General features: G+C 36.4%; 1 long non-coding RNA gene across 1 annotated transcript; it reads right to left on the reverse strand.

Moving 5' to 3' along the window:
• Positions 1-19509: 19509 nt before the first annotated feature.
• On the reverse strand, positions 19510-44313 carry LOC120323152. Its single transcript, XR_005563341.1, has 3 exons — positions 44206-44313; positions 35672-35870; positions 19510-20153 (listed from the first exon to the last, which is right to left on the reverse strand). It is a non-coding gene; the product is annotated as an uncharacterized LOC120323152 (long non-coding RNA).
• Positions 44314-72089: the final 27776 nt, after the last annotated feature.

The following is a 72089-nucleotide window of genomic DNA, read 5'->3' on the forward strand; positions in this document are numbered from 1 at the left end:
TGCCTTAATTATAATAATACTGAAATGCCACCAACAAAATATCAAATTAAATAAAAGTTGCTTAAAAGATGAGATTTTGATTGTGGTAATGTGTACCCTATGGAAAGCTGTAAAAATAACAGAAAAAAAAAACAAACAACAAACAAACAATGTATAGTAAAACTCCAGAGCATCAAGGATTTATTTCAGCAAGGCTGCTTCCAGGCAAACTCAAACTTTTCACCATGAGTGGCTTCTATATATACTTAATAAATATTTAATTCTTACTGTTCAGTCTGTTCAATCCATCCCTTGATAACGAAACAGTTGTTTTTGAAAGCTCATCTATTTATATCCACCTGCTTCACATGCACGAGCAGACTGCTTGATACAGAGAGAGGGGAGAGACATAAATAGAGATGTGCATTAATCTCATTTTAACTTTACATTCGGTATTACTAGAGTAACTCTAAATCTAAAGATATGTTACTACAAAACCAGTGCATTTGAAATGTAAATCAGACATGATTTGTCTGATTGATTGATCAGACATCAGAAATCAGACGTAGTTACGTTGCTGACGTGTTTGTTCATCATGCTGAATTTCCTCACAAATAGAGCATTAGGAATACAATATGCAAGCTGTTAGAGAACAGTCAATAACAACATTTAGTATAGTTCACTAAAAAATGCCTTTGGCATAAGTTTTTGGGACTACTTTAAGATTTTCTATGTCCTTTAAAGGAGCTCAGGTGGTTAAGGATGCTATCATTTTTCTTAAGCTGTTTCTTTGTGTATGACTTCAGACATAAAATATTACTATGTACAAGGTATTATGTAATCCTTTGTCCTTCTTATATTACATGATCAAAGACAGTATGAAACCAGTAATAAGAGTAACATAAGCTCTGCTTTATTTCACTTAAGTAGAGAAAATGTCTTTAAAAATGTGTCTGGTTTCAGTGTCTGAGGAAGGTTGAGGTCAGTGTTTCTAACTATCTTGGTTTACAAGAACAAAGAATTCTCCTCACTTGTTCTGCAATTATCATCTGGACCCTGACATTCAATATGAAGCAAAGAGTTTCCATTCAGAAATACACTTCTAGAACTGTGTTTGACATATTTTCAAGTTTTTAAAAAGAAGATATAAATCTATTCATCTGTCTAAAGTCTTAAGCTCTATGGTGATAGACATTTTCCAGACATTTGCAATCCTTTGGCCTGTGTTAAGTAGAAAATCAGATCATAGTGGTTTCTCTTAACCTTGACATTTATTAACATAGTTTAAAAATTAGAAGTAATCATGACAAAGATTATGGTCAGACCTTTTCCATGGAGTGGAGTTGGAATACAGCACTGTGGAAAAAAAAGAAACGTAAATTCAAGTTCACTGAAGCTCTGCAGCGCAGCATAACTGATCCCAGGTGTAAGCCACTGAGTGAATGCAAGTGGGCAAAAGATGAGATTTGCACACCATTGTTACCTTTAGAAGGAAAACTAGGAAATGCTTTATTGTTATCTAAGCGGAAAAATAAACGTAATTAACCATATTGAAATAAGCACAATGAAGTATATCAGGGCCTAGAATATGAAAGAAGGTGAGGATCTAAGCAGGCTCAGGTGTATGAAGGATCATCCCAGCTACCTTCTCAAAGAGTGGACTACTTCCCCAAGAAAAGCAGCAAGAGCACCTGCTGCAGACAGATTTAGGCAGCACAGCACCTCTCATGACCAGAAACATGGCTTTTATGAAGACTTCCACTCCAGGAAGAACAGGGATATCTGAGCCCTAACTTGGCAGAGCATCAGGAGGAAGAGGAGTTCAAACTTCTACACCAACTGTCCCTTCCCCTAACCAGCATTCAGAGGTGTTTGGGGCTTGTGTGACACTTGCCAGAAGTATCTGACTCTCTCCGGGTGCCATGTGTGGGGTGTCCTTTACCCAACTTTATCTGTGTGTTGTGGAGAGGTCTATTCTGGTTGTCTAGCTCCCTCTATAGTCAACTTAGACAGAGATGCTGCCAAAGGGTGGGTGGCTTATCCTTCCTCATGTTGGGACATCTGGGGCTAGTGGATGAATCTCACTGGGCCTGGTTATTCCTGACTGAAAGGGAATCCTGCATCTTCAAATAAATCCCTAACTTTTAGATGACTTAAAGTATGTGAAACATCTTTCAGCCAAAACTTGCATATTCTAACAGGAGCTATTCATCCAATCATTGCAATATCTGAGTTGAACATTCCTAGCTACATACTCTGAACCTCACTTTGTTTCTTCTTAACCCTACAGCACCAGTTAAATGTATCATAGTAACACCTTACCAACGTGTGCCTAAGTTGTCATGTTTTGACTTGGATGACAAAACTTTAAAATGGATTCTTTTACTAGATTTGTATTCAGCAAGTATCAACTTCTTAGTGAGTGAATCCACATACTTTCATACTCTCAGATTTGCTCCAGCATCCTTTGAAAACATGGTCAAGTGACCCACTTTTCCTGAGGACGTGTGTCATGTACTCAAACCTCCACACTTACACACATTCTCAAGAAATGTGGCTGTAAATTCAATTCCAGTAAGCAGACTTGCCTTTCACTTTCAGCACATTCCCTTTATTAGGCTACATACATTCCAGACTTGATTTAAATGACAACAAACAAATTAACAAACTTCATTTCTTAAGATTTGTTTTCCATCCTGCGTTGCACATGGAATGCCACATAGGAAAAAAGTGTGTGAGTTTTGCCTTCTTATGAACCCATCTGAAGGCAGAACCACAAATGTTTATTTATAAACCCAGAGGAAAATTTATTCTGGAACCTGAGTTCAAATGTGTTGCTCTGAAGTTAAGTGCAAAATTTATTGTATTAGGGACTTCAGGTTAGCTAAACAGGGTGTGTTTTTTCTTGTTTATTTGTGTGTATGAGTGAGAAGGGGGTTACTATATATAGGATTTCTTGGTTATTTTTGATACAAAACAGAGTATGGAAAAGCCAAAAGTATTATTTTCTTTCATGCCAATGGGATCAAGGCCACAAAACCAAGAAAACAGTGAGGTCCAGATCCAAGGATTTATTTAGAAAAATATAGCTGGCTTTGATGTCTAAATAGTTTAAATACCCAAACTTCTGAAAGATCTTAGGGTGTTGCTGTAAGAGGGGTTTCTGGGGGGTCACTGCTGGCCGCTCTGTGAAGGTTTTCAGGGCTGGAATCACCCCCCAATGCCCATCCCTCGTGGCAGGGACAGGCGGCGGAGGTACTTAAGCCAGGAGACAGAGACCGTGCAGGGAATTCAGCAGCAAAGAAGGACTTTATTTAAATTTCCCGCAGCTTATAAGGGCTGCTGGGCCAAAGAGGGGATTGGCCATTTGGCTAGCCAATACAAAGAGACAATATAATAACTATGGCAACACAGAAACCAATGGTAGACAAGTGAGTTAACAATTTCCAAACCCCGGCATTAGGACACTAAAATTATAGTTTTATTTCATTATTACATAGTTTTAATGATCTCCGACTCTCTTGACATCGTCATCACTCATGACTGATATTGTTTGCATATACTCTTAATGTAAGAAACAATTTTGTTTTATCCACATCTATAAGGGAGATGAGATTATCACCCTCCATCTTAAGAAAATTAAAAACTTATACAGAAAAACATGGATACTACTGCTACTACGATGAATTTATAACTTGGACTAGAGGCTGGGATAATTCTGGAGTGTTCAAATGATTTCCTACTGCATTTGTTGGATTTCAATCTCCTTTTCAAAAGGAGATTGAATACACTTCCTATTGATACACTTCCTATTTAGACGTTTCTTATAAAAGGTTTGTTGAAGACGTTGACTACAATCTGAGTGGTTGAATCGATAAATGGTTCACAGCAATGGCTCCTTCCTGGAAAGCAACTCCTGATTCCAGCAACTCCTGATTCTGGGTTTCCAGAAATATTTGGATCTCTCTCAAATCTGCAATAAATAATTTGTATTTGTTACAGGAATCATCCTTTCCTTGTGTATTGTGTCATTCTGTTGTGCAATGTGTCATTATCTGGTGAAACTTGTCCCAAATGTGAAATCTTGACAGAAATAAAAAGTGTCACGGTAATTCAAAAGTTAGGTCCTTCTACAGTTGCCTAAGGACACTATCAATTTCTTCCTATGTTTTGACTATAGATTACCATCTAATACTATCAGTAGTGTAAAACCACAGTTCACATATGATTGACTCAACTGGACTGCTGGTTTTCAAGTAAATAATACAAAAGGAACTATTGAGTTAGCAGACACCTGCAAAAAAGATATTTAGAAAGCAAAATCACTTCTGGGGCATTATGGGAATTTGAACGCATGAAAGACAGTAACACTGAATCTTAATTTTTAACTACCAGTATCTGAAGAGATAATGACTAGCTTGCATGGCTGCATGACTTCCTGAGAAGGAGAAATTTTAGATTTTCATGTAATTAAACTATGGAACACTTATAGCATTAGCCAGTATCAGCTGAGGCCTGTTGAAACATCTTTTAATTTAAACACAAGATTTAATGTTAAAAACTGAGTGTGTTCCTTTCACAGCACTTTAATTATATCAGGATGCAATGCCATTTAGTGACACATTGCAGTGCAGAAGAGCCAGGTGATCAAGATCCTTATGGGTCCACTACATTATTGTCTGACGCTGGTCACCTGTGTTTGTATCATGGAGAAACTCTTACAGCCTGGGGACCAGATCCCTTTCAGGTACAAACTAAACTAGAAGACACTCTCTAGAGGGATTTCCAATGATTCCTAGCTCCTAATGGGCACATAGCTAGCAGAATCAGACCAGAGGTAATCTGAACTGCACCCCCAAAATGCAGCTAATCTGTATTAGGGGACCTTAGCAATGTCTACAAGTGTCTGAAGGGAGGGTGTCAAGACGATGGAGCCGGATTCTTCTTGGTGATGCCAAGCAACAGGACAGGAGGCAATGGGCAGAAACTGATGCACAGGAAGTTCCACCCTAATAAGAGAGAGAACTTTACTAAGTAGGTGACCACACACTGGAACAGATTGTCCAGAGAAATTGTAGAGTTTCCCCAAGTGGTGATATTCCAGAACTGCCTGGACACAATCCTCTGCAATGTGCTCTAGGATGACCCTGCTTGAGCAGGGAGGTTGGGCCAAATATCCACCGTGGTCACAGAATCACCCATTCTGTGATTCTGTGTTTGTTCTGGTCTCAGTAAGAAGTGTTTTAGCCTCTAGATCTGCACTGGGTGTACTGCCCTATGTGCTGGTATACACACATCACCACTCTCTGTCTGTGGACTGAACGTGAAAGTGGTTTTCTAGTTAGATATAAAATAACTAAAGGGACTAGTTTCCTAATTTAAGCTTCACGGTGAAGTACCTTAAAATAATTACAGTCATGTGGTTCCTATGTCATATTTTGAGGGAATCTGCAGAGCCTTTAAGGGATTTACCCATATCAGAAAGGCCCTTGACTGCCTGGCAGTCAGTTTCTGTTGCCTGATGGTAAAGGAGAGGGAGTGTATTTTGAGCCCGATGCCTATTGTGGCAAATATTCCATATCTCTCATGTTACTGACTTAGCTAAAATTTACTTGAATTGCCCAGGGAAGTCTGCTGCTGCAGTATTAATATGGACCAATTTCAAATCTGTATCCTCACCAGAGAAAACTGCAAAGCAGAGAACAACCCTTACCCTTGTCACCCTTTAAATAGGGCCAATTACACAGATGCAACATGATCTTTTGTTAGACTGTTCATAAATACAATTTCAATACAAACCAAACCAAACCATTGACCTGTGTTGCATGATAATTTGTTTAAATCACTCCTTCTGGACGAATATTTTAGAAAATCTGATATATTATTAAAATTAAATATTAGATTTATTTTCATGTAGTTTTATTCTCTTTGAAATGCAGAATCCTTTAAATAATGTATTATGTGCTTAGGCCCTCTTTATGCATTAAGACTTGTGAAAATGACACCTTTGGAGCATACACAGGTGCAAATGTATTTCCCTACCACCTTTAAAATAAATATAACTCAGACTTCTTCTGAAGAAACCCTTTAATTATGCATCACTTTTTATCTCATTATTTGTTTAAACAGTCACGTTTTTTCTCAGAACTGACATTGAACCAGTGGTTTGTGTTTCTGTGTCCTGAAGGCATTGGTAATTCCAAAACACTTGGGAGATTTATGAACTCTAGTGGACAAGTTTTCTGAGTATCCTTCGAAGACCACACCAATTTATTAGCATGCCATTGTGACTTTTTAAAAATTAAAGACAAAATAATGAGTTTTCTCATCCATCTACTAAGACAGAAATCACATTTTCATCATCTCTTGTAATACTTTTTATGTCACATTCCTTTTATTGATCTTGGACTAGAATTACATAGGAGGTTTCTTAGCAGGATTTATGAAATATTCAAATAGGATATCATAATCTGTTATAAAAATCTGTTCCCTAGCTTGCTTTGATTTACTGTTTTTATGTACACATGCTGCTTTTCAGGGCCCTATCCTCAACTTTTAAAAAGCAGCCAAACAACCAAAGCAATGCAATAGAGAGAAAATAATAAGGTTTTTTATGTACTGATGACCTAATCTCGGTTTTTACCATCCTGAGAATTTTGTCTCATGTGCATACCTACCTAAGAACTGACATCTTCTCCATTGGATCATTTACGTGAGGTACTGACACTTTGTCACCTGTGAAATACTCATGGAAAACCAAAACAATTATTTTGATAGCACTTTAAGAATATTTCACTATGATTTCATTCTGTGATCATACCATGCCATGGACACCATTGGCCACAAGCAGACCTAAATGAAATTTCAATTATTTGGGTCAAATGCATTTGATTTTCTTTCTGAACGAAGAACCAGGTAAGATACATATAATATTAAGACTAAATTCAAGTTTCTTTGAAATTAATTATTTCAGATTAGGAAATAAACAAGTTGAATCCTGACTCTGAAGACAATAAGAGTTTTTCCACTTAGTAACCATTTAATTCTCAAATTCAAACTGTTAAAAGTCCTTAGTTTTCTAGAACACTGGTGTACAAATTTCTCTGGAGCTTTGTGATCTCTCCTTATCTTTGATTGCCCTTTTTGTCAGTGTCAGGTGTACACTTACACTAAGCATCTGTTTTCATCATTAGCTATGTGTGTACTTTGCAATTTGACCCTGAAGTAAAATCCAATTGCTTAACTGTGATTTCTTAATAACAAGTCCATTTAAAGAATTCAGTGCAAAGTTGAGCAGAACAGGAAAAGATTTTCAAATGTATCAAATAACTGTAGAGACGATGCAAGAAATTAGTACATGGTACATTGCTTTTTATAGTAAAATGTGTAGCAGAATGCAAATTCTTTAAAGGGATGATCATAAGAACATTTTGAAAGAACAGTTAGTTATCCAGTTCTCATTGAAAACTAGTGGGGCTCAGGTACATCCATCTACTTTACCCTGTCAAGAACTTCTTCAACATGGCATATTTGGAATTTTCCATGTGTTTGTCAGTTTTATGTTTCAGTTGGTGTCGCATTTTTTCCCTTCTTTCCAGAAGAATTTTATTTCTGAGCCTCTCCTTTCATTTAAAAAAGCTAAGTTACTTTTTTTCCCCCATTGTAACCTTTTCCTGAGGGCAAGAGAAATAAAGGAAAGAAAATTAAGCAAATCAAATAAATAAATTACAGAATACTATAACAATTCATCTTAAATAATACTGGCGATTTTGGGAGTTCTTTCTGATTTTCTGAATTCTCATGCTCAACCATACTGTGCCATTTTTTTTTCATTATGCAAAACCGTTTTAATTTTCATGAAGTTCCAGGAGGACTAAAGCAAGATTATCTGAGTGAATGCAGCACAAGAAGTAGAAAACTCACATATAGATTAGCTCATACTGTTATCCCAGCTAATGTATCCAGTCAACCTTAAAGACCTTTTGGACATTTGGAAGGCTGCCATTGTGGTTGTGTCTCCTGACACAGAGCCATAAGTAGTTTATTCCGTATATCTGTCACACAATATCTTTTGACTGTCTTGTGACACCTGTAATAGAGATCAGTGTATTCATGTTATTGCTTTTGACAGTCTTTATTTTTTAAAATTACTTCAGTGGTCTTCCAGCTCATCCCTAGCATACATTTCCCTGTTTTCTCTCAGAATGTCATGTCAAAATACCTATCAGAACTATCACTACTCAGAGAGAAAGACACTGCAAATGTAAAAATCCACATCTGCTACTTATGCATCTTTGCTTTCCAACATCACACAAAACAATCTCCTGAGCAGACATTCTATCAGGGTGGAATAGGGTGCCTGAAGGGATGAGTAGTGGGTACCACCATTCAATACTTCTGCTCCCAAATATGACCAATGACTTTAAAAGACAGATGTCTGCTTGCTTTTAGAACATCTTAAATGCATTTGTGACAATTGCAAAGGGTGTCTTTGGACATCATATTTTCTCTGTGTGCAAGTAATTTTGAAGAGCTCAGTAAATATTTATCTGAGCATCTTTTATATCCTGTACAAATGGTCATTTGCTCAGTTATTCTCACTGTACTGATGATTTTTAATTGCAGAATAACTTGAGTAGGAAACAGAGGTCCAAAAAGGAATATGCTTGTGCTGTGGATTTTTCCACAGAGTACTCATCATGATTCTCTTAAGTGTTTATATTGCCTGTCATTTGGAATTCATAGTTATTGTAGTACTAATAAGTAAAAGGGGAAAATGTTTTTAAGCATTAGCTTTTTCAGTGTTTGACTCCAGGCATACTTAGACACCACACCTTTCACATCTTATTTAATTATCTTAACTAGACTGAACATGAAAAAGGAGGGATACATGTGAGAGCCAGGAGGAATTCAAGGTATTTAGGATCTGAACAAGAATTTCAAGAAAAATTGCTGAGCAGTATCAGTGCATATTGGTTTATATTTTCTGGAAACTCACTTAGGTGAGGTTAAGGTCCCCCAGGCTCCCCTTATAATTACCAGAGAGATATAGGTACTTTTAGGCCATGATCCATTTGGTGTACTTTATCTGCCTACTTAGAATGAACTAAGTAGCATCCTTGGCTTTAATGACTATTGCCTTCACAATGCTCAGATTTCCACTGATTATAAAGGCTCAGACTGAAGCAAATGTAAGTTTAAACAAATTGAGTGTCAGTCAAATGACTCGATTCAGGTTTCTTTTATCTTTTTACATCGAACAGAAGAAACAAGGACCTAGATTTGCAAACCAGGGCATTCTTCTCACTAATTTCAGCCAACTGAAAGTTGCTTTCAGAACACAACTGATACATGTAATATCTCTGGTACTCAGGAGAGGAATGTTCTTTTCCATTGACTATGATGAGGGTTAGGTGATTCACATTACACTTAGACAAATAACAACTATGTGGTTAAAATTAAGCAAGAGAAAAATCCTTCAGATACTAGCATTATGGTTCCAAAGATACCTTTATGAAGTTTTGAGCTATGTTGATCAGCCAAAAATGCTGCCTTTGCAAAGGTGATAAAGTACTTCAGGGACAAAATCAACATTTTCTTTTATGGTAATGTTGGCAATTTTAAGTACAAAATGCTCAAATGGAAGGTTAGGATGTTCGAACCTTTGATTTATTGGTGTCAGTCAGCCACTGAGGTCGGTGGAAACACGATGTGATACAGCACAAATTGAATTCAGTGATGAAGTAACTTGTATGCAACATCAGAACTGCAACAATATATTCTGGTATGGATCATCTGCCCTTCCTTCTTCCTTGGCCTCCTTCGGCACAGCTTTTTTCCAGTCATCACTGTATGACTCTCCATCCTATATCCTTGGCCAGCAGCAATGCTTCCTCATTAGATTCAAGTGTAGGTCCCTGGATGTGAAATAAGTTTTTCACACCTTTCTGCATCAACTGAGTAATGGTTCTGTGTAATTTCAGAAAAAGAGGTAAAGAGAAAAAGAGGCCTTTTCTGCAACAGGTATAGGATGACACTTCTGGTTCATACAATAACAATCTAGTACAAATAAGAAAGACAACAGCTCACTTAAGCAAAGGACATTTCAACACTATTTGATGGTATTTAACTTTTTGGCACAACTACTTGGTAATGATGATGGGAAAACATTCTGGTGCATTTAAAAGTTTGTCTTAAGTAATTGTGTCCTCTGTATAGTAATTTCCAGACTAAGACGTTTTCATAAGAAACCATTTCCATATGAATTTAATAAAAAACCTCTTCCTTTTGTAGATTGCTCTAGATTTACACGTCTTCTATTAGGAAATTCCTAACTGCAGATTCAGTTGAGGAAATGTTTGCAATAATTCTCAGTGTTTTCAAATTCTGTTTTGATCCCATGCAAGCTCATGAGTTAGAAATTGCTACAATCTAATTAGGAAATTCTTGTAGTTGTCCAAATGCTTGCTTATGTTATGCAAATGACAATGGAACAAATTATATTTCCTTGCTATTCAAATCAAGGAAACCTAGACCCTCTGCGAACATGTATTTACAGATCAAACAGTAACAAACTGGGAAGTAAATAGTTTGCTGGTATCAATTTTTGCCACTTTTTACAAGAAACTGAATGTTCAGAAAAGAGATTTACTTTGATTTAGATCTCTTAACTGATTTGGATAGAATTTCATAGCTATAAACGTGTATGTACTAAAATTATCATAGTAACTTTCAAATTCATGAAAAGACAAGAAAGGAACATTTATTAGTAAATATAAGCTAGAAATATATACTTTGTGGAATTGACTAAATAATAGCTATTGTATACGGGACATAAAACTTTAACAAACCAGAGTTAGGCAGCTCCTATTCTCTTCCAGATCTATAAAGTGGACTGGAATTATTACTGTTACTGATGTAGACTATTTTGAAGGAAATAAGTATATTTAATGTATTTTCCCATAAATCTATTAATTCTTCACAGACAAATATTAAATATTGAAAATTTAGATAAACATGCTTCTTTTCCAATCAAAACCTGAAGTTTTCCATCCCAAAATTTTGTTGCAGTACCTTAGTTTACCTAAGTGTGCCAAGAAAGTTGCAGCTTGTGTCTCTCATGCTGCCACTTCTCTTTGGGGACTAAGTTCATATGTGTTACCACATTTCCTGGTGCAGTGGGTCCTTGATCTGGGGCATAGTGAAAGTCTTCTCCAGTCACAGTGTCCATGCTGAAGATGAGAATAAACTAAGCCATTAAATCTTCAAGAAAGCTGTACTTTAGTATATTAGACATACCTGTTTTGGTTGTTTATTTGGGAAAACAATATAATTTACAGTAATTTTGCTTTGCTTTGTTTCTTCACAAAAATTTGTCTAGATCTCACACCTGACTATGTGAACCTCACTGAAGATCAGCAAATAACAATAGCATGTGTTAATGTTTTCAGTCTAAACTAATCAGATGGGGAAAATTATTAAAGTTACACAGCAATTTCCTTTTTTTACAAGAGACAGAAGCTTTCCAAAAGAATGATATTTCATTTTTTTTTAAAGGCCAGTACAGAAAATGAAACACCTTGTTTGGAGCAAACTTTAGAAAATTCTGACTGTCACTGGCAGCTTCCTGGAGGCATATGACATTATAACAGCCCTTAGACTTACCAGATGTAGTTTCCATACATGAAGGAGTATAGAAACCCTTGAAGCTTTAGGGGGACTTCAGGGAGTTTTGGATTCTGATGGGACTTGGTCTTTTCAGGGAATTTACAGGGATCAGACTTTTAAGTTTTTGATCTAGACACAGTTTTCAGTGGTTTGGGATTAGGGAAGAAGGTTGCAGTACTTTCAGTGAAAATTTGGGCTTTTTCAGTTTTGAGGTTAACTATTTGCATGACCTGGAGCATTAACAGATAGTGACAGCAGAGAAGGTCTAGGAAAAATGCAAGTTCCCTAAAAGTAAAGTCAATGTTGGTTCAATTTTTACAGTAAATAACAATTGAAGCATTACAATTGTTACGTGAAAAAAATACTGAGCTGATGATAATGAACAGTGGCAGCTTTTGGGACCTTAATGCATAATGTTCTGAGGCAATGATAGTCTTTTAATTGACTTCAGTAGAACTTTAATTCAGACTTCAAATGTTGTTTCAAATAGTCTGCTAGATCATAGTATCTTCCCTCATTCAGAACATCTCATTATTTGTCAAATGTCATTACTAAATGGGAAGGGAGACACCTTTTCAAAAAATGCTAATCTACTGTCCATGTCAATGGTATCTGTTTCTGACATTCTTAATTCTGCTATCTTCACACTTTGCATACAATTATAATATTCTTGTGGGTTATTTATGAAAAATATTACAACTAAATATTAAATATGCCAAAAGAAAAAAGAGAAAAATCTCTTTTTACTTGCTTTAGAAAATACATTCAGAAAGTAATTATTGTCCTATCCTTTGTCTAAAACTCCTTGCAAGCATAGTACCTACAATGAAATGTTATCTGGAGCTACATCCACAGTGGAACTTAAGCAAGAAGTGGTTTTTTAAGTGTCCTGCAACATGCACTTCTTTCTTCAAATCCTACTTGAATTTACATTGATATGAAATAATAAATAATCACTGACTGGCAAAATGAGAGGAGAGGGAAAGAGTGGTAGCCAGAAGAGGCAGAAAATATGTAACTATATAACATAAAGTTAAGTTATTAGCAAGCATAAATGTTCAGATTCTTGTACCAATGAATATTTAATCTGGTATATGGTGTGGAAAAAATCCAACAGGAGACACTTCAGGAGTAAAAGAGTATGAATTAATTCATACTCTGTAGATTAAATTGCTAGTCTAGGACATCTGAAACTTGGGTTCAAATTACTATTCTGAGGTGGGTGAAATGAGGTTTTGAAGTGCAGGACAATTTTAAAATACCTCCTTAGTGATTTTGATTCGTCTTATCAACAATTAAACACAGTGAAGTAGAGAAAATGAGGCAGGGAGGCATTTGGGTTTTTTTTTTTGTTTCTCTGTAGGAATGATCAGCTTGCTTAAGTTCCCAATGGAACAAAAAGTTCATAACTGATGACCTTAAACAAAGAAAGGTATCACCGTTGACCTTCATCTTCCCTTCAAAGCTCCCCTTCATCTGTGAAGAGAAAGAGCTGGGATTTAAAGTTGTTACACATATGACAGGTTTGAAAGCTCTCTGTGAGACTTGCAAGAGGCTTCCTTCACTGGAGGGAGACCTTTAATTCAATTTTGCTTCTGGATTCTAAGGGACAAACACAGTCTCTGACTTCAGTGGTTTTCAAAACAACAGTACTGAGCAGTCACTTCTCATAATGTTACTATATTGTAAGTACTCAGCGCTCTTGAAAAGCAAATTTCTATTTTAGTGGTTTTGTACTTTCAAAACATTGGATGTTATTTCTATGGGATATTTTAGTTACAATGGTAATACTAAGGCAGAGCCTAAAAAGCTATTCAATTTTATATTGCTTTAGCTAATCTGTAATCTATATGTTTCTGGGTTTAAAATTTTGTCCTGGGGAAAAAAGAATGCTTTTGGAAGAAATAAGCCCCTTCATGAATTATTGACTAACCTTACTGCATAAAAGCAAGACTCTCAAGGTTTTTACAGGGGTATAACTCAGAAATTAGGAACATTGCCAAAGGTTGGGATAAACTAAAGAATGCCACTATAAATCTCTAGGGTCAAGTACAGGGAGTGCTTTATTTTGAACATGATTCAGACAATCTCTCAGTGTGTTTCTTTGTTCTTCAGCTTTTTAAAGCCCAAGGTATCAGTAATTCAAAGTATGTGTCTAATGTGTACTTACACCATCTATATTCGGAAGGTGTAACATAGTACATTTTCTTAGCTGTTTGAACTGTTGATACTCTAAAGTAAACAATAAAAGTTCACATTCTTTCTCTTGCAGAGAACAACTGTTAGGTGTTAAATGACCCTCAGGCATTTTTGCTTTTAAAATGCAATTAATAGTCCATTTTTTTTGTCCCTTTATCAGAGTAAGTTCTTTACTCTTGAGAAACACAGGCAAAGATGTTGCCAGTATTCCTCCCCTCACATGAATATGCATCTTGATAATGCACAAAGTCAAATTGGAGTGTAGAAGAAAGACCAGTTGCAAAGTTATTAATGGCTTACTTTCAGAGGAGGGAGGTAGGAGCTGTAGATCTGGCAGTCTCTTTCTCATTCCCCACAGGGCAAATGACACACCTGTACTTCATGACAAGCTGCTAGTAGATTCACTCCCAGTGCCCCAAAAGGGGAATCAAGGATTGATTGTATTGTTCTTCATGTATATGCTACTGGGAACTCTGTCATAACACCAACAGATACAGGATGAGACTTAAGTCAAAATCCAACACACGAAACAGTCTAAATACTTACTGGTTCCTAAATAGTGCTTGTGAAAACATCCAGAGAATACAAAGAATCATTTCTATTTTATGTTCAAGACCTCCTATGAATTCAAGTTATTTAATGTTAGCTTTCATGTTAGGGTAATAACAATAATAATATTAATAATGGCAAGAGAGGAAAATGTTCACATTTTTGCAAGTAAAACTGATGCAGATTAAATCCTTGCTTACGTGTGTGCTAAGGTACAGACAGAATTTGATCTACTGAATATTTCATTAAGGTGTTGACAGCTAAGCATCTGAGATACAACTGCTGAGATTATATATAAAACATGCCAAAAGAGAGTAAATAACAGACTACTTGATCGTTTTCTCTATTTTCGGTCTCTTTGTCTCTCCCTTTCTCTTTTTAACTGCATACAGTGTAAAAACTGGCTCACACATGTTCTTGCAAAGAAAAGGCGAGAGCTGAGGATCTGATTGCTCTGTGAGATTGTGGCAGCCATTATTCATACAGAACTGCTGCTATCATTAAGAAAAAGCCCTGAATCATACAGTTAAACACAAATAAATCTATCCATGGGAAAACTAACTCCAAGGGTCTTTATTGGACCTAATGGCTCCTTTCTAGCTTTAAAACATCTCATATAGAAAAGAACAATCTATAGAGTGAACGAGAATCTCTGGAGACAAAGTGAGCAGCTGCACTCACCAAAAGCACTAGCTTGCAAGCATCATTATTAAACAGTTTACAAACAAATGCTCAGTCCAATAAGCATTCTTTAGGAAGCTTTAATGAACAAAAATAATTCTTTTCCTTTAAATAATTTTTTAAACTTATGTTATTATAAATATATTTTTCTATTTTAGCACACCAGCCTACTAATATAACAAAATGGGAAATTAAGCCTAGTTCATATATTTTACAAATTAGTACTAGTGTGTCTATGATTAATTAATAGGAAAAGGGCTACATTTGCACCTAAATATTTTTACAATGAATAATTTATCCAAGTTTACTTTTAGCATATTGGTAAAGCAAGCTTCATTTCACATACTGCACAGTAAAATCTCTCTAAAGCAATTCATGAGACAAAAAAATTGCAAACATAAAAATCAATTGCTCATTTCCATTTAAAACTTGGAGCAGGACTATATAGAGTAGATTTAGGATATCCTCATAATATATGTGATTGTCTAGGACAGATATAGGTTCTATTATTCCCAGCAAGAAAAAAACTGTTAATTTCTCTAGAAGCAAGTTATTTGTGTTAATTTATTCATTCACATATTCCTCATTCCCACAAAAACACTTCTTTGTGAAAATGGAGAAAAATATACAGTAAATTAAATCTGGTGCAGTGATTTAAATCAGCAGATATGCTGTAAAGGGGGGAAAGATAAGTTATCTTAATTTATGAGCCTTACAGTTGTGAGTCATGTCCTGTTATGGTTATTATATTTATGAGGTCTAAATGACTGCTAGAATAAATAACAGATATACACCAATCCAAAATGCATGATGAGAATGCTACATAAAATCTTCAAAAACATACCGAGATCACAGCAAAATATTCAATTTCATTTAGTTCACTCAGCAATTTTGAATAGCAAGAATGATGTATACAAGTAGGCAATACTGATTTCACAAGAAACCCTAACTCTAGGGGTTAGAATTTAAAGTTATTATTCTCTAAAGTTCAAATAATTGGCGGTATTGTGTTCTCTCTTGAGATAACAGGAACTGAGATGTTGATGAGAAGAGAGGCAGAAGGACTGACATGTTACCGACTGTTCAAGGATATGACAATATCACAAAAAGAGGCAAGAGAAGTGAGCCCTTTGTGTATCTGGCTGTTTATATAGCACAGAATATCAATCACTGATGGAAAAATGTACCATGTTTCAAAGCCAAACTCTTTATTGTACATTAACCATAGAAACAACTGTAGAGAATTATTTTCCATCCAAAGTTAGAAAAGCTCTTTTTGCTCTAATGGCTTAATGTGAATTGACAGTGAAGTATATCCCTGGAGAACTGAAACACTACGCTCTAAGTGAAGTAAAGACAGCACAATTCCATTTATACTGACACAAATGCCAGCTTATAGATTTCAATAAGAAGCAGGAATTTTTCAAGACTTCTGTAGGGGTTTTAACTAGTGCAGATTTAGATTTTGATTATGGCTTCTTCTCTTTTTCCTCTTTTTTTTTTCCCCTCTAGTAAAGCCACTGATAACACAATTGCTATGTCACATGTTTCATTACCTGAAAAGACAGAAAATAGATGACTCTTATCTGAATTTGCTGCTAATATAGACTGCTGGAGCTTTGTACACATTTTCACCATTCAGTGGTAGAATTCTTAAAGAGACTCACAACCGACTACTTTGGTTTCTCAGACCATTTGAAGATTGGCTCCGTAGCCTTGATTTTATTGTACAGTTGTCTCATTCTCTTTCTGTCAATTGTATTATATTTTTGTAAATTGAAGTTTTCAGGTTTCTACTAACTGGTAAACAAACAAACTTTTACATGACTGCACAGTAAACTACATGTGCAAGTGCTGTGATGGTGTACTGATTCAATAATTCAAAATATGAAGGAGGCAGGAAAACATAAGGCATTCTTTCTAAGCTCATTATTTATTGCAAAGAAAACAAGATGAAAGAATTATGCTGAGCAAAAGCAATTTCCCAGCTGCCGGGCCACACATTTAAAAGATAGAGGTCCTTTTATATTTAAAATTCTTCCAAATAGGTGTGATGAGGGCATCGGTTGGTAACCCTGGGCTGACAATACTATCCTGGAACTTATTCTGCAATGAGTACTTTAGTAACTGTAAAGACAACCAGCACCCACTGTGAGTTTAAGGAAGAAGTCTGATTCCTTGCTATTTCCCTCACTTTTTGGCCTAGTGTTGTAATAAAATAATCAAAGTTTGACTTTTATACTGGGTTCAGCAACATTTACGTCACAGGTTGCTGGATTGTCAGACTCATAAGATAAGAAATTTTAAAGTTGCACTTACCAAACAAAGTTTTTATTGTGGTGTTCAAAACACAGTTAAGGTTTTAATCTTGTAGTGAGTTCAGTACTGTGGTAACATCTAAGCAAAGTACAAGACATACTCCAAAAATGAAACCTAGGGAATTTCTATTGTCTTATGTTTAAACATTTAGACTCAGCTTGTATTTGGAAGGCAGAAAGTCTGACCACCTCAGTACATGGCTAAACTTTACATTTTAGGGGATATTAGGCGTGTTAAGATTGCCACAGCCAATATCTCTCTTCTTTCACACGAGTTGGGAAAGAAATTATGACTACTGGAGAACTCAGTAATAACTGCTTGCTGGAAGAAACCTACCACAATCCCTTTTACACTCCAGCACTTCTTGACTGCTATAGTTCTTCCCACCCTCACACATGACCTATAAGAGAGCTTCTGTCTATGGTTGAGTCTTACACCCAGGAAAAATGGAAATCTGAATGATGCAGTGGTGTGATATTATGGGGCAAGAACTCGCTTCCTTAAAGTAGGGTCCTACATTACCTGAAATAAACTCTCAAAAAATATTTTCTACAAGTGTTTCAATAAACCACTCACAACCTTGCCCTCACAGATGCAAAATCCTGACAATAAGGAAGCATTTTGTTACAAAATAAGAGAGGTAATTTGATATTCTCAAATGAGAGGAAGCTCAACAGGCTCTTGGACTCAGCTCAGCTCAATATGTATATTGACATATTTGTTATGGGTTCTCTGTAGTTATACTGCTTTACATCAGCTGACCTTATTAATATAGCTGTCTTTTTATTTGTCTCCACTGAGGTGCTCAGCATGAGAATTTCAGTGGTTTAAAATTTTATTAAATTAAGCCTTTAACTATTTTTGGTTTAGTTCATTTGTTTTTTTTTCCAGCTAGAAAAAGTGCCATTTCACTGAGCACATTATTATTTTTATTTTTTTTTTTACTTTCAAAAAGGAGTAATTTCTGAAGTATACAAAAATAAATAAAAATTTATAAAGAACTTCACATATCTTAAAAACAGCTGAAAAGATTTTTCTTTCTCTTTTAACCTTCCACAAAGAATATATTTGAGCTCAACAAGGTAAAGAAACTCTTAGCTGCAAAGGGCACATTTTCATAAAATTATGAACAATTGAAAATGGAAGGCTAGGGAAAAATGTTATAGGCATAATGTTTGTAAAACTATTGATGCCCTAAATGCTATTATACTTTCACTAGCTATGATTTCAAACATTAGCTACTGGCCTGCTGGGTTAAATATTTATTTTCTAGGAGTCCCATCTGTTTCAAGCTACCAGCCAAAAGAGCTAAATAATAAAATGTACAATATACACAGTTACAAGGTACAGAACAATATTTTTCAGGATGTTTGCACTTCTGTTAACAAGGACAGATAAACAGGCCCACCACTGGCCAATAAGCTTTTTACTGGTGGAAATTTTATCCAATAACTTACTGTCTGGTGACTGTCTGCTGTGTTAAAGAGTGCTATAAAAGCTATGTCTACATGCTCCTTCCCATTGTCAACTTTCAAATGGCCAAATCTTTGTAGATTTCAACACTCCCTTTCTTGTTGTGACTAAGGTGTTGCAGTAAATAATAAGTGACAATGCTGGGAGAGGAAGGAGAATGTGAAACTATAGCTTGAAAACCAAAGATATATTTTGGTCTCTTCTGTAATGAAATAACATTCTTTTAGATCACATGTACAGAGCAGAACTGCCTTAACAAAAAGAATCCAATAATCTCTTACATAGAGTTAATAGTTGTGTTTACTCTGTTTCTTTGGTTTTGTTTTGAGTCTGAGATTATATTGAACAGATCATGGTTTCCAGCAAACTATATGCAATCTATAAATCCCACAATATTTCAGATGTTTCAGAGAATCTTTTTTCTTCAGTTATGCATGAAAGTCTTTATCCAGTAACAGTCTGAGACTAAGCTATGGCTGTAACCTGTATGTAACACAACTGGGAGGATGCAGTTTTTATCCTTATAATCTTGACAGTTTGGAAAATGACAGTCAAAGCAAAGGTCAAAACAGCGCTCCAAAGGAAATTTGCATTTATACATACAACCCTGCAATGTTCCTTTCCACACTGTTGCAACTCCTATATATCACAAAAACAGAAACGACCTCTTGAAACAAAATCTCTGAGGAGAATAAACTGCTTACAGTTTAGAAATTGTGGGAAAAATACAATTTATATCATGCTCTATGAAGCTCATTTCTTTCCGGATTCTGTAACCTCAATGCACTGCAGGCATGAACTAACCTGTAGTCATATTTCCTGTTGATGTGAAAGGGGAATATTATATTTCTTTAGTTCATTTTTTAAAAAGCATGTTTCTCTTTTTATATATATTTTTCTGCTCTATCAACATCATTTAAAGATCTCTGCTTTAGTAATTTTGAGTCATAGTCACAAACTGTACTGTCTTCAGCACTTTGGCAGTGATACTGTATCTGGGTTTCCGTAGTGATGTACAAACAGATAAATTTTTCTCCTCCCATACAGAGCACATCCTTCTGATGGCATTCCTGTTGTGTGGGAGGGCGGCTCTGCTCCATTCACACACTCACAGATGTGGCCTCCCGGGTTTACTCCTGACGGGCTTTCCAGCAGAGGAACATTTGTAGCCTCAAGGCCACTCTGCAGCCTTCTAGTAAGCAGTCAGGGCATCACAGCTCAGGCTCTGTTTCTTCCTCTCACTGATGTGTTGGGTTGGTTTTTATCCCGTGAAGCCGAGAATTTGCCTTTGGAAGGGAGAGACAAAGAAAGCAGGGAAGAGGGAAGAGAAGATAAAAGGAAAGGGGAAAGGAAAATGAAAAAAAGAAAAAGGAAAAGGGAAAAGAATAGGGGGGAAAAAGGAAAAGGAAATGGGGAAGAAAGCTCAGAAAAAATAACAAATTTTGGTATTCTCTAAAACTGTCAAGAACAAAAGCACTGTTCCATTCATAACTGCTGTTTTACAAATAATTTTAGTTACATGGCTATGAAGTAACACAGAAATTTTGAGTCCCTGGAACAAAACCTTGCTTGAAGCCAGTGATTTGATCAAGAAATGCCACAGAATGCATTGCAATCTAATCTCTTCTCAGACAGTTAATGGCATACATGAATGATAGAGAATAATACATTTAAATCATCTTATTTCTTTGAAAAATGTTTCCACAGCAAGCATTTTATCATAACAGCTGTAGCTGCTGCTTCTGCCAATAGGACATTTGTGTGACTGTATAGATCAGCACAGGCCATTTCCTGCAGGAATATTTTATTCTATAACTAAATCAGGAAGAAAAACACCTGGAACACAGTTGAAGGATGTTCAAAATAACACAAGGTTATTTAATACCAGATTTTACTCCACAGCTTGCTAATGGAGCTTTCTGGTGTATTGTAATATAGCACAGGAACTGCAATGGCCTCATGAAGGGAAAATGCCCCTATAAAGCTGTGCTTAGGGTGGGTGAGGAGTTGATAGCCTTGGTGCTAAACCGGTGCTGCAAGAGGGAGGATGAGGTCATTACTTCTGCATGAAAAGCAATATGTCAGACATATGTAAAAAAAGAACCTGATTCTCCCAAAGCATCTTAACATATTCTCTCTGCCTGGAGAAGACAAAGAGAGGTTCAGTATAGAACAGGCCTATCTCCATTTTCAAGTTGACAGTAATGTCACAACAAAGCATGGGGAGAGGGAGAAATGAGAGGAATTCCCCACATTTTATTGTGATCGTACTCTCTCTACCAATAAATCCTCCTTGGTTCATAAAGATTCTTCTAAAGAGCAATTTGATTTGTCTTTGAAAAGCAGTGGAGTGCATCAAATGTCATTAGTTCTTTCAATATGTCCATAGACTACTGTAGGCTTGGAGCTTTATGCAAAGTCCCTTGTCACTCCTGGCCCCATTTTTCCTTTGTAGAAATCCAGATTAAATTGTTGTGTGTGTGTTTCCAGTAGCACACTGGGATTGAAGTTCTTTAATGTTCTCTATATGAGTAGCAAGGCACATTGGTTCAGGCTCCAGGATATGGTTAAATTGAATGATTATATTGCAGTGGATTTTTCCAAAGAAGGCAAATCTTGATGCAATAGCTTGGAACTACACAACTAATCAAAATTATTCATATTAAATCAGTGGTATCATATTCTCTTTGGACTCTTTCTTGAGTATACTTATTTAGTTAGATCTCCCTTTCTGATTCTTGCCTAACTGCTAAACACTTCAAAAATATCTGATGTTCTAACTCTATCTATTGCATTTTTCCCTTCCCTCAACCCCTTCATCTGCTTTTCTTCTGTCTCCTCCACTCCTATCTCACTCCCCAGGCTCTCCAGTTTTCCAGTAAAGATAATTATTCTCCTAGCTCTTCACCTTCTTTTATAATTTGAGTAGCATCAGCTATTTTTCTATGCTGAATAATTCAAGCTATGAAACTCCATCTTTAAATGCCTCTCTGTATCCATTCCCCTACGCATCTACTAAGTGTCACTCAGTAGAGCTTTGCATATTCCATCCTGCAGTACTTCCTTTCTTCCAGGTGCTCCATTAGGACGTGGTTACTCTGATCTTACAGAAGGATTGATCGTTCACGACTGCCCTATTCGACTCTGCCTTTCTAGAAATGGTCCTACCATTGAAGACCTACAAGAGGAAATCCGGGCAACTAGGACTGCTGCCAAAACTATAATCCACATTCCCTAGGAAATGATGTGCCTGCCCTGACTGAGGCAAGCTTAAATCACAGGCTGTTAGAGAAAATTCAGGCATCACGTGCATTTAATATTAGACACTTTTGTAGAAAACCCTGCCAATCATGTTGATTTGTGTCAAATTAAGTGCAATGGGATCCTTTCTTTTTTTTTTTTTTTTTTTTTTTTTTTTTTTTTTTTTTTTTTTTTTTTTTTTTTTTTTTTTTTTTTTTTTTTTTTTTCTTTTTTTGTCTCTTTGTTTTTTAATTCCTGTGGACAGCTTGGAGGCAGGAAATTAAACAAACCTTTTTCAATAATCATCTTGGCTGAAAGTAAACTGTGGTCTTAATAATCAGAGAGGGACAATCATGTTATAAAAAGCTATCCCTCAGGTAAGGAATGTTTGTCAAAATTAAACTCTTATAAAATCACCAATAGGAGAGACAACTTAACAGGCATGATCTTGATTTTACTAACAATACTATAAAATTAAGAGATAATTCCACGTGTCCATTGGGTTTCAATGAAGTTTCTCATCACCTTACACTATTGACAGATTATTTTTAGATTTCTCTTGTGAAGCAGGGAAATATTCCAATTTTGAAGAAATACATATTCTAACTTTATAGGTTTCACAAGTCTATCAAGCTCTCACTTCAGTACTAAATTCTTTAAAACATTTTTTCTGACTGAAAAAAAAAAGAACCAGGAAATTTCTCTGCTGTGAAATATTAAGTAAGAGCAGAGCCAGCAGTAATGCTGTGTATATTTTGCACAAAATTACCAATGACATATCAGAAGAGTACATATATATGTCTGGAACACAAAGTTTTTGGGACTCAAACTTGCACACCCTATGAAGGTGAAGACAAAGACATTTCAACTTTAAAATACATTACCATCAGAATTACTACTGAAGAGTGTTATGGATGGCTGCATTCCTCCTTTCCCTCTTCTTTAGTATCAGGTTCAGATTTTGGCTGTTACATGACTGATGGCTGGTTTTGATACCCAGAGCAGAGAGCACTACATCATTTGTGCAAGCTCTGAGGGCTGGCAAAATCCCCACTTGCCGTGATTGGAGAGCACTCAAAGGAATTGTGTCCTGTCCAACTCACTGGGATATAGAACAACAACACTTTTCAGAGCCTCTCTCATTAAGGTGACAGAAGAGGGAAGTCAAATCACAGCTAAAAAGTACGTTGCAATAAGAAATAGTAATAGACTTTCCCATATATCTCACCTTTCCAGGAAAGAATACAAGTTGCAAAACTTTGCATGTGCTCTTGATAAATAGAAGTGACCCACACCCAGTTTTTACTTAAAAGTAAATCCAAGAGGATGAAAGAGCCCAAGAAGTTCATCACATAAATAATCATTTACTGAAGGTGCAAAGATAAGGAATCAAGAGATATCTCAATATTTGCTGCCAAGAAAGATTTTTCTAATGGACATTTACACATTTACATGCAGATGACAACACTGTAAGCTCATTTTATAGTAAATCTGGTTGTAAGGCATGATTAATCTAATGTGTTTTAGGCCTTTACTTTAATATAGATAAATTGTGTCTTAGATGGAATTTATTCTCCTGTTATGTTCAATGACAGTAAAGAGAGTTTAGGGTGACTATATTGGACATGCACACATCTAGTCAGATAAATCCCATCTCGGCTTGCTGCTGAAGTCAACATATATATGTGTGTGTGTATGTGTATAATTATATGTATATATAAATGTATATGTACAAATACATATACATACATAAAGTATATTAGTGACAAGACATGTTCTTTCTTCTTATGCTGCACATGAACTCCCTGCCTATGGCCTTACAATTCACAGTAAAAGTGAAAGCCAAGAACAGCCTCCAACAAGAAATCCCTTGTGTGTGATGCTTGGCATTTCCTAATTTTCACAGTTTAAATCCTTTAGTATGAACAGGTATGAGAGTTTCCCTTGCCCTCACCTCTACCCCCAAAATGCTCAGGGAAAACAAATAACAACACCAGAGAGACAAGGACACTTCCAAATGTTCCCTTCAAAGGTGACAGACTGCTACCTCAGTCCCTGCCATCAGCATATAACTTGTCACCATTTTTTATTTGAAAGACACTGAGATACCTTGTCTTTGTAAATATTGCCTTAAGTGCAATTTTTTTTTTAGTAATTTATTTTGCTGCTGTTTTTTCTGCATCACGTAGAGGTATAAATGACCTATCTCTGTGTGTGTGTCTGCACTTGTGGAGGAGTGCTTCCCATGTTGCATTACTGAGAATTTTACCAGATATAGTTTCCAAAACAGGATTTTCCTGTTTAATTTCAAGAACATGCTACACATATTCTATTCACAATTTATCTTTTTGAAGTTCTCCTTATATTGATATAATTAAAGGTTCTTTGGTGACTTTGGTTGGTTATTGCTTTGTATATGCTTAATTTGAAAATGTTACTGCAACATCCAGCTGTAGAATCTGAGGGGTTACTTAACTTCAGTCTAATTCTGCTAGACTTATGTCTTAGAATTCAATTTATATTCCCTTACAAAATACATACATATGTATATATTTGTATTTATCTCTAAATATATATTTTAAATCTTTTACAGAAGACGTCATGATGCCAGACATTCATAGACATTCCAGATTGAGGCCTTCATAATTTGCCATTTAGTCTGTTTTCTTGTCAATACAGACTATACAATGTGTTTCTCTCCAGCAAATATCTATACTGTGTATTTTCCAGTAATTCAAAAAATTGTCATGGTGTGATGGTCTTCAAGATGTATACATTTTATTTTCCTGAAATTGATTTTGATCTGATTCTCTTTGGAAAGTGATCCTATCTCCACTCATCTTGTGTAGCATGAAATCTGATGATACAGGATAAAAAAACCCCAGATTTCTCCTTGTTTTGGCCTTTTCTGAAATACACAAACCCCACTAGCCATGAACCCTCCTGCTGATGATACAGTATATGTTATCTTTCAAGGAAAACTGTGCCACATCCAGCATTTCTTGTTGATCTAGAGAGGTTTGCCTTTTTGGTGAACTCTCCAGCTGCCTGCTGCAGAAATACTCTAAGTGCTTCCAAACCCCATCCCAATGCCTTAACCTGATCAAAGATAATGGTCCCCTCTGCTAAGGACAGTCTGCCTAATGTGAAGGAAAAGCCTTCCTGTCACTATTTCCAATATGAAACACGAAGTACAGCAGAGAGGAGGTTTTGCCCCGACATTGTATTCTGTTTTAATCAAGTCCCTAACTTATTTTCCTCATAAGTTTCTTGGTAAATAAGCTCTAACAAATATTTTCTTTAGGAAGAAAGTTTGTCTTAAAATTCTATATGCAAATATATTTTATTTAAGCTTTTTACTATGTCTTCCTTAAATTTTTAGCTATGTTTTTTTTTATGTACACCATATGTAGCTTATCTGTATCCATTTTATAGCAATATATATATATATTTCAATAGAACAGCTCTCAATTTTAATCTTGAACCTCCTCCAGTTCTGCACTAACACTTTAAAAATAATAAGGTCAGGTCTATGCAAATGACTTCTGTTCCTAACCCAGCTAATATTAAGACAGTCTGAAATGCTCAACAGCAACAGTTTCAGCCCTAAGCCATCTGCAGGCTTATTTTTAGGATTTGAAATTTTAAACTGAGTACTTTGCTAATCAAAAAAACCTTGGAGACTCTTCAATATTACTAGGTCTTGCACTTTTACCACAAAAATAGTATTGCAGTGAAGTTAAAATTTTGGGTTAACTTTCACAGGGCCTACCACTTTATTTGTAGTGTTACCATTTTTCTACAGCCCCAGATTTTAACAGTATGAAATTGTAAAGTAACTCAGCTTTTACTTTTTAATGTCAGTTTTTTACAGACACAATTCTTGCAATGAAATCCAAATGCCAAACTCAAATAAAAACAAGACAACAAACAAGCAACCATCTCAAGACCAAAACAACAAGCCCACTCCTCAAACAAAAACAAGAATATATTTTGTGGGGCTTAACATTGGATTAAATTTAATGAATCCATTTTTTAGGATCCTGGTAGAAAATAGAGGAACACTTTAAGTTTTCAAATCTGTATTTTGAAATATGTTTTTAATCTTACATTTTATTTTATTCTCATTCTTATTTTGAAGTATACATTTCATTTTATTGATGTGCTTAAGGTATTTACTATATCTCCCCAGCCTTTCCTTTTCTAAGCAATTTTGATTTTTATTGCCATCTTACATTTTTATTGATTTCTCTGTTCCTCTTTCCATAAATTTTTTCAGTTTATGGTTGACTCTTTGTTCACATGACATTGGTTTATAGAGTAAAAAAGATGAGAGGTGATAACAGGGCTTTTCAGTGGTCACCTCATCTAAGCCCGTTTGCTATCTGCACAAATAGATCACCAGCAACATATTGACTGAAGTGTTTAAGCTTCAGGAGTTTTATCTTGCTCCACTGACATTAATGGAAGTTTGCCACTGACACAGTAGATGGTGAATGAGAGTTTAGATTTGCTACTGTATTGTGCCAGTCTAAAACAGGCTTCAATTTCTTAAAATCATAATCTGCTTAATTATTTTTCTGTAGTGATTTCAACATATTTTTTACACCTTCATCACAGAATTAAGGGTTTTGTCCAATTTTTTTTTTTAAAGACAAGAACTCAGTTCACAATAATCTGCATTCACCTATTTGTGGAAATTCCACAAATAATTGTCAGTAGATAATTATGTTTTTTTATTAAATTTTCCAAGTATTAAAATACCTATATTTGAATTTCTGTGGGCACCTGTTTGATATGCATGTTCAGTGTGAACAGCTGTGTATGTACCCCTGAGAATAAGATCTGAGATAAGCTTTCAAGTACCCGATCATGCTTTGTTTTCTACTTATATTCCTACCTAACCAAAATGTATGTTTTCTAAAAGCATGCCAGTCACTTTAAGTAACATTCCAGAAAAACAAACATTACTTGAGTGTCTGTAGAAATTCAGAAGGCTCATATTATACACAAGAAATCCAACAAGGAGGCAGTATATGTCTAGAAGTCAATATATCCATATAATCTACATATTTGAGGTACTCTAACACTTTTAGAGTCAAATTTAAAAAAAAAAAAAAAAGAAAAGAGAGAAGAATTTAAATTTATGCCTACTTCAGCCCCTGTATCTTTCTGCCCTACAAAATACTAATAGCTAAATAATCACTTAATGGGATTTAATTACTAAAAGTCCTGTGGCATTTGACAAAATAGAAGGGTTTTGTCTCTTTTATTTCTACTACCCACTGACAAGAGATGTTTATGATAGTCACAGAAACTAATGCTCAATAGGATGGGAAAATTGGCATAGACAAAAATATACACATAGAAGAAATTTTAAATACATAGAGGAGAAGATGTGTTTACAGTTAAGAAGTATTACACTGTGATGTACTCCATAAGTTGACATATTAAATATGGCATAAAGTTTTCCAAGTTCAAGTGAGCACTAATGCAGTTATGTGTCTTTTATCATTTTATGGCTTTCTGAAAAAGCTACCACTGATCTGGAGAAAAATCATTCTTGAAACATGCATTCTTTACCACCAGTATATCTTACTCCTCCCCTTGGCAATAATATGTTGGTTTCCAGTATGATCTCTTCATCTATTCATCCTCCTAGTGAACAATGGGGAAAATTATTAATCTTGCTCTCATCTGAACATTCTTTAATAAATTACCTTTTCTGTCTCTTAGAAGCACTAGGTTTTCATTCATTGAATTCTTGTTGTTCATATACTTGAAATATTACTAATTATTTAATGTAACCACTTGAGTAATTATCTTTTTCTCCTCCTTTTGGCTTTCTTAGCATATTTTAACATCTTTTGCCTTGTTTCAATGTCTTAACCTTTCTTCAGCAAGACAGCTCATCTCTTCTGCTGCCTTAATTTCTTGATCATTTTTGTAGTGGATCATATTTATATTATGAAATATGTTTTTCTTATAACCATATACTCCACTTTTTCAATTAGGCTATGCAGCTGTTATTTTCATTGGAATGTACAGTTCTGAGAGAGGAGGAAATATGGACTTTAAAAATTGATGTGTCCTCATATATGGGTATAGCATTAATTTTACCTTTTAGATTAAGAAGCATATTTCCTAAAATTTTAAATATATGAATTGACATAAAAATGAACTTTATAAATAAACTTTATAAATTAGATTGACAAACACTAGGAGAAAGCAAATAGAGCCAAGTGCCCAGTAACACAGATGTACCAAATCCAGAATAAGAACATACATACTACCACAACACAAGCAAAGACAAATCAAAATATATATATGAGTGAACTGAAACTAATAATGTTGCTCCAATACATCTTCATTCTCACAAACAAAGAGAGATTGTCTTACGTTAGCCATTACAGTTAATATTTTTTTAGGGGTTTTCATATATCAATAAGTAATTATTTTTTACTACTACTTGGCTTTATTACTTTATTTTATTATTAGTTTTATTGGACATGTGCAAGGATACAGATCCCTTCTGCTTTGGGACTCGTGTTCAATAAAAGGAAAAAGGTCAAGACATCATGAAAAAATGTGCTGATCTGGATGACTCTTGCAGCTGGTCATATCTTTTCTGAAAAAGCAAACGAGCAATTTCTATATTTAGAGGCTCCGAATAATTTTTTTTCCTGTTTTTCAGCAATTTATTTTTCCTAGACCTCTATTTTTCTTTTAGTTGAAAACAGCAGACTGTATTCTAGTTGTTACATATTGACCTAAAATATGACATTTTTGTCTGCTTTTTATTTGATTTGAATCCTGCAGTTCACCTGACTGTGATTTTACCTCTCATAGTTTTTTGTTGAATATACTCAATGAAAAACTTCCAGTTTACCACCTATTGAGAGCTCAGATAACAATTGTTGTGTACTGCAAGAATGGGAGCTGGTTTTGGAGCTAACATTTGCAATTGTATTTATGGTTTCCTATTTTTCCTATTATAGTAGCGGATTGTTGTTTGGTCTCTCATTCATTAAAACACCCTCTGCTAAACATTTTTGTTGCTTGTCCGCCAAGTTGCAGGATTGGGAGAACTCAGCCTTGAACAGAAAGGCTCAGTTTGTTTTAAGCTGAAAAAAAAAAAGGAGATTAAATGTAATCACATAGTTTTTTAATTACTGTCAGAAAGTTAAAATTCTGGATATGTTACGAGTATTGTTCATTTCTGAATGAACAATATTCATTGTCTCCCCTGAATTTTTTTGTATGTTTTCTGTATTTGATGGGGTTGGTTTGAAACATTTTAACCCACCTTTTTATAGTGGAAGGAATCTGAACAGAGAAATTATACTTGTATTGTTTAGTTGTTACACTTCTGCTTCACTCCCTTCTACATTATTTGTGGGTTTTTTTCTACCTATTACATCATTACTTCAGAGGAAAATAACTGGAGGATATGTTCTCCTTTTAATCTTCCTTTCCCATGTAACAGAGAGCGGTTAGAGACTGGGCAAGGAAGAACAAAGAAGATATTGTAACAGTAGGAAAGTCATATTCAGATTCCTAAAAACACAGAGAGAATCTGGCCAAGCCTTTCATAATATTTTCCATCACTTTTTATTGACCTCAGCTCTGAATCAGAAAACTCCACTTGGATATATTGTCTGCAATGTATCCCAAAATAAACATTGCCAGTTACCACATACTCGAGGGGTTCCCTTACCTTTGTAAGAGGAAACAAAAGCGAAAGCAAGTGAAGAAGAATTTATGTGGTGCTGTAAATCTTCTGTTTCCAAAGTCTGGAATTCTCACTATGACATTACAGCCATGGTTACTGGTTGCCCAGTGTTTCGTAGCTAAGGCAATGGTAACTCTCTAGGCAGAGTTGCATTAGTTTTGTCTGAATCTTAGTTATGTTGACACTTTCTAACCCATCAGATCCTGTGTTTTAGCCAAAGTCTATAGCAGGAGTAGGTAGATGTCTACACAGCTCCAGAAAAAGAAGGGGAATTTCTTGAGGAGTTTGCTGTTTGCTGATATAATGCTAAAGTTCAATCTGAGCAGGTTCCTTGGCAATGATTCTATTTTATGATTCAGGCGACAAAAGTGCAACTGAGGAGGCATTAAAAGCCCACATTGAGAAGACATAGTCAAATAAAGGCCAAACCAGATCTAACTTCCTTAGGCTCTCCAACGGTGTAGCAACCAGATACGGAGGTGAATTGCATGTAGATAAGTGAAATTCTACTTAATGCCTGGTCTGATCATCTAGATTTCCTCCTTGAGCTTTCTGTTCTTAAAGTCAGTCTTTGGGAAGCCTATGTGATTAGAAATACTCTGAATGCACTTTAACTGCATTACACTGCCAACCTTTTGTATAAAAGCCATTTGTTTAGGGAGCTCAAATTAGAGTAAAAAATTGCAAATTTGAGTCCAATGGGAAACCAGAGCTTTTCTCCTAGATTACCTAGGAAAGAAATTGTATCTTCTCTTCTGAGGAAGATATAAAATATGTTTCAAAACAGCCTTGCCTCAGTTTTTCAGGCTATGTAGTTTTCATAGCAAAGTTGAGAATATGAAGATACCAGCGTTTCAGAAACTCTCAGTACAAGATATATACCGTGAATTCAGAAGTAGATTCTGGTGTTAATCAGGGACAGCCCTGGGACCAAAAGTCTCATCAAATGACAAAAGAGATTCAGCCCCAAAGATCTTAATAAACCTTGGAACCAGGTTAACAGAAACTGCATGATGTTCAAAAATAAAACTGCAAAGTTCTGTACATAGGGAATAGCAAACCCATGGAATAGTAGATGTTGGGATGTGCTGGTTTAAGAGTTAACCAGCAGGGGAAATGAACTCAACTCAAAGGAGAGATTATAAGTCAGAATAACAATTTACTAAAATAATACAGTAAGTACAATCATACAAACAAACAATTGGTCTTAACCCACAAAACCCAAATGTATAACCCAGTACCCTGGGGCATGAACAACGTGGTGTTCCTTGGGCCCCGCTTGAGTCCAAAGTAAAGGGAGAGGGGAAGAACCTGCTGGTGGGAGAGCTGTTGCAGTCTAGTCAAAAGTGGTGATTGCAGTGAGATGCTGGGGGGAGAGCTGTTGCAGTCTGGTCAAAGTGGTGATTGGAGTCCAGTATAGGGTGGTGGTCCACGTCTGTTTGAGAGCGATGAGCCGCAGTCCTTCTCTGGATCCCACAGAGTGGTTAAAAATGTTCCAAGACTCCAAGATTATATATCCTGCAATTCAGGCAGGAATGCTCAGCACTTCCCTCAGGGCGGGGAGTTCCACAAAGGGTGTGAGGACAGGAGCATCCTCCTATCTCACAGGCCTCTTAACACCTAGTTTATAGCCTGAGGAGTCAGGCTCTATGGGCAGATGGTGTAAATGGTTCATTGATAACAGTTTCTGGGAAATGGCATGGAAGGCTATAGAATACACAGTTTTGGGTTACACCCATACCCTGATGAACTGGTCTCAGTTGTCCTAACTAGGACATGGGAAGACTAAGAAATAACCTTGTGGGAAATGTTTCCATCATAGTCTTTATGGAGAAGAATCTCCTAAGCAACAGAAGAGACAGGTAGCCTTACCTGTCTCATCTGATTGCAATGGGGCTTTACATTGAAAAAAACCATTGCTTTAGCTTCTCAGCCAGACTGGGCAAGGCTCAGTATAGAACATCCTGTACTCAGTATAGAACATTTGTACTTCATAGGCATGTGTTCATACTTGTTTAAGTATCACTTACCAGTAAGTGGAGTACCTCCAATAGAGGTCAGAAAGCAAAATTTCTCCCAATTCCAACTTCCATCACCTAGTTCTTGGAATCTTCTACTAAGAGCTTGTGAGACAGAGATTTAAATCTCTAAGTGTGCAGAGATAATGTACATACTCAGTACATTTATGTATATGCAATGAAGTTGAATGTCTCTTAGTTCCTCCTGCTGGGCATATTTCATTTTGCATGAGATAAATTTTTATTCAGAGAGCAAGTAAGAGTGACCCTCTCAGCATAATGATTTCCATTTGTGATATGAAAAGCTGTGGTCCTTTCTGCTCTCAAAAGTCATTCCAAGAAAAAGTTAACATTCTTAGAAGAACCTGAGAGCACACTTAAAAATATGCTACGGCACAGCAAAGAAGACACAGTTCTGGGGGAAAGCAGAGAAATAAAATCCATCATTCAGAAAAGGCACTGAATCTTAGCTCTCCTTCACCTAAATTTATTCCTTCCATTCTGAACTGCTTCATCAGAGAGTGACACCACTCACTGCTTCTGGCCCATTTGCAAATGCAACCTAAACATGCAGAAACTTTTTCTGAAATTCAAAAAATTTAGTCCACATTTTTCCAGTCAACTCTAACTGCATTTCACTACCAAATGTCACAGCATGCTGCTTGAACAGCCTTGTTTTATGAAGGAAAAAAGTGGAGCCATTATGCTTTAGCAACCTCAGGAACAGGAATGCAAAAGGAAAGCAATTTTTGTGCCTCTCCATGAAAGCTACATGGTAAAGACTGCCAGTGTCATTCAACACACAGTCTGTAAGTGTGCCAACATTCAGATTGACAAGAATCAGCATTTAGCAGTCCGATTAATATCTTATAGTGGCAGGGAAGGGGTTAAAAGGGGCCCAGTACAAGTATTCCTCCTTCATCCATACTAGTAGCATCTCTGGGTCAGAGATGATCTCCTGCGAATTACCAATGACTTCCTTTGTTATTCTCTCTATGTTCATCTTTGGGGTATGGAGATTATTTTCACCTCAGAGGGTATCAGTCGTTACAGCCACACAGTACACTACTCTAAATATTTCTACAGAAGTAAAATATACTTCCATTTATAACACTTTACCAATATAACTAGGGATTTCAAAGTAGTATTTTATCGAAACACACACATTTAATATTTGTTCTCTTAGCTAACTCACTGAATGTAGGCAACACTTTTCTTCTTCTTTTTCTGTGCTGAATGTTGCCTAGCAATATATTACACTGACTTTGAACAAATCTGTAATAGTGAATATTATGGTTTCTTCTAATATTTTACCTATGAAAATAAACTGCATAGAATGGAGTTCACATAAAAGATACCAGGGTCAAAGACCATTGGAGTAGGCATTGTACATCCATTACAATATACTACCCATAGGCAGTGATTATTTATTGGAATATGTTGTGAGTCATGGCAATTCATAACACTATGGTCGCTGGAAAATTCCATTTTCCACTCTGAGTCAACATTATATACATGTTGATTGACTGAGACACAAATGTATCCCAGCAGTTACAGAAGAGTTGTTTCCTTTCTTTCTTAAAATTGAGAGATACTTATTATTTCCAGGAAAATAAATAAGGTCATGCGGAATGAAGCATTTACAATTCTTGGCAGGGCACTTAAAATGAATAAGACTGTACATGAAAGCTTGTTTGACTGTCTATTTAGTTTCATTTTAAAGACTTCAGTCTTATCATTCATGATTTATGCACAACATGTACTGCCACTTGCTGGTCTGTTCTATAAATACCTTCATAATTTGAATTAAGATAATCTTTTATCTGTGCTTGGTAGATGTATTACAGTTTTGTACTCACTTAAAGTTCCACCAAACCATAAAGCCTTTTTGCATTTTAGATTTAGCTAAAAATATTCACCCATTAAAATAGCAATCATCATTAAAATTAGTTCCCTGATTCTACTGATTAATTTCAAAGCAATAAGCAAGGTTTCTGAAAATTTACAATTAAACATATTTTTAGACAAAACCTAACAATTTTTTACGAGTCTAGAGAAGCAATTACCTGGCATAAAATCTACAGGACAGAATTAGAGGGAAGAGGAAATAATTTGAAATAAATATATATATTAGTATATATACACGTCATAGGAACATTGCCAGAGGCAACAAAGTGGTGTTGCTAGAAAAGTTTTAAATTAGTATAATTGAGACCTTTCCACTTCTCTCCAGACGAATGTGAATCCTTCTATAAAGGCAGTAGATTTTTTCTTTGAGAATATACAGTTTCTGGTTAAACAAGTCTCAAACTTTTTTATCTTCTATCACCTCTGTAGTCTCACTGAGACAAATGCAAGTAGTTGGCTTACGAGATGCAAGATAAGGGTTTATAATTACATTCTGGTAAATGGGCATTTTTAGTCACATGAGTAATTTGAATCTTAAGTTCACTTTTGGCTGTTGCTAAAGGGGAGGGAATAACCTGTTTTTCAAATCTGTGAGACAGAGAACAAAAAGTGGTGGAGTCAAGTTGCAGTAAGAACTATATCTTATGTCTGTGAGGATATGCTAAATCACTGGCACAGAATGCTCAGAGAATTTGTGGAAATGCCATCACTGGAGATCTTTAAGGTAAGTTAGGTAGTAAAAGATCATAGCTTGATGCCTTTATTCAGTCTGAATAATAAACAGTCTGAAAATCATTTAAGAGCTATGTAATATTTTTCCACATAAAGCCATAGACCATCTTGTATCTTTCTTCAATGTTCATCTTCATTTACAATCAGAAAAAGTTGACATTAAATTAAAATTATTTTTAATTTTCCTATTTTATTTGATTTGTTTAACTAAGTCTATGAGTAGGGCTTGGATAACTTTTGAATTTTCTCATGGACCATTTCTCATGTCCTGAGGTCCATCAGTTGGTAGCTACTGGACTAGAAAACCTCCTGATGGTCTCTGCCTTCTTGTTTGCCACAAGTAGCTTCTAAAAGATCATCTTTCTGTTTACCATTTAAATTATGCTTAAAAGTCAACTGCAATAATACAAATTCTAATTTTAAGTTTGAAAACAAGCCAAAGTCTATAACTGTCAAGTACTGTCATAGTTTAGGAAATATTAACATGGATACAACCTTAAACTTTAGCGCATTTTAAAACTCTTTTAACACTAGGGTGATACTCAGAGTAAGATGTAATGGCATATATTTTTAAATTGGGGATTGCCATCATCCTTAGATGATGGGGAAAGGGGAAGCTCTGCACAGGCCAACAGACAGGTTTTTTGTGATAGGAAAGAACAATATGTCTCTTTAAGTGTAAATGAAGCCCATTGCCTTCTCTTAAATAACCTATGTACCAGGAAATAATTTAATCTGTTTATCACCTTTTTTAATTCTTTTATGACTTTATTGCTTATGAACATTGGACATCTTACAGTAAACCCTGATTTCCAGCAGCAGAGCAAACGAAAAAAAAGCAAGCTGCAAGCTCCACTAGAAGCATAATGGGGCCTGTGAACAAGTATTTGTTGACAAGTTTGTGAGTCAAGGAATTAAATACTGTTCAGCTGACAGTAACTGCAGATGCAGTCATAAAGTATTGGTGATGGACTTATACTGCAAATAATAGCAGGCTGCAGGCTGTCACAGGTGGTTACTGGACAGTAACTATTCCTGAAATGCCAACGTTGAGCCTTTTAAATGAAGAGTGGTGGTAGATTTTTTTGAAAGCGTGGAGGAATGGGAAGGTGGAACTTGTGACAGACTGTTTTGATGTGTCAGGGCAAGACAGAAATAATTAACTGGGACCTACCTGTCTGCACCGTACAAAGGAGTGCATTGTGCAGAACTCACAGCTCCCTCTTTGTCCTTTTGAGCATTGCATGGACAAACAGGGGTGACTGAAACTCTGAGAAACAGCTCCAAACCTTCATGAAGCCAGCAGACCCATAATCATCTCCTTGATTTGGCTCAGGTCCTCTGTGCATCCACTCAGTAAACCTCTCCTGAACCTTAGAACAAGTAAAATACAGATCTGGTTAGTACCTGCCTCAGGTCCCAGCACACTTTGTAATGAAATTTGGCTTCCCTTTTGTTTCACATTTTGTAACAAGGACCAGCATGCAATAAACTTGCAAGAATTTCTGGCTCCATTCTTTCACTATCCAACATACTAAGCAGATCCTGTCCATTCCTCACTCTGTTCCCCTACAAGCTTTCCCTGATGCGCATCCTCTTATTTAGCAGATAAAGGAGATCAATACAGCTGAAACATTTTTTTACTCATCAATCAAAAAGATGGAAGGGTCTCATGGGCTACATTGCTACTTCAGTTTATGGAAAAGACAACAAAATTGCCCCTCTCTCTGTAAGAGAAGGAGCTTTGGTCTGCTCACAGCTCTCTGTCACCATGTTTCTATGCAGGGAAGCCAAAGGCAGCATAACTGTCTCCTGCATGACCACACATGGTGAGGGCTTATAATTAATATGATTTGAGCAGACTGTGAAGTGATATATTAACACAAAAATTACTGTCAAAGACACACTTCTGACTGAGAATGGTTAGTACACTGTCCTAGCCATTTGAATAAGAAAGAAAACTGTAACTATTCCGTCAGACTTCCGCCACATAAGAGTGATGCTACTGGTTTAAGCAACTGCCTGTGTTCCCACTGCAGTTGAAGGAAAGGGAGTATGTTTTTCCCCAGTTATATAACACCCACTTTGGTACTAGATAAATCACTTACTAGAGATGTCTACTTCTTTCCAAAGATAATATGGGCTCCTGGAAGACAAGGTTGGAGAAGGGCCCTACATTTTAGACGGTGCAAGTTAAGTCAAATGAATTCTGCCAACAGGCTGCTGCTGCTATAAATCACAGCATGTTTGTGCCCAGTCCCATACTGACATAGCTCTCTTGAAGCAGCTGTAAGAAGTGACAGCTGCCTGGCAAGATACTAGACTTAAATGTGAGCAAATAAGAAGTGAGATACAGTGATTTTGGGCTTGGAAGAAAAAAGAGGAAAATAAAAATCACCCATTTTATACAGTATATTATATCCTTTACGGTTCAAAGCAACATTTGTGTGACATCCCCTACAGAGGGTAAATTTCAAATAGGTTATCTCAAGATGATTTTCAGACACGTAGCAAAACTGTTCTAGTATTCATCTGAAATGAAATACTGCCCCTCTCTTTTACTACTTCTGAAAAAAAAAAAAAAAAACAACAAACCTGAAACCAGCTAATAAACAGAAATTTTCCTACAAGATTTTGCTTGCTTCTAAGCATCAAAAAATAAGGAAAATTATTATTTCATTAAGATTTCATGGTTATCTGCTTCAAATCCTGGACAAAAAAAAAAAAATAGAGGTAGTGTTGGGAGTGAGGGAGAGAAGCTTCTGAACTGATTAAGGATATAGATTCGGGTAAAACATTTTTGGATTTGTGACAAGTTTTATGTCTGCTTTTTATGGTTTCTTTCCCCATTCATAATTCCCTTTGTATAAGCAGAAATCTTCTAAAATACCTCAAGAATGAATGGTCACATTAGCTGTTTCTATCATGAGTGACCACTGTTATTTTTCTATTTCCTAAGGAAAGTTTGGCAGTGTTAATCCTTTTAAAACAAAGGAACAGCAGACCATCCTCAGATGGATGCTTAAATGCCAATAATGGCTAAAAGCAATGTAAAAGCAACATTATTGGCAATGAAAAAGAAAAAATGAAGAGGTTCGTGGTTAAGATGTAAATAACCTTTTTGTTCTCTCTTGCTCTCTGTTGTTTGTGAACATAATTAACTAGGAATATTTGAAAATCCTGGGTGAGGGGATGTTTATTGATCATGGGGTATTTTTTATGCCTGCCATGCTTGCAGCGCTCTGAGATTCATGCTTAAATTTGCAGGAACAGGAATGACTGTCCTGTGTGATGATTAATTTAGTATTATTATTAATTTGGGAAGCATTTAATTAAACTTTAAAGGAACTGGTCATAAGGTATTGATGACAATGGGTATATTCAATATTTCAATACCTACTGATTAAGTCCCACCAAACATTACATATGTAAGGAGATAAAGATAAAACTAAATAGGAATCTGTCAATAACAGCTGGTCAAGTCTATGTTGTTATTTTAGAGCTACCTTGAGATCACATTAACTAGGCTGAATTATATGAACTCTTTATATAATATTTTGTAGCACATATCAAAGCCATTTATATTATTCTTAGGTATTTAAAATAGTGTGACTGTAGGAATTGATTCCTCTCCAGGTGTTTGGATTTACAGAATCATAGTATTATATTTCTCCCCCTTTCTCTTATTGTTATACATAAAAGGAGGAATCTTGGTTCAGAAAGACTCTTTCAGGGACTGAGAAGATGATAGTCCAACTGGTGGAAATCCTGTTCCTCAGGAGGTATGTCTGCATCAGTTTTACACACACAACAGAAAAGGGAAAAATGAGACCTCTTGATATCTGGCAATGCAATAAAGCCTCTGAGATGTCAACCTAAAGTGTTTGCAACACAGATTATCAAACCAATTTGAGTTTTAGGAAAATTTCCAGACTGACAGATGTAACCTTCACTAGAAAATCAGACACTGTGGTGAGCAAAACTAAAACTACAGACTAACTCAAAACAATATCTTCACTTTTGGAAATGATGTGAATTGTCGGAATTTATTTTAATTTCACTCTAGTAGGAGAAAACACAAAAAAAAAAAAAAAAAAAAAAAAAAAAAAAAAAAAAAAAAAAGGAAGTATTTCAGCAGGTTAGAACCATCATTTCAGATCCAGAATAAAAAAACAAAAAAACAACAAACCCCTACACTTTTCTAAAAAATATGCTAAAAGACCTGTCATCCTGGGAGATTTTGTTTGTTTGTTCTTTGGTTTTGCTATTTGTTTACTTGGGGTTTTTTTATGTGTGAGCAATTACCATTTTTTAGTAGTCAAGAAGGGAGATTTCTTAAATACAATAGCATCGTTATTATATGGGGATTTTATATTATTATATGGGTTTTTCCACAGCAACTGACATGAAAAGAAGGAGACTTGAAGTCAACAAAGAAAGATATTCCTCCAGAATACGTGAAATTAGACCTAATGTGTTAATTTCCCTTCTTTTCTGAGTTAGAAAAGGCAGAATGTTCTCTCCGCTGTTGGATACTGTTCTACAAACTCCCCCCAGGCAAGGTAACAGTAATTTTATCTGTCTAACCACTGTTAGATGGATATATAAACAAAATATAAGAACAATCAATAAAATAAAAATGTAACACAGCCACAAAATGCATTATATAGAGAATTACATAAAATTATAGAAAATATTAAATAACTTTTTTTTATCAGTGTCTCATTATGCATTTAAATGGTTGAACCCATGGACCTTTATTCCCATCTCCATTCCTTAGAACATAGTTAACATTTTTCATCCTTTTCCAACAGGATTGAATTAAAAGACATACCCATTTCTGAAAGCACTTACATATCTTCTTGATTTTAAGCTATGTTTCAGTGTATTCAGGCACTCAAAGGGGCAGAATGGTACTGAGGGGGATTTTCTGAAACATGAGCTGTCTCCCAGGAAGATATTAATGAACATCAGTTTTAGTTTTTAGTTGCATAAACATATCAGAATCATAGAATCATTGAATCAGCTGGGTTGGAAGGGACTTCTGAGATCATCAAGTCCAACCCTTGATCCAACACTGCTGTGGTTACTAGACCATGGCACTAAGTGCCTCATCATCTTAAAAATCTCCAGGGACAGCGAATCCACCACTTCCCTGGGCAGCCCATTCCAGTGCCTGATTACCCTCTCTGTAAGGAATTTCTTCCTAATATCTAACCTAAACCTCCCCTGGCAGAGTTTAAGATCATGCCCTCTTGTCTTATTGATAGTCACCTGGGAGAAGAGACCAACTCCAACCTGGCTACAATCTCCTTTCAGGGAGTTGTAGAGAGTGATGAGGTCTCCCCTGAGCCTCCTCTTCTTCAGGCTAAACAACGCCAGCTTTCTCAGCCTCTCCTCACAGGACTTGTGCTCCTGTCCCTTCACCAGCCTTGTTGCCCTCCTCTGGACCTGCTCCAGCACCTCGATATCCTTCCTGAACTGAGGGGCCCAGAACTGGACACAGTACTCGAGGTGTGGCCTCACCAGTGCTGAGTACAGGGGAAGAATCACTTCCTTGGTCCTGTTGGCCACACTGTTCCTGATCCAGGCCAGGATGCCATTGGCCTTCTTGGCCACCTGGGCACACTGCTGGCTCATGTTCAGCTTCCTATCAATCCAAACTCCCAGGTCCCTCTCTGCCTGCCTGCTCTCCAGACACTCTGTGCCCAGCCTGTAGCACTGCAGGGGGTTGTTGTGGCCAAAGTGCAGGACCCGGCACTTGGCCTTGTTGAACCTCATCCCACTGGAATCAGCCCAACTCTCCAGTCTGTCCAGGTCCCTCTGCAGAGCCCTCCTGCCTTCCAGTTGATCGACACTCCCCCCAGCTTGGTGTCATCTGCAAATTTGCTGATGATGGACTCAATCCCCTCATCTAAATCATCAGTAAAGATATTAAACAGGATTGGACCCAACATTGATCCCTGGGGGACACCACTAGTGACCGCCTGCCAACTGGATGCAGCCCCGTTCACCACCACTCTCTGAATCCAGCCAGTCCCTAACCCTGGAGAGAGTGCTCTTGTCCAAGCCGTGGACTGCCAGCTTTTTCAGGAGTGTGCTGTGGGAGATGGTGTCAAAGGGTTTGCTGAAGAAGATCCTCTGCTTTGTGTAAAGTATTTTGATGTTCTTATGAACTTTCAGATTCACAGTTCTGTGAGAAGTCAACTGCATCAGAATCTGTGTTGCTCATTGCAAAGTCTGGGTGAGACCAATAACTCCAATGCATGTGAATAACACAGAGTCACACGAACAGTGCTGTTGAAAGCAACAAAATTGAAACAAATGCCCCAAGGCAAAAACCAAGACTAAAGTCTTCCTGAAGCCAGGAGTGTTCTGGGAAAGCATACTCTCTTATCAATGTCTTTATAGCACTAAAATTCATCTGTCAGTTTGAGACAAATTTTACTTCTACTTGCTTTAACCCCTAAGTAAATGACTGTCCAAAGAACTTGTACCTGACCAATACCCGAACTTCATAAACATTGCTTTTTAAGCAGCATTTTTCAGCCCTGAACATGAAAACATTTCCCCTCATTTCTCCATGATAATCTTTCAACTTAAAACACATCTTTATCCCAAAAGTTTTTTCAACTAAAAAGGAATGAGTGCTGCATTTTAGTCTGCTGTTATTCTTGAGGTTTGATGATAGCAGCACTGCTCTTAGTGCCGGTGGACTTTCATAAAATTAGTAGCTGGTAATCCCTCTTATGCTTTATTATTTACATGTGCCAAGTGCTGCAGTCTGGAGCACACCAGGCTTCCATTGCAGTGAAAAACTCTCATAAAATATTCCATCAAGTTTTATTTTCTGAGAAAGTTATTCAACTTGGCTCCATTCCTTACAAAGTTTGTAGAGTCCAAATTACATAAAAAAGCACATGCTGAATAGATGCCATGCAGAAAAAAGTTTTCTTGAGATTAATATATTAAAAAGAATAAACCAAACAAAAACATACAGTAAGAAACAATGTTTAAATAAGGTCATACTACTAAGTAGTGAACAGATTTGATGTCTATCTCTTGGAATTCAGAAATCAGTTTCCACTCTTTTTATTACTTCTCCTAACAACTTTCTGTCTCTGGGAAGATTTTCAAAGAGAGAGCTGTCTGTAATTGATTGGTCTTATTAACAGCAATACGAAATGCCCAGCAGAACTCTTTTATTTCAGGGCTATTAGTCTAGTATGGAGGAATTCCTTCTCGCAGTCTAACACGCGTATGCTGGCAAAAAAATTTTGCTGTTGGAGCAGAAAAGCTGTGCAGATATCAGGTTACCATATGGGGAAAATGAGAAGATGAACTGTTACTATGGGAGAAATTCTGCTAATGCTAATCTTATTGCTGTTAGCTTACTTGGCAATAGTGTAAGTGTATCCAGAAGACCAGGCAAATCCTCACTTGTGGACAAGTAAGGAATTTCTCCAGCTGAACAAACTGTAGGTAAGTGAAGAACAGCCTGTCTGAGGCATGTGCATGTGAGACCAGCCTTGTAACCCAGAAGGGTTTTTCTCACCTGATACCCTTGCTGAATCTCTACTAAAGTTTCCCTTTTCCTTGGATTTGCCGTTTAGGCTGCCTCGGAAACAAAAAAGAAACTGTAAAGTGCAACACCAACTTTCTCCTTTGCTCTTGTTTCTGCCTTTACATCCATCTGGCTCTCAGAAACAACCTCATTTTTCCATATTCCTGGAAGCGAATGGATCCATCTGTTTGATAGGAGGGTGAGTCAGCATGAGAGCTTGGTATCTGTACGAAGGACCCGTAGAAATAGATATGAAAAAAACCAGATCATATTTGCAGATTATATTACATTTCATTATTATAGCAAAGGAAAATGTCTCCATTTCTTTCAAACATACATCTATGTATTTTTATGCTGATAATTTTGGTTTTATCTCAGTACTTCTGCCACCACAGGTATCATTTGATGTATATGACATTTTCCTTCAAAACTCATATGGATGTACCTTGGAGATACCGATTTTTACCTTGGAACAGTTTTGCATTTAAAAAGTTTCATTGAGCCCTGGAAAATATATATGTTGTTCCTTTGCTTGTGATGTAGTTTAAAGCCATCTGCAAATACCATTCCTCAGGTGACCCATGAGCAAAGCACCAGTGTTAAAATCTACCAGGGAGAGTCACCAAGAAAAGGGACATAACTTTCACAATCACTACTGTTCATCAGTTCTGGAAGATCCTTAGTTGGCTGGAAGACAACCTCACTGGATAAAGGCCCTGGGAGAGCTATAGTGCTCTTTTTGGCAAGCGAGTACCACCTGTGATTTTACAGCAACAGACATCTCAACTGTATCCACTTTACTTCACAGTGGAGAGAAACGAAGTTGCTATTATCTGAAAACAAACAGACCTGAAATATGCAATTCTATGTAAACCATGCAGTTATTTTGCATCTTTAGTATCTGGCTGGATTTACTGCCTAGCTATTTATCTGTTTATTTCCACTATTTATATTTGGCTGTGCTCTGTCCAGGTCTGACAGAAGAAGTTAATTTTGGCTACTGGATGTAGAGATAGGTGCCAAACCATGAATTTTCTGTTAACTGTAATGCCAACTTGACAGATACATACATGGGTCTTTGTTAAATTTGAATTTCTAAAGTGTGTCCACGATTCTTCCTTCCTATTATGCAGTCACTTAGCTGAATTAATCTATTCTAATTCAACTTTCAAACACTTTTGTTAGAAAGCAATTTATCTGTGAGTGGGCTATCTCCTAATTACTCAATTCATTGCAACTTTCTAAATAGACTTCTACTTATGCCTTTAAGTAACAGAGGGCTAAAGTAGAGGGTTACAGGTCTGATCCAATGCAAGGAAAATGCCAGGTTTATTTATATCTGTAGTCAAACAATTAGTCTTTAAATAATTTGCCTCGTGACAGACAAAGCCACTTCCAGAAACAGCAATATGTTTCTGGAAGGTATTGACTCCCTGCACGATGACTGCTGTAACTTTCCACTCCTTTCCACTTAACATGTGCCCCACACACAGAACACGTGTTTCTTTCAAGCACTGGATAGAACAGCACAGAAATTGCCAAGAAGAAACACTGCTGGACTAGACTGGTCAAACCAGGAGAAAGCACTAAGAAGCAGCAAACTGTCTAATTCTTTTTTCCTTTTATCCTCATTAGACAGTTGACATTGTTTACATACTCTAGCCAGACGCAGTCAAACTCATTTGGTTATTTTCATAGTGAGAAGTGTCTATTTAATGCTGATTTAATGCTATTTAGGATGATATTTAACATTCCACTCAACATGACAGTCATACAATGTCATTACATTCCAAAGCAACAGTATTTACTTACAGACTGTGAGCAGTTAAGGAGAAAGAAGACCAATTTCAGTTGCTGGGTCTACACATAAACTCCAGAACAAACAACAGCCCATTATTAACAGTAAGATTAAAACACTCGCTTTCTGTTTTATCCCATGAAAGGCAAAAATGCAACATGTACAGAAGAGGATCTAGAAGTTTGGATTAGCAAAACATCAGCATACAATGAGCTGTACACCACAGCGTTAAAACGTTGATGTCAAACTCTGAACACATGAGACAGTTCCTAGAAACAAATTAGCTCTTTTACCTACAAACTTACACAAAATGAATCAGAGCTACATTTGTTGTACTTTCATTTACCTTTCCAGACACAGCACGTTTCTTTTTCACATTTTCAAATGCACAGCCTGGTCCTCTGTATGCTGCTGTCATGGTATGATTTGCTCCAGGTTTGTGCCTCAAGCTTCATCTCTCTGTCCATGCGTGCAGGGCCTCACTACGGATTTCAAAGGAACAGTTATTTCTTTTTTTCTTTCTCAAATGTGAACACCATCACTTAATAGCAATGCCAAGATTTAATTTTCACTCCTTTGAATAGATTTGTATGCATGACTACTTTGTGGGTTTGCTGCTTTTTTTTTTTTCTGAAGGAAAATAGATGAAAATTGCAACCATTGTTTGTATATACTTGTATATGGGTGTACATGTTTGTATATGTACAGATATACCAATACCTGTGAGCCAGCAGAAAGTTGGAAGTCAGTGATTGTGCTTTACAGCTGTGGGCTGGGGTTTTTGTAATTAATAAGTTTGGGACACACTGTACTCTGGGCAAGGGAGGAAAAGAATCCTTTTGCTAATGTCTTGTTAATGGATTGCTCACAGGTGAAAAAACAAGGACTTATAAAATGAAGGGATTGAAATTTTTCAGTATTTTTTTTCCCTACCATGTGTTTCTCAGAGTTTGAGATGCCTGGGTAAACACACACACACACACACACACACACACACACACACACACAAATTCCTGTGATATTTGACTCATATAACCAGGACTCTGTTCCAGTCCAGTCCAATGTAGTCACAGTTTTTCCTGATAACTACTGTACAAGCTGTGTGCCTGGTACTCTAATGGGGAAACTGTCCAAACTGGGAATAGATGACTGCCAGTCAAATGAAGATAATTAATGTCACAGAGAATGAGGCAGAGATTAACAAAGAAGTCAGCCAGTTGGATCCCATCCTAGTGTTTACTAATGACAAAGGCTTTGCTGCATCTTGGACATTTTATTTTATTTTATTTTTTCCCACCAGAACAACCCAATTCTCCAGGTTGTTGTTCCTGTCTGCTAAGATAGGTTTGCACAATTACTTCATGCTGATTAGGGCTGTGTGCTCCCCTGTCTTCCTGATTTATTTGGACAGATCCTTCAACATTTATATCATCAGTAGGGATTTTCACATTCTGGTTTAGAATGGCTTCTTTTGTACTAGTGTTCCTTCTTTAAAAGTGTGATAGGACACCAGAAAACTATGTGCTCCAAGGGAAACAGAATAAAATACTTGTACTTTTTTTTATTATTTTTTCTGTTTTGACATTCAACATCTTCTTGCTTCCAGACTTGGGCTCATGTTCAGCTCAAGAAAACATTGACAGTTAGAAAGGAGGTTAAAGCATGTGCTTAATATTAGGTATATCTTTAATTCCTTTGAGAATTCAAAATTGAAAATGTGTTTAAGTATCTTCCTGGTTAAGATACTAATACTCTCTTTTCATTTTGATTTCTGCAGCCAAACTTTGCCTGTACCCAAGGCATCATTTGTACTCATTTCCATACTACTCTTTAAATATTAGTGTTTCTAGATTTACCCAGAGAGGCACAAGCATATGAGAAACAGAGCGGCTCAATTTTTTTTTTTTTTAGATTTCAGTGGATCATATATGTGATAATATGTTAAAGTTATTTTATTATCTATTGATTTATTTTTATTATGGGATAGAGATGAAAAAGGTTTTTAACTTAGTGCAAAAGAAACTTTGTGAATTACATTATTCATCAGAAAATTCCTCACGCTACCAGAAGGAAAATGATCCTATGAAAATTGATATGGTTTTTGTAAGATTACAGCAATTACAGAAAGAGTTCAGTTTTGAGTACTCAAAGGTTAAGATTCATCCTGGAGTCACTGGTAAAAGCCTCAGGAAACTTCTTGTTCAGATTATTTAATCAGAAAATCTATTTTTAAATATGGGTGCATTTGTTTGAAAACATGACTGAAATCTCAGTCTCAGACAGACAGATGCTTTGAGTGGGATTCACCTGACTCATGAAAGATCTAACTGTAGATGTCTAATAACAGTGGGTGAAATAAATTTATTCCCGTAGTCTACTGAACCAGATTTTAAGTATACTAGATTTTTATAATTTCGACAATATTTGCTTAAGAAAAGGAGAATGTAATCCAACCTAAACTCAGGCTCTAAGAAGAATTACAGACACAAAAAAGTGACTTTCCGTGCCATTATTTTTTTTGTTTATGATTTTTACACAATGGTGCTTTTCTATGTTTTTCACTTAGATATTACTTCAGTTTGGGAGTCCTGTTTATATGGCTTCAACCTTGTATATCGAACTAAATATATGGGCTCCCTCTTTACTCAGGAGTACTGAGGGGCAGATCTGAACAGGGATACCCGTCCTGCTGTGCTACACGTTGCATGTCTAACATAGAAAAGATGCTCAACTTCTACCCTGAATGTCAAATAATATAGACTTATGTAAATAATTATCTAAATACTACTAAAAATGTCACAGATAGTAAACCTTATTTTTGAGCAGATTTGGTGATCTTTAGTTCTTTTTTATCACTGTCATCAGTTTGAATCTGGCCTTCCCCATCTATTTTTTAAAGAGCCTGCATATCCCACCAAACACAGTGTGATCATAGTCTTTTGTCTGGCAGCTGCACTAGTGTGATTTATAAATGTTTCACTGGTATACCTGGGTTTCTGGTGAATCTGGAGGTGTGCACACTGTGTAACTAATGGCAGCAGTTTCGCTTCCTCTCAATCTCTGCTGGATGCCAGCCCAGGAGCAAACAGCAACATGTGCCAAGTTTCGGGGACATGTTCAAGAGTTCAGAAATCTCTCATACACCTGTCCATTGTTATTACAATTCACAATCTGCATTTCTTCTTCCAGCTGTCCTCCACCATGCTGACATGTGCTGCTTTGTGTAGCAGACCTCAGTTAGATTTTCAGTTGCTACAGTAGAAGGCACAACAGCGAGAGATTTATTTCAGTTTTGTATGTCTCCACAGTTTATTCTGCTCTAAGAATCTAGGCACTTTGCAACTATGATTACTTGCTCACTGTACTCAGGAAGAGAAAAAGAGTAGATAATTCTGAATCTTTTACTGAGAGTGCCTTTGGACTGGCTGTGCTGGTTAGTAGTGTATTGCTTCTTTTGAAGAAAGAAAGAGGAAAGTGGATTTTGATCCTGCACATGTTTTCAGTGGTCATGAAGGCTATTCTCTTCATTATTCAACCCAAGACAAACTTATACCATTCAGCAGGAGAAGAAGGAAACCAGGGAAATATTAGTGTTGCCTGACTCTAGAGAAGTAGGGTTCTTCTGATTTAAACCAGAACCTCTAATTTAGGAGTCTGTATTTCTCCACTGACTATATAATGGACCCAAGTTCCTATTTGTGGCACTTAGGTGCTTAAAAATAGTTAGAGATCTGCTCTCCACCAAATTATACAATTGACTTACGTCCAGTAACAACAGAGCTCTAACAGAAGCTCTGGCTAGTTAACCCTTTGGTTACAAACGTGATGCTCCACCCGCACTTATACTCCACTGAAATTCCATGGGAGGTATACGTAGGAAGAAGAACAGTGAATTCTCGTTCACAGAAAAAACATCACTGGAAACCAGTGAAGCAACTAGTCTATCTCGGAATTTTTATTGGAGTGCTGGAGTAAAATTACTTTAAGATTTATAGATCAAAATTGGTGGTAGTTCATTATCATTTTATTTGGATTTCTTTCCTTACCTGCTATTTCGAAGCTCTGCATGCACACCTATACATCTTAGTCCATAAGTTTATTTTAGCAGAGTTTGGAAAGTCAGTGTTGTTGCCCAGCACAGACGGGGGACACTAAAAGCAAGTGCAATTTGGAAGAGGAAGGAGAGACACAAGAGTTGTTATCATCCTTTCAGTTTAAAACCTTTGAAATTGTTCACATACGGGGAAAGCATGGAGGTGAATTCTCCAAAACAAGCATTAGGCTGTGAACCAGATAACAGGATTAACCCGGGATTTCAGCTTTGGCTTTCTACCAGGCACAAAAGCTTCAAATCTTAAGAAAGATGGCAAAGAAAGCATGTCCTGCCTCTGTGTCGCAGGACCGAGGGGAGCAGGTTAACAGGCTAGAGCTTTCTCCCAAAGAAGCAACGTCTCAGTGCTGCGAAGATTACTGGATTTTCATGATGAGAGGAGATCTTATAATGATTTCATCTGTGAGGTGAGTATGCTATTTGTGTAGCACAGACAGCAGCATTTCAGTTGGGAATGCTCACACCACTCCAGGAAGGGTCCTCTGCAAGGGTAGAGATGTGGGTGATGGAGAAGCCATCCCAAGGTGTCCAGGTACCCAGGGAAAAGGCAGCACCTGAGCAAAGGTGTTTCATTCTCTGCATCACCACATGCTCCAGGTATACCCTCCTACTAGATATTGTCTATATTTAAGAAAGAGAGGTAATGCTTTTGTAAGCAAAGAACATACTAAAGCATTTCATTCCTCTGTGGAGGGGCGATTTGAACACATTTTTCATCACCGTGAAAACTTTGTGCGTTTTTCTTGTTTGGCTTTGTCTACCTTCCTTTTCCAGCCACCAAAATTTGTCTCTGCCATTTGGAAATTCATACTAGGAGAGAGATAAGAGTGAGTTTGACTTTTAAGTAGTATGACCCAGAGGTGTAATGTTAACTCCTATTTTTACTTTTATTAGTTTTTGCTTGATCAAGAGAAAAATATGCACACTGAAAACAACTCAGAAAAGCGTTTTGTCCATAGTTTACATAGGCATGGATGCCTTCTGCTTCTCAAATTCAAGGCTTCCTTAACATTAGCATCTGGGAAAACAGTCACTCTTACATCTACCTAAAGCAGACTTGTTGTTGCCTGTCACTCAGCACCGTATATTCTTTATTACATTAACATATCAAAAGTAAGTAGTCTTCCTCATTTGTGTTAGGTGTCTCAGATCCATGAAACTCTTTCTTCCTAATTGCTCATTAGTGATGTGCTGGTATTTTTTTTTTTATTTTAATTTGGTAATAACTACAACAAGCATCAAAATAAGCTGCTAATGACATAAACATTTAATAACACAAACATTTTCCATTTCTATGCACATGGTAAGTGGGCTGTGCAATATAACACTGATTAACTGCTGGTGGACCATGAAGAAAACTAACAAAGAACCTCTAGTCACTCTAAACCCTACTTAGAAAACTTAAATGAGAATACTCTGTTGGACTCTTTGTATAAGAAAGATTTTTAGTAGAGTGAAGCAGTATAACTACCTTAACACATTGTGAAATACCATAAATTTCATAATGTATATTTATGTGTCCTCTGAGGCTGATATGGGAAAGGAGAGGAAGACTGGTAATATCTGATCAATGCTATCAAAAGGTGTTATCTCTGCAAAAGGCATGTGTTTCAAGTACACATGGGGTTGCTTGAGGAGAGCTATATTTGATTCTCTTGCGTAGAACAAAACATAATGCTTCATGCTGCTAAGACACTGAAAGTGCTTTTTTGTGTATGTGTGTGTGTAGGAGAAAGTATCTGTGATTTTAAGTGCTTTTTAATTAGCAGACTGGGCTAAAAAGGAAAAAAAAACTGGAGGAAATCAGACCATTTTACTTGATACAAAGCGTTTTCTCTCTGGTTTACATACTTTAACAGGAAGTTTAACTGAAGTGAATCAAACAAAAAGGAAAACAGGAGCAATGGAGAAAAAACCCCTCACTAAAATAAAAAACAATTTGGTTTTCATCAAAGAAAAATCAATTCAGATTTGTTTTTTTTCTTTTTTCCCCCTCCTTTTCTCATTTTTGTGAGAAAGCCAGGTGAATTAAAGTGCTATAGTTCAGATCAAACCAAAACAACATTTTGTTCCAATTTCCATCTTGGTCATGTGTCAGAAGCTGTTCATCACTTATAGTGCATAGTAATTCTTCCACACCTGTGTAGCACACTGGGATCCAGGATTTCTCTCATCAGCCCTGGAGAGCTTGGCTGCCCCATGCAGCAGTTTGTGGGAACGGGCTCCCCAGCTGCCTTGGCAGCAGGATGGGTGGGTAGTGTGGGTTTAAGATAAGGAGCTCTTCTAAGCAGCAGGTTACCATCAGCATGGTGTTTTACTATTTTTTCAGATTTCTCAGCTGCAGTTAGGGCTTGTCTTCCCCTCTTGCCTCAGACCAGCAGCACCTCCTGGGGGGGGAAGCACAGGGTCTGTGCCAGGGCAGGGCGCAGCAGCTGCCCCAATGCACTACCTCTCTCTCCTGACATCTGTTTGCATTCAAGCTGGATACTGTTCTCTTTTCCTGAAATGCTGTTTACTTGGATGTAGAGACAAGCTGTCTGTGGCCAAACTGAAGGCCATATTTACCTGAGACAGTCTGATTTCTATTCTGTGTACCCCCATGTCATGAGCATGCATTGCCCTGATTCAACACCTGAGAAGAAGGTCTTATACTTCAGTTCACAAAGCATCAAACTAAGGAATGGGGTTTTTCCTGCTCTTCAATTAAAAGCTAATACAATATCTGTGACTTTTTAAAGCAATGATTTGTGTGGTGACTCCTGCTCAAAACAACCAAATATTAAGCATTATCCCTTCCACATCCCTTTCCGTTTGCCACATTCTCTACACATGTAATACATATTTGATATTTATGATGAAGAAATTAAGAACCTGAGAAAGAAAGAATAATAATTAAAAAAAAAGTGGTGGAGCTCAGTGTTAGACATCTGTTTTAATTCTGCAAAGTACCTCAATCCTGGTCCACAAGATTTCTATCATTGCAATTCTGGTACCCTTTTGAAGTGAGACTGATAACTGTATCAAATTCCATGTAACTTCCTTGAGTTTTGTAAACATGTACTAGAGTTAGGTGACCAATTTCATTCTCAGTGATGACCTAGGACAAAATGAAAACATCAAAATATTTAAGTGTGGAAGGACTGTGCATTAATCGTCCACGGCTCTTAGCTGCCCCTAGAGATACCTGATATTTGATACAATAAAGATTCAAGGATCCCAATAAGGAGCATTACAAATGGAGACTGTGGAAGAAAGACTATCTGGATTCAAATAGATAAAATGTTCCATTACAAATTACAATACACATCTGCTACAATAATTTGTGTCAATCAAATCGTCCTAAAGAAAACAGTCAATATCAAATAAGATTCTGTAGTCAATGGGCCATAGTAATTTCTGGTGTTGTTCCACTGAGGTTAATAGAGTTGGAAGGGGAATAAATAAATAAAACATAATAGGGAAAGAGTATGTCATCTGGAAAATAAATGGAGGAAATAGAGGGAAAATGCTAATCTAGCACATCCAGGGTTTCAATTTCTCCTCTGCTATCTGCACTATCTAATGAGCAGCTGCATGAAGTTATCACTGGTTTTCAGGAAAACAGAATCCTATTTCAGAGCAGCGCACAGGTCTGAGCATTACTAGAGCTCTAAAAGGCTCTCTTCCAGTTCATTAATTTCCCTTGATCTTACTGTCCATTCCTGACTTAATAGATTCCTCTTTCCTTCTGTAAAAGGAATGGTGACCCAGGGAAATATTTCTCTTTAATGCACCCTGTGGCTTAGTTTTTTCAGGCATTTCCTGTTCTCCCAAGGAAAATATTTCCCATAGACCTTATACTCATACTACAGTAACATATTCCCTTATGAACTCTGAATCATCATCCTTTAAGCATACATTTTCTGATCTCTTTGTTCTGCTTTCCCATAGACTGATGAAGAGCCTGTAACTCCAAAGTTTACCTTCTTTTATTTTTTTAAAGTTTTTCTATAGATTCAGCCAAAATTGAATAGATTTCCTTATATTTTATTCTCTGACATCCTATCCGATCTAGTTATTTCTTTTTTATCCTGTGACATTGTTCTTTTAAATAAAAACAGAACTGATAACATTTGTATAACTATATATATGCATACATACAAAATTCAGACTTTATATGTTTAATTAGTCCATATTTTTGTCTGGTTTATTATTCTCTATTTCTGTATAATTATTGTTATATAGTTATGTATATACAAATATGCATACATAGTCAAGTAAAATAGGGATAAGAACAAAGTATTCTCCAAAGAAGGGTACTCAGGTCTTATGATTTGGAGATTACTCAAAGTAGAATATATAAATTATCACATTTGACTAAATTACAAAATTTAATAAAGCAACAAGTGATGTTGCTGTAATGTTTGATAAAATTAACAAGGAAATTTCAGCTCTGGAAGAATTCTACAAAAACGTCCAGCCCCTGGATGCGAAATTCCAAAAATGACTTTTGATTTCAGAGGTATTCAGTTCTAACAGAATGTTTCTAAAGCCTGAGAGAAAAGGGAGATGTGAGGGATGTACTGCAAATCTGACACTGTGAAGGCTGTTCACCCCAGATGCTGCAGAGGCATGAAAGGCAGCATCTACAGCTCAGCTGCTCCTCTGGTGACTCTTGTAAACAATACAGAGGAATATGCATTTCTCTTTTAGGGAGCAATCCATCTGACCTAGCGTAACAACCTACCTTATGGTGAGATCAATTTAGTCTTAATTCTTATTGACTATATTTTGTAGGTCTCTGTTGGCTTTAAAGAAATCCACGTTGACCAGCTCAGATTTAATAAAGCGAATCCCAACACCAAGTTATTATTCCAGTCTGTCTCATATGTGGAAGAATTATTTTGTAGTAAAAACTGAAATTAAAGGCAGTATGGTCTGCCTAGGCAGTGCAGGGAACAAGTCTGATGATTCATTATGTGGTTTTCTCATCTGAATCAGCCTTGACTACATGGTTAGGGAATGTTGTGATGAGGATAGCATTATTTTTAGTTTAATTTTAATCATATATGTTAAACATATCTTTCCAAATTCATGGGACAACATTCATGTAGAAGCAGTGATATTAACAGAAGTGACCTGGTGAAGCTTTGTCGGATTTTTAAACAACAAAATAATATTTTCTCTCTTTATATTGGATGGATATAACATGGCATACACCTCCTGTCCTAAGCTAATACTTTTCATTGTGCAAAAATCCAACAGTCTTTCAGAAGTTAAAAGCTCTGTGAGATTTTAAGTGCTAAACTTTGCATAATTTGGGATTTCAGGAAATATCACCTCTGATGCCTGAAATTTATGCTATTTTCATCTGGTCTTAAAAAAATAATTCTGAAAAACAACTACCCCCACTTCTCTATCCCCACCCCAATGACAATTTAGATCTGAAATTTGAGAAACAATATTTTTTTTTTACAAAGCAGTTTAGTACATTCAAATATGACAAACCTGATCTCGAGAGATTCCAGTTTAAAACCAAGATGAATTTTATAATCAAGCCAATCTCTGAGACAGTTGGAGAGTTGGGCTGGTCTGAATTATCTCTGTATTCAGTAGGCACACAAGTTTTCCCCTCTCCAAAATAAGTCACATTACATTACGAACATTAACACAGAGGCAACAACTGGCAGATGCCCCTTCATACAACAGTTATAAATCAATCCTACATTGGATTTTCCTGCTGAAGTTAATCCTGTCAAGGAGTTTTGCCAATCAGTACACAGTAAAACAGGAGCCAAGACAGCATAACATCCCTTTCTGCATTATTTGCCTTTTTTATTCTAATACTGATTCCTCCAGCACTTTCCTTTTGCAGAAGGAGGAAGTTAGAGTTTTGAAAAGCTGTATCTCAGATTTTCTGTTTCTAGTTTAATTTCTGAGGTAGCTCTGGTTGTGATTTCGCTTTGCTGCATAGCCCACACCCACTCATGTTGATCTTTTCCAGAAGAGCTGCACAGTCATAGTTTCACTGTTGCCATATGAAATGGCATTATCCTGGTGAGGATGCACCAGGCATCCGAAGCTGGACCTGTGGCACATTTCTTCACTTACCATCAATGGATTGTGTGACTGGGTAAGGATTATACAGTCCTCAGTGATTAAAGACCCTCTTATTTCTCAGCTACACGCAGATAAGTACAAACAGAAAAACAAAAGAAATTTTTTTAAAAAATGAAGACAGAAGAAACTGAAGTCTCTGTACACATGATTACTGCACTCTCATAGTCTCAGGTCACATTATAATTTGAGGGTCCAATTATTACTTTTTACCCTTTCTAGGTTCATTTCTGATTAGCCACACTAACATCACAAAAAGACACTGTCTTGCTTGAACAAAAATGAAGATGCACGATTAGCATTCTTTTCTGTTGAAATCAGAGAGGTTTTATACTTTGGCCTGACAAATGCATACAGTATCCTGTCCAGAAACATCACTTTAATGAAAACTACAAAACTTAATTTTTCTCACTGAGTTATTGACTAAATATTTCTTAAACACGTAGTTTAAGAAATTAAAATATAATTCTTACTTTCAAGACTAATTTTCTTTAAAATCACACCATTGCTTATTATCACATTGTCGTGGCTATGTTGCAGTTGCAACAGAGGATTGCATACCATTACTAACTATTCCACCAAGCAACTCAAACATGCTACATTATCTAACCCAAATTGTTGGGTTTTTCTTCTTCTTAGTGGCATTAGTGTGGCAACCTCTGGGTAATAAGATGCTTTCTATGTTGTAATGGCCTTACAGTGCAGTTCACATCTAGGGAAGAGGGACAGCAACAAAGCCTGCTGTATGGCTGTGCTCCTGTCTCCAGTAATACCAGGAGGACCTGAATTTCTGATCCTTCTTTTGGATACTTTTCTGCTAGTGTTTGAGAAAACCCTCTCAGTAATTCATCATACACTTTTCAACACTTATGGGAAGGAAAACTTTACCATACCCAGAGAAAGACAGCTTACAGTTGTGGAATAACGTGTGAAGCCATTTTGGCTTCTGTAATGCAGGTGAGACCTTTTCATTCTTTGAAAATCGGAAATATCCAAAAATCTCACTACCTGAGCAGCATGAACACATGGACAGCACTGATGTGTCACCTTTGAAGCATGCTTCTGTACCTTTGGGGAAAATATGGAATCCAGTGTTTCTCCTAAATTGAACTATTGTGTATATATTTCCTTCTAAACAGTTAAGGCAGAACAGAGCACATTTGATCTGCTTATGCAAGGAAAATTAACTTGTTTTGTAAAAATCTGCTCCTTTCCAGAAAGGAATGGAAAGACCACATCGTTTAATAAAGCTATTTTTGCAGTCAGTGTTACTTTTGTACTTCCCAAGAGGTACTCATAACAGCCAGATCCAGATAACCTGGAGTTTGAGTCACATGTGCAATTTTTAGGGAGAGGGAGACTTGATTGTCCATCTCCACCCCTCATGCTTTACAGTAAAAGCTGAAAGGGTCTCGCAAGCTCTGCTTTTCACGTAACCTAAATTGAACCGAGTGTGTTCCACAGGAGAAGGTTACAGTTTATTTTGAGCCTACTCTGTCATTCAAGCTTGGCCTGAGGCTTACCATGTAACCAGTGGTCTTGGCAGTGAGTCAGTCACAGTGTCAGCTTTTTAGGTCAGAGAGGTCTTGCTCAAGTATCTAAATGCAATCAACATTTCAAAGAACCAACACTGACTAATCCCCACTTTTTTCTCAGCCACACTTTCATTCAGTTAATTAACTTTATTTTCCTTTGACTTTTTTTGCAGACAGCAGAAAACTATTTAAACAAAGTCCTCTACCAAGTAGGGTTATTGATGTTAAAAGGGAAAGGAAATTGCTTAGCATTTTCTGCAAAGGACTTCAAAAAGGAACAACTGAAGGAAAGCACGGAGTTAATTGTATTCTTTCAAAGCCAACACTAACATCTTTCAACTTTCTTATCATTTTAGGAGAGCTGGGAACCTCTAATTATTAGCTGTGAGCCAAACACCAATTATATATATATTTTTTTTAACATATAAGCAACAACCTCCAGCTCTTCGTTGTACCTTCCCAGCCAGCACACAGCTACACAGCCAGGCCATCAGACAAGACAGGGGCACAGCTTCCCCAGCCCCAGCCAGGAGCTGGTGGTCACCCACAGCTCGGTCTCTCTTGCTGGGCAAGACCTAATGGTCTCCAAATGCTGGGCTGACTGCAAAGGAGGCTGTAAGAAATCCCAGATGCTGGTATTAGGGTAAACAAATCTCACTTTGGTTGGTTCAACTCTCTGTTCTCTCTTGGCCCTAATAGCAACAGCTGTAATTTTTTAATTTTAATTTTTTTTTTTAGAGAAGACTGATTTTATCTCTAGTGATCACATTCATAAACACATCAGAACACTCAAGAGGTACTGCTACTCCCTATGTAATGTTAATAGTAAAGTGGATTTCAGTGTCTCAGGACATTCCTCGTTAGTTTGTGATTAGCTACAAATAAAGTAAACTGTTTGAGGGTGGAGGGGTTTAAAGGTAGACACCGTATTTTGATTTCATAATTTAAAATACTTGCACCATTTTTGAATTTTTCTTACACTGTATGTTGCTGAAATACCTTGTTTAAATAAGTAAATAAAAACATTAGTCTTATCTTTGGTGCAGATTACTTTCAAATACTTATAAAAGCTTTTCCTTTCATGTTTTTAGAACCAGTTCCCCAAGGACAAGCAGTAAATGTTTTCTTTCACCTTCTGACTGAGGTTTATTTACTTATTTAACTGTCTATTCACCACAATTGCTCATGGAGAGCTCATGTAATGCTGAATATAGTAGTGTTGTATTTTGGTTTATCTCAGTTCCATTTGAATTAGGTAGAGACACAATAAACAAAATAGGCAGTGACAGAAATAGAGTGCCTCGTGAAAGAACATTTTCAGTGCTTACTCAGTGAAATAAGAGGCAATGGGCAGAAACTGATGCACAGGAAGTTCCACCTGAATATAAGGAAAAATTTTACTGTGCAAGTGACCGGGCACTGGAACAGATTGCCCATAGAGGTTGTGGATTCCCTCACTGGAGATATTCAAGAACCATTTGGACCCAATCCTGTGCACTGTGCTCTAGGATAAGCCTGTTTGAGCTGGGAGTTTGGATCACATGACCCACTGTGGTCCCTTCTGACCCATTCTGTGATTCTGTGAAATCTGGACAGAGTGAAAAGGTGTAGGAAACATGAAGTGTTTCCAAAAGAATAGTGCATAGCTTTAAGTGATATATTATCAAACATATGTGAATTTTAAGTGCTCAAGATTCAATTTTGAACTAAAAGCCAGGCAAAGAATGAGTATATCAGGTCGTTGTGTATTCAGAGGGCAAAATTCACTTAGAAGGATGCTGCCCAATTGATCAGGTGTTTTCAGAGTTACTGACTTGAGAAAGGCAGAAGAAGCTAAAATGAGCAACAATGGAGGCAAATTTAACTTCTAACCACAGTGAGAATCCCTAAAAACAGAAAACAGTGAACACCGGAAACTCCCCAGAAGGTTTTAAAGGTGACTAAAGAAATGTCTTTCACATAACAAAAGTCTCTCTGAAGGGCTTCACACGTATTTCATGAATATAAGCATAGATTGCAGATACAAATAAAATAATAAAACACATTTTGAAAGTACAGGTTTATGTTTATGAAATAAATTTCCATCCATGTAATGTGTGTAGCTTATTTCCCTTGATTAGTTTGCTTTCTAACTTTAACATACTTGAATACTGCTGTCTTGTACAACCAAATAAATGTTGCTGATTTCAGGGGAGTGCTCTGACATGGTCAGTTAATACTAAACTAGAGACTGAACTCAAGCAATGGTTTTCCTTCGCTTTGTGTGAACTTAGAGAAGACAAAACTGCCTTAACACATGCTGCACTCATAATATAGACACATTTTCGTAAGAGTTTTTTGTTTGCATTTTCTCTGTTTTTCTTCATTATTAAATGTAAACTCAATACCCACTGCTTATGTTGAGGGAGCTCTTGGTATAAAACACCATACGTGCACCAAAATGTGAAAGAATTTTCGAGATTTTTTTTCCCCTCCCTAATTATTATATTGTTTATAAATTATATTTGGCCAGAACAGTATAAACAAATATCATGCTAGTGCTCAGCCCTGATTCCCATTCAAAGGATCTGTTATGTTTACATAAATGAACATATAAATGTGTGTATATCAATAGCTTCATGTAAATATATATTATTTCTTCTTACAAACTACTAATTAATAGCAGTTTGTGTTAACAACGACTATACAGGGATATTTTTCAGAAGTGTTTCTGGAACTAACTTGCAACAGCTTTAATTCTGTGTGATAGCTCCTAAACTACTGAAGGTAATTACAGGATGCAATAGCTCATATCTCTGCAGTTCCATTACAAAGTATCAAGGATTCTTGAAACATTATCATCATAACAGTGCAGCTTTTAACATAAGTTAATTTACTTTACTTGAGAAGATTTACAGCTGAAACAGAGAAGTATGGAATGATAAGTTTGGCAGGTCCTGGACAGCTCACCTCATCCATCCCTCTGGCCATCAAGAGAAACTTTTATAACTTTTCCTTAAGAATTTAGTGTAATAGAAGTTCCCAAAGTGCCATGGGCACTGCTAGTGCTTTGCTTACATTAGACGCTATTCCTGATATCTAAAACAGGTCCTTCTGAAATTTAATTTCATGTATTTCTTACTGGGTTTGCCTTGAAAAGTGAGAATAAATTCTTCCACTCTTCTGTAGCAGAATGTTATGTATTCAGTACTCAGACCCTAAACCCCAACTGTGGTGGTGCCATCCCCACCTCCCCCCTCAGGCCACACTGTGATCTCAGAAATGCTCATTAGACCTGGGCCTTTATGAACAGCACCTGGGCTCAGCTTCTCTTGAGCTTATCAGAAACACTGCTCTCAGGAACCAGTGCTGTCTATTGAGCTTCTCTTTTTTTTAATGAACAGCCTGGGAAACTTATCTTTCTTGCCTGAATGATAACTCAAGTGGAATAACATTTTTGTTATCAAATGTTCAAAGAAAGTTACCTACCTGAATTGCAGTCAGGATGGAAAATTAATATGACTAAAGCCAACTCTCTTGCCACCCTACAAACAGAAGTCCTAAGTGAGACCCTTTGAACTCTCCTGGACCACAATGGGTTGCAACCAACATGTCCCTCTGAGTGGGATGCCTCTCAGAACTAGAAAACTCTCAAGTTTGTTATACTTGTATGACCACCACCAAATGATGACAGAGCCTGGGCTGATACCTCCAATCCTAGAGGATAAACCTTTCACCCACTGAGAAGATACAAAGGCATCCAACGTGAGTACTTCACTGATCTTGGGGGGAATTTTTCACAACCATATACCTTGTACATATTTCTTTAGTTCTGTGTGCTTGTGAGTCTGAATATGCTACAGCAAACATTCCTAGATTCTTAATTACTTTACATTTGTAAATAAGTTGGGCCTATAAGTGGGTTACAGTTGTGCTATAGTCAACTCTATAGAATCTTTTGTTAAATTGTTTACCTTAAGCTGTCTATTAAGTGCTATTAAGTGCTATTAAACCTTTAGGCCTCAGTTGGAATCAGTTTAGAAAGGGGGTCTACTCTGAACTCTGTGACTCAAGGGGAGGGACTCCCTTATTCCATTTTATCCTTACCTTTTTCTATCCTTACCCTTCCCTTCTTCTCATCCTACCATAGATAATTTTTGTGTGGATTTTGGTTTTAGATTGATTTTTTTTCAGATTTCGTTTGCTTTTTCTCTCTATGGTTTAACCATCTAGTAAGTAGCAGAGCAAACCTTGCAAACTCACTTCGTCATGCTTTCACTTTTATATTAAACCTGCTTTTGCCAATACATTTGCCAGTGATCCTTTAAGTGACCTAAAACGCTCATTTGCTACACTAACTCCCTCAACCTCCCTTCATTTAGGCTGCACAATGCCGGTTCTTCCCAGTATTTCTCCAACTTGCTGTTCAGCTCTGGCTTGTCTCTGCACCTCACCTGGAGGGTGGTGTCCAAATCAGTGCTTGGATTTCAGATGAGGCCTCCCCGGTCCCAAACAAAACCCAAGGATTACTGTGTGTTTCCTACAGCCTGTAGGAAGCCTGGTTTGTGTGCTGACATGGCTGTTCCACTTCCAGTTCCAGAATTGTTTCATTCCCTTGACTATCTTTGATTGTTGCCATGTTGCAGAGAAGGCAAAATCCCTTTTGTGCTTTTTCCATTAATCTGAGTGGAAAAGGGATTTGGGACCTGAGTTCTCCAAATCTTATGACCATAATCCTTAATGGAACTGAAATTCCAGGCAAAAAAATTAAAATAAAATCACCCCTGGTTTCCCACCTCCAAAACCTCAGAAAGGTTTGTACCACAAGTATCACAACCCAAATATATAATTTTGAAAGAAAATGAAAAGAATATTACACTTTTAGGAGCCTCAGAAGAGGAGTCGTCAGTATCATCTCTATCTGGCCTGTCCATGTGTGTGTGTCAGTTAGAGATTCAAGCTAAATTTTTTTCTTTTCCAAACCTAACACAGTGAATGATTTCTATTAAATATTTATTCCTATTCTTCTGCTGCAATGTGGCTCTAGAACTTGTTTGGAGCATACTAGCTAGCCTCTGAAAGAAATATAAGATCATTATAGTTATTTCTGTGATCTTTGATGCGAGGAGGTGACATAATTTACCCCAGAGGTGATTTTCACCTCACACTACCCCTGAGAGTTTAATGGAGCTATTATTCATATGCTACGAACAGAGAGCTGAGGCTCAGATAAACTTCAATGTTGTCAACTTTATAAACTTATTTTAGATCCCCTATTTAAAGCACACACTCTCAGGAAAAACAACACATTTTACAACACTTTTCAAACACAATTGACTTCATTTGCAGCTGTGAGTGCTCAGTTTTGGAAAATCTGGCCCCATATGACCCAAACTGAGCAGTCAGAAAATGAACAATGTACAGTAGTGGCTACTGGTGAAAAATTTGATTTAAGTGAATTGCTTGTCTCCATCAGAAAAGTCATTGATGCCAAGATGTGTATTCTCACAGCATTCAATTGTCTTAATGATTAAACCATCCTTTCTCAACATTTCTCTAGCTACATTTACTACACAACTTTGGACTTCTCTGTGTAATAGGCAAGAAGCCAATTTGCAACACACTGATTTCCTGCATGATCCTAATTCATTCCTAAGCTGCTGTTTGCCATTGTACTGGAGGAAGCAGGTTCTTAGGAAAAAAATGCAATGTAGTTAAATCATAAAGATGGGTCTATACGGGGAAATCTGGCAATCTAGCATTGGGTTTATCTAATTTCTCAGTTTTTTCACACAGTTTTAGGTATCTCAATCTGAAGAAGTCCATTGGGCTCTCTCATAGTTGATGGGGAGAAGTCTGGCTAACCTGTCCAGCAGTCTATTCAGGGATGCTTAATTCCCTCTGCATGCTCTAAAAGCAGAGTTGCTCAAACTTAGTTATTTGAACTAGACACAAAGCATTTATACACCCATCAACTCCCAGTTGCTCTCTCTGTTTCCCTGTTTAATTTCCTCTCTCCGTCTCCGTGCTTTCTCCTGTTCAGGTGTCTTTGCCCAGCTCTTACCTGAGGCAGCTGCCACCTCTAACTTTTTTGTAAATCTCCTGAGAACCCTGTGAGCAATCTCCTCAAGTGGCAACCCATTTTGCCATCCCCTCTGAAAACAGGAAGGAGTTCAAATACTGTTGTTCTACAGATAGCCAGATCTCTATGGCCTTTGGGCAATGAGAACATTTTTGGATCATGCACTTCCCGAGACCTCTCAGGATCACAGGGCCATTTTTTTCCAGATGTTCATTTTTCATCTAGATAGCAAAAATCCTGCCCCTGCAAGAAAAGTAGTCTACCAACCTATCTTTGATTATCACATGATGGGAACCTTACAACCACTTTACTTTTTTTAAAGTTATTCTTTACAAGGGAAAAAAAAAAACGTATTTTCCCATAATGCTATCCTGTGCAACAGGTGAATATTTTTTTAATGACCAAAAAGTAATGATGCCTAAAAGAAAATTCAGGAAGAAAAATCTCCAAGGCAATTTAGTTTTTAAGGTGAGATAAGGAAAGGATTTTAATTTGTGCCCAGACATAAGATTACAAGACGCGCACACCCCTCTGTCTCAGACGTTACAATTTATAATATTGTCTGTTCAATCTCAGGTTTTGTCCACCCACTGGCTTTTGCTCTGGACCACCCTGGATCACACCCCTTGGGAATTGGGGCTGAGGTCTTTAAGATCATCTCTTCATCAATCTTCATCTTCTTCAGAGTACAAGGGGTACACGGTCACCTAGTTTCTGACCATGTTCTGCGGTTTAGGCTAAGATACAAGTGTTCTCTAAATAGAATAGGCCTATCTTAAAGAGAGACTAAACATTTCTACTGGAATTCAGGGGGTAGAATTCATATGGGGAGCATAGAATGGGGTAATAGGGTTGGAGAGTTTCTGTGCTAAGGGTAAGGGAATGAAATGCTGCTATATAACTACTTATAAAGCTTATAAAAATTAGAAAAAAGAAAAAAAGACATGGTGGATCTTAAGGCATCAGTAATAATGTACCTTTAGCAGAAAACTGACTTGGCCAATCTCACTCTTCACTTCACAGTGTTATTCTCGGCCGAAACTTTTCTGTTTTGCTATATCAGCTATAGGTAATAAATTATAATTAGAAGTGAAATATGTTTGCTGCAATCATCTATTCATAAGCGTCATTGAGACAGGAATAGATACAGGATTGGTACAGGATTGGTCCTAATGGAGGGTAGGGGGTTATAAGGCATTTCCTGGGATTATGACCTGTGACATGGGAACACACATGCCCTGTGCCTGATGAGGGCTGGGGGAGAGGCACGACCACAGTCCCCTCTTCCTCCTTTGCTCGCTAGTTAGCCTGTATCTCTGGGGAGAGGGGAGGAAGAGGGGAGAAGTACCTAAACAAACAAAGGAAATTTTAACCCCAGTAGACTGTACTATTTAAGGTTTTATAGAGCACTTTGAAGCACTAACAAGGAAGTTCCTAAGAAAACAAATACTGTTATTGAAAATGTTGCTAAGTCAGTTGATATGGTTCTGGTTATGATCTGAAGCTGCCTTGGGAAACTTAAGAAGCACGTTTGATGGAAAAGGTACAAAAGCAAGAAAAGAAATTTTATGTATAAATGGACACCAATTCTGTGTGTTCTGATAAAGTATATAAAGAGGTGGTTAAAAAGATGTAGTTGTTAATTTAGTTTATTTTAAGGCAACATTTTCCAATAAAGAACCACTTACCACAAAAACAAAACAGCCAAAGGTGCTGAAAGTCACAGTAAAGCTGACACACTGCATATGTAGAAATTCCATAAATTTAAGATCTTTGCAGTACACAACAACCACACCTTGAATCGTACTTAGAAATGAATCAGTAGTAAATATTGAGTCCTGTGATTTTTACCGGACGAGGAAGAGAGGACAGAAATAAGTAGCAAATCAAATTTTCTCTTGAATGCTGAATTCCCCCCCCCACACTTCTAAATTCATTAATAATTTTGGTAAAGATCTAAATAAAAGACCACTTTGACAAATCAGATTTTTTTCTTGGTTTCTTAATTCCAATATGTATTCTATAAAGCTAACTCATTCAATCCCTGTAATATACAATGCATAGAACTCTACTGACATGTGCCCTGTTTTATTTGTGATGGTGATTTTACTCATCTGAGGTTACAACAAGATCCTAGTACGGATTTGCAAATGCAGATGGTAATGTTGAATGCTATCTCGAATTTTATGTAACATATAAATTTCACCATAAGTAATAGAAATAAATAAAATTAAATATAAAGACAGTGTAAATGGGAGAAGGAACAGGTAAGTATCCTGAGTTTTGGTAAAAGAAGTGAAAATATAAAAATTAATCTAGAGATATTCAACAGATCCTAATAAATCTGCAAGACACACAAGTGACAAAATTCAGGAGAAAAATCTCCCTTTAATATTTACTTTTCAACAGGAAGTTCCAAATAATCTTATAAATATATGTATGTATAAATATCCTGTAAAGTTTTGTAAATAATATTTTGCTGGTTACAATAGTAATGAAAAAACTAGGCATGCTTTCATCAATTGAAAAAAAAAATCACATCAATTAAAAAAAATCTCATTCCTTTATTACAGAGGAATTTTTCTTAATTAAAGTCATTACCTTCATTGAGAAGTTTATCCATTAGGTTTTTTTCCTGAGAATATTTTTCTAGGAATAGCTGTCATTTATATTTTCCTCTGAATTACTGTGGAAAAGAGTTTGTGAGAGTTCATGTGCTTATTCACTTTTCTAAATAGTTGAAAGAGTGCTTTTAACCACAGTCTTAGGCATAAGTCTTGAATATATCCATTGCTTCTAGGTCTTATCCTTTACAGGTATAAAGTTTTCTACACCCTTAAAGAAAGCACTTAAACAAAGTAAGTGCTTCATGCACCACTATTGCAACTAGTTGTTTAGGGTAGTATTAAGAATTCTGAATATTCAGCACTAAAACTGGAATCTCTTGCATTTTTTAAAAGAGGATTTCCTGTAGTTAACCAGCTGTAGTAAATACTCTTAAAAAGACCATTCGCTCCTGGGTAGAATGCTTACATTATTTATAAGAACTGTATGTCACAAAATACGCATATAGAATGTGTTAGTGGACTACAACTTCCAGATGATATTGATAATGGCTCTGTGTATGGATAGAAAACCTGCAGACTCCATTTTTCATTTAACTCATAGATCATAGTAATCAATGTCTAATGCAATATTTTGAGAAACAACCAGTCCTGCCCAGGGCTGTATGCATAATCAATACCTAGATGTTTCTAAGGAAATTTAATATTCCAAGTCAAGCATCTTCCCGCAGAAATTCTGTGGACAGTCCTGTTATTTTCACAAAGTCAATGTAAATATTTTCGGGCTGTAATCAAGAAGCTCAGAGGTCTGAGATTTGTTTGAAGCTGTAACAACTTGAACTTGTTCGGTGTACCTGAGGTAGGATGTAGCAGGGTTCCTGAAAGCCACTGCAACATCTCAAATCCTTCCATTATTAATTTTAAATTGCATTTGAAACTATCTTCCAGGTTTATATCTCTGTCTTTTCTTTGATTTTCACAAAAATATTCTTCTGAGAAAACTGTAAATTGGCACATTTCCAACACATACTACTAAACAAAGTGCCTCTCTAGACTAAATCATCTTTGAATTTAAAGTCAGACATGTTAACTAAGTATTTATTTAAATACTTTTGTAACATACATTATAAGTATAAAGCCACTATATGAGCTCTGCGTAGGGCTGTACATAAACCTTTCATATTGTATCCTCTTTAAGATGTTAGCAGCAATCTTTGCATGAATTACAGCTTCAGTCTGTCCAGAGGAAACTGCTGCCCAGTATGTGCCTTAACAGTTTTTCAACTATTCCATAACCTCTCAAATACAACTCATATTTGCAGAGCTGCCTCTTTTTTTTTTCTTCTATTCTAAATTGTAGTCTGGGAGAAGTAATGTAACTCAAAGTCAATGACAATACTAATTTCTGAGCTTTTTGGGTTCACACTACAGAAGCAATTTTGTAAAAATGAGCTGATTAACAAGCCCACTGTTGAATTTTACTACATATGTTTCCTACAAGTCTTGCAGGGGGGTTAAAATTTAGGAAAAACATATCCTATTAGTTTTATTCATGCTAGTGTTATACATAAAACAAAACACTGAATAGTAAAAAATGTAACAACAAGAGAGCAAAACCAAAACTAAACACAAAACCAAAGCAAACAAACAAAAAAGAAAATAAGGCTATTTATTTTTCACAATCAGTGATACTTTCCAAATATTTTAATAATAGAACTTTATGTGTGAGTCCAAATACTCCACATGAGTTATTGTGACTGTATTAGTAGTTGTGTCCTAGTTTTGAAATATTTTGTATTTTTAATGAAAAAGCTTGAGTTCAGACACAATATACAATTATGGTAAATATAGTCTGTAGACTTACACATTTTTTTTTAAAAGCTCTTGGCCTTGACTTGAAAATGAATGGTTATGAAAGCAGATATTTTGAGCAAAATGCCAAGTCTTTCCATTTCTTTCTTCGTTCATAGTGAATGGCAAACTTTTTTTGGAGTGATTAGTAGCATGATTCCAATAGATTGGAATGCACAGCCTGTTAATCATCCTTTGCAAGTCTCCAAGCATTCTCTGTACAACTGTTGTTGAGAATGAAAAATTATTACTCGTCTACCTTGAAGACTTCACAGCTGTAATGAATGTAAAGTATCAGCTACTTCATTTCTAAGGGATTATTTTGTACTTATTGCAATTTATTCAAAATTAATAAAGTTATAAAGAAGTCTGGATAATAATGAATTGCACATTTTAATTTAGATTGTCCTACTAAATTCTGTCATTCCAGAAAGAGCAAATTAAAGAAATAGAAGTGTAAGAAATTAAGTGTAAGAAAAAAAACCAACAGTATTTCTGGCTCTGTACTAAGAGTTTCCTTCATTTTGTGGGACTGAATCAGTGACTAACAACCAACAAATCTATACTGCCTGTTGAGAAATAATATAGAAATAATATAGAAATAATATAGAAATAATATAGAAATAATATAGAAATTGATATGAGTTTCCTTTTCAAGGGTCAAAGTAACCAAAGCAGGATAAATGGTCTTATCACCAGTAGTAAGATGCCAAATTCACATGCGAGTTATTGAAGCAGAAGTCGTTTAACTGACAGAAACCCCAAAATTTATAATAGGTCAGTGCCTCTTTCTTGGCTAATTTTTAATGCAATGTTTTCCAAAAACATTATATAATATTACCTAGGACAATATTGTCTCAGTTTTATCCCCAGTATGAGATATTTCTCCCATTAAACTCAAGTTGAGCTGAAATCTTCTTTAATTTGTTTAATTGTAGAACATGAATGATCAAGTAAAATTTGTACTACAAATAAAAAAAAGCCAGTCCTGTAGGCTTCAGTTTTTCTCATTGACATTTTTCTACTGTGTAATTCATTTCCAATCTAATATGTACTGCCATGAGCTCTACAGCACTATTGCTGATTAACATGACACTTGTAGCATGTCTGTCTCTTCAATTCACTGAGTTTCTGAATGAATAACAGTGGCCAAATACTGAAGAAAGAGTTGTCAGGAATTTTCATTTGTCTTCAAGTAGATGTTTCCTTCACCTATCCCTAGTGAAAATATTCAACAATGCTCCCATATTTAATTAAAAAGGAAAAAATAAAGAATAATAATTTTCAGCTGAAAATTAAAGATTTTTGTCTAAAGTTTTAGATTTTGAATGGTTGTGCACTATTAAAACCACGACTATATTCTTCTGTCACATATTTTTCAGTCAGATGACATATCAGACAATGTTATCACAGCATTTTCCCCTTAGTGAGACAGTATTGTTAACACATTTTACCATAATGAACAATTCAGAGAAGGGAATGAAAATCTGATATAATTACAGTTCTATAAATACTATTGACACCTCCGAAATAACTACTTTCTTAATAAAAAAATAACTTAGTTTTCCAACACTTGCTATTCTTATTAAAAAAAAACAAAAAAGACATTTCCAAAGAAATAAAAGATTCTATTGTTGTTATTCTCTGAAAAGAAACCACTTTCCACAGAAAATTTTTTAGCACACAGAGATGTACCATTCTATTCCTGTATCTTTTGGTGATTGAAAATATAGCATACATACATGTCCATTTTCATTAATTTAATAAACTAAATTTTCATCATAAAAGATCCTACATAAGTGTATTTATTATTTTCTACTTTTTAAACAGGTTATTTTCTTGAAAAGTGTAAGTGAGGGTAGCAGAAATATCAACACATAACATGCACAAGTACCAATGGCAGAAATCATAAGTAATCTAGGCTATCATGGACGTGACCTATTGATCAACTAGCCATGAATGTAAATTGCTTTTGTACACCACTTACCACTAAGAAAAACATCATGAGAATTAAAGATAGCCCTAACTGATTATGAATTGACATGAAGATTACATTTTTCAATACATCATTTTATTGGAACATATAATCACCCATTTTGTAGCAGATAAGAAGAAGAAATAATTTAGTTAATGCACAGAAAGGACAGGAGTGTTAGGATCAGAGAATTATGATTTTGCCATTTATGCTTGTTGTCCATTCAATACTCACTTTATAGGAGGATTCCCCTGGTATTTCATGCTCACCGTGCAATTACTGCACCTGGCAAATGGATATGAGAAAGAGAATTTCATGCCCATTGTGATTGTATTTTGCAGTTTGAAGCAGGATTCACAGTGGGAGTCCGTGAGTGGAAGGAAAGTTGAGAAGCTGCTATTTCTTCCAAAGGCAATAGAAAAGCACTGGATGAAAAAGCCAGAGAGGCAGAAGATGGGAAAAGCTCACCCATTTCTACTAACAGACTCCTAGGATTACTATAATGCTGAGATAATAGACACGAGCTATTGGGAATATGCTGCACTCACAAGACGTGCTCATTAAACTCCATTAAACCTTTTGTACTTTTTTTGTCTATCAATAATGCAAATTAAACTTGCATTTCAAGTAAGGTTGCCCTGAGTACACTACTTTGCCTACCTGTCTCCTTTAAACATACATCATCAAAAATCCTGCGTAAAAGGGTCCATAATTGGAATTGTCAAGTTGAATAAAACTACACTGCAGTTATTTAATTGTTATGTCCAGGCTCTGTTACTGAATTGAATACATAAAGTTTATTTTGGCAGGAAAATAGTTGATTAAAATATTGCACAGTTATGCTTTGTTCTTTAGAAATATTTAGTGATGTATTGTCAAAATAAGATCTAATAGAAAGTGTTCAATAGCTTATCTTTTGGCAACTCTGAAAAGGATACTAATAAAGAACTTATAAGAAACATCTTCATTTGGATTACAGTTGACCACAGAACGTCTCCTTGTAAATTTTATGCAGTTTCAGCTTAATGTACTTGACAACGTTTGAATTACTGAGATTTTCCTGTGAGAACTCTAGCCACAAAGTAGCTAAACTTTTTGCCTCTTTCTGGCCAGAGAAATTTGACTTGTCTTCTGCACATTGGCTGATATAAAAATAAATCTGTTTGTCATTTTCAGCCCTTCAGAAGACACTGTTGTTTCATCATTCAGGAAGTTTGGAGAATGAATAGGGAATTAATCCATAACCCTTTTTTTTTTTACCTTTTTTTTTTATTTTTTTTTTTCCTGGGAGAACACCCTAATTCTCAGATTTTGTGCAGAAGTGACTTCATCACTTCCACAGAAATTTTCTATGTATGTGGAATCCATGTAAGTATAAGTTCTGGGTTCTTCTCTTAAGGACTGAAAACCTTATTATAAGACATATTTGATGGAAGGTGGGTAATTCCACCTTATACAGTGTCCTGGTTTATAGTATTAAAGATTAAAAATGTCATTTTCCAAAAAAAAAATAAAAGAAAAATCTGATGTATCATGTAATTGTCTAAAAGGCAGAATTTTTTTTTATTTTGGATTCTAATTGTAAGGCATTTAGGGAAGAGGAATACAAAATTCAGATGCGTTGAAGAATGCCTCCTCTCTTTACAAAAGCTGTGACTGGCCTGGGTTCAAACACAGATGATGGTGTAGAATCACCACTAAGGTCAGTTACAATGCTTATGCATCAGATCTCTGTTTTCAAGTTGGCTAAAATCAAAATATGACCTTAGCAAGCATGGCCACAAAGATAACCCTTTCCTACTGCTGATAACAGAGCATCCTTGTTTTTAAGGGATCATAAGAGTTGAGCAATTCCATGAGGGGACACTAGGTTGGGAATAATGGAGCGTGGGAAGTAAGAAGATACAAAGTTCCCTAGAGTGTTACTTTTGCACTACTTTTATTTGTTTTTCAGAACAAACTTACTGTCTTTGGAATACATCAGCTTGTTTCAGGTCCAGAATTCACAGTATTTTGCAAACTCTCCAGCTTGGAAGACCTCCTTGGGCCTGATCCCTTTCTCTTGACATCAACTTTGCTGATGCACTCGCAGCCTCTTCCCGAGTAACACTTCTTTTTTTATTGTTTTAGTTTTGTTTTTCACAAGAATGGGATAGAGGAGGTTCAAGTCATTGTTTCAGATAAAAACCTTGACTTGTAGCTAACATCAGAATTGCTACATTTTCTTAAGGGTGGATACATATCTCAGCAACGGCGGTTAAATTTTGAACAATACAAAGTATACTTGTAAAATTAAGTATAACCTGTCATCTGTATCAATTTTACAGATCTGAAAATCTTTCCTTTTAGATGCTTCTTTCATTCATAGAAAAAGTTGATGGTTATTTTAAGTGGTACTTTGCAAACTTTTTCTTTTGCTAACCTCTCCACTCTTAAAACTTTTTGCATACTGAGTTTGAACAAGGACAAAACTGTGCTTCACTGGACTTTAGTCTTTCTATAGCTCTTGTTCAGCTAGAAAAAGACACTTTTAAATCTGTAGATTTCAAGGTGTAGGACATTGAAGGCAAGGCACTTGGAGCCGGTCTGTTCCAAACCTCATCAAAAACACAGGAAAGAGGTTTTCAGTCAGGTCCTTTTATACCCCTAATTCTAACACAAGTATAATCCCATTGATTTTTAAGGAGCTGTTGAAATGTTTAAAATTAGGTTTGTGCTTACTCAGTTGAGGCCTATGAAGGCAGAACACATATACTGGAAGGAATTTTTCCATTAACATCAAACATTTTTTGCATCTCCCCCTCTATAAAAAGGAAAGGAAGAAAAGAATTGAGTAACGCTTAGTCTGACTTTCCTCCTGTGGTTTACTTTGTTTTTCAGAGACATTCCAGAAATGTATTCCAGATGTTTTCAAATCCTTGTAACTGATTTTCCATACTATATATAACCTCTTCTACCATATCTGTTCTCTCTTTCCCTTTCTTTCACTGGTTACTGTCTCCCTAATTTTTTCTCTTAGTTGTCTTAATATTTTTTTTACTCCAAGTTTCAGATGAGTACGTTTGTATCCTTTCAGAGGTCCAACTTAGAAAAATGCATTATCTCCTAGAAGGTATTGTTGCACACATTAATATCTCTTGCTTTGTGAAGTTATTAATTAAATAATAACATTTAGTTGCATTAGCTTGATTTTAATAAGTGTAAAGGATATCAACATCTTGCTCTCAAAACACTAAATAGGCTTTTGAATATTAAATTGGCATTGTGTTTAGGCACACAGGCTGTCTGATAAAACACAGATTACAGTCTTATCCAGTACTCGCAATGTAAAGTGTGTCTTAAAAAGTGTCTCTTTTGTTTAGCTAATTATAAGCCAGTTGCTTAATAATTTTTTCCATAAGGTTACTTCAGCATTATTTGGTGATTTTGTTGTTGGAAAATGTTGCTGTCATGAAACAGAAAGTGGCTGTCAAGCCCTTAGAAGGAGAAAGTAATTTTAGTGAAGCCCAGGATATTTTTCCAATCATTCAGATGAACTTGGTCAACATTCCTTTCTCCACATGAACTAAACACGTGAAATTTCACCCTTCTCCTCAGGAGCTGCTGCTTGGCAATGATGTTTATTCACTCCTTCCTGAGGTTACAGTTCTGCGCTGCGGAGCTGATGGGAAACTGCCACTCTCCAGTGTTATTGCTGGAAGAAAAGCGTATGGGAACAGGCCAGAGCTCCACTGGGGGTTCCAGATGCTCACTGAGAAGAAACAGATTTTTCACAGCCCTGGAGTACCTACTCAGGACTTGTTAAAACTCTCTGTATTTAGAACGGTGATATTTTTTCTTGGTTGACTAAGTAAAAATAGCTCACAGCAGTACTTACAACAATATCTGAGCTCCCTTTTTATTTAAAAGGCAGAGAGCCAAACCTAATATAGTGTAAATCAGAACAACATTGACTTGTATCAACCAGGGATCCTGCCTATCACATTCTAACAAATGCAGATGGTAAATGTTCATCATAGACATAATGTTAAAAGCTA

The sequence above is a fragment of the Pipra filicauda genome, unplaced genomic scaffold (assembly GCF_003945595.2).
Source record: "Pipra filicauda isolate LSUMZ 115617 unplaced genomic scaffold, ASM394559v2 scaffold1_size10287979_pilon, whole genome shotgun sequence".
Lineage (NCBI taxonomy): Eukaryota > Metazoa > Chordata > Aves > Passeriformes > Pipridae > Pipra > Pipra filicauda.